The 68,290-nt window shown below is 50.6% G+C and overlaps 4 protein-coding genes and 1 non-coding gene across 9 annotated transcripts in view; 3 read left to right on the top strand and 2 right to left on the bottom strand.

Annotated features, from left to right (window-relative positions):
- The window catches only part of Foxm1 (forkhead box M1), a 15,407-nt gene extending 3,621 nt beyond the window's left edge, over positions 1-11,786 (top strand). For both annotated transcript variants that reach the window (XM_045139676.1, XM_045139675.1), the window contains exons 3-8: positions 1,652-1,843; positions 4,346-4,474; positions 5,043-5,087; positions 5,626-5,695; positions 5,829-6,004; positions 10,248-11,786. In XM_045139676.1, the coding sequence (XP_044995611.1) occupies positions 1,652-1,843; positions 4,346-4,474; positions 5,043-5,087; positions 5,626-5,695; positions 5,829-6,004; positions 10,248-11,240 (1,605 nt within the window). In that variant the 3' untranslated portion in view covers positions 11,241-11,786. The remainder of the gene's footprint in view (positions 1-1,651; positions 1,844-4,345; positions 4,475-5,042; positions 5,088-5,625; positions 5,696-5,828; positions 6,005-10,247) is intronic.
- A 1,934-nt stretch (positions 11,787-13,720) lies between these two features.
- Positions 13,721-26,232, top strand: Tex52 (testis expressed 52). Its single transcript, XM_045139638.1, has 3 exons — positions 13,721-13,838; positions 20,047-20,597; positions 25,938-26,232. The coding sequence occupies exons 1-3, from the start codon at positions 13,761-13,763 to the stop codon at positions 26,230-26,232; spliced, it is 924 nt and encodes a 307-aa protein (XP_044995573.1). The 5' UTR covers positions 13,721-13,760.
- Positions 21,441-21,548, bottom strand: LOC123456485. The gene has a single exon (XR_006634563.1). It is a non-coding gene; the product is annotated as a U6 spliceosomal RNA (small nuclear RNA).
- Positions 26,233-38,831: 12,599 nt separating the features above from the next.
- Nrip2 (nuclear receptor interacting protein 2) lies at positions 38,832-50,047 on the top strand. 2 transcript variants are annotated; one of them, XM_004668697.2, is made up of 8 exons: positions 38,847-38,887; positions 39,039-39,136; positions 39,600-39,797; positions 45,225-45,374; positions 47,376-47,458; positions 48,223-48,344; positions 48,572-48,624; positions 48,845-50,047. In XM_004668697.2, exons 3-8 carry the CDS (start codon positions 39,606-39,608, stop codon positions 48,935-48,937), a joined length of 693 nt encoding a protein of 230 aa, XP_004668754.1. In that variant the 5' UTR covers positions 38,847-38,887; positions 39,039-39,136; positions 39,600-39,605; the 3' UTR covers positions 48,938-50,047. The 2 variants fall into 2 exon arrangements, with proteins under 2 accessions (XP_044995591.1, XP_004668754.1); XM_045139656.1 differs by having other exon boundaries at positions 38,832-38,887; positions 39,039-39,797; positions 45,228-45,374.
- Positions 48,044-63,033, bottom strand: Itfg2 (integrin alpha FG-GAP repeat containing 2). 3 transcript variants are annotated; one of them, XM_004668696.3, is made up of 12 exons: positions 62,890-63,033; positions 58,081-58,176; positions 56,716-56,757; positions 56,424-56,595; positions 55,083-55,222; positions 54,320-54,468; positions 53,767-53,864; positions 53,532-53,585; positions 53,362-53,453; positions 52,875-52,992; positions 51,672-51,845; positions 48,044-51,599 (listed from the first exon to the last, which is right to left on the bottom strand). In XM_004668696.3, the coding sequence occupies exons 1-12, from the start codon at positions 62,983-62,985 to the stop codon at positions 51,496-51,498; spliced, it is 1,335 nt and encodes a 444-aa protein (XP_004668753.2). In that variant the 5' UTR covers positions 62,986-63,033; the 3' UTR covers positions 48,044-51,495. The 3 variants fall into 3 exon arrangements, with proteins under 3 accessions (XP_004668753.2, XP_044995590.1, XP_044995589.1); XM_045139655.1 differs by having other exon boundaries at positions 58,081-58,250; positions 62,890-63,009; XM_045139654.1 differs by lacking the exon at positions 58,081-58,176.
- Between the last annotated feature and the right edge of the window lie 5,257 nt (positions 63,034-68,290).

Genomic DNA, 68,290 nt, shown 5'->3' with positions numbered 1-68,290 from the left:
TCTCTGTCTCTCTCTCTCTCTGCTTATAAATAACAAATAAGGGCTGGAGAGATGGCTTAGCGGTTAAGCGCTTGCCTGTGAAGCCTAAGGACCCCGGTTCGAGGCTCGGTTCCCCAGGTCCCACGTTAGCCAGATGCACAAGGGGGCGCACGCATCTGGAGTTCGTTTGCAGAGGCTGGAAGCCCTGGCGCGCCCATTCTCTCTCCCCCTCCATCTGTCTTTCTCTCTATGTCTGTCGCTCTCAAATAAATAAATAAATAAATGAACAAAAAATTTAAAATAAATAAATAACAAATAAATTAAAGGGCTATAGAAATGGCTTAGTGGTTAAGATGCTTGCCTGCAAAGCCAAAGGACCCAGGTTTGATTCCACAGGACCCACATAAAGCCAGATGCACAAGGTGGGCACATGCATCTAGAGTTCATTTGCAATGGCTAGAGACCCTGGCATGTGCATCCTCTCTACCTGCCTTTCTGTCTCTCAAATAAAATTAATTAAATATTAAAATAAAATAAATGTACTACAAGGTTCAGTTCCCTAAACCTATGTAGGCCAGATGCAAAATGTGGCACAAGTTTGTAGTGGCAAACGCCCCCTGCATACTATGCACACACGTGCAAATAATAAATAAAATTTGAAAAGATACACTAGCTGGGTGTGGTGGTGCACACCTTTCTTCCCAGCACGTAGGAGGTAAGAGGACCAGTGTGTGAGGCCACCCTGAGACTACATATTGAATTCTAGGTCAGTCTGGGCTAGAGTAAGACCCTACATTAAAAAAAGAACATAAAAAAAGAAAAAGAAAGAAAAGAAAAGATATATTCTATGAACTTGAGAGATGATTCAGCCGGCTCTTATGTGCCCTGAGACTGCCAGAGCTCAAATCTCCAGATGCGGGCTGGAGAGATGGCTTAGCCAGTAAGGTATTTGCCTGCGAAGCCTAAGGACCCCAGTTTGATTCTCCAGGTCCCACATAAGCCAGATGCACAAGGGGGGCACATGCGTCTGGAGTTTGTTTGCAGTGGCTGGAGGCCCTGACATGCCCATTCTGTCCCTTTGTGTCTCTCCCTCTCTCTCCCTCTGTCTCTAATAAATGAAAAAAAAAAAGAAAAAAAAAAAAACACTCCAGATGCAACATGAACATCTGGATGTGGCCATGTGTGCCTGTAATCCCAGAGAAGGGGCAGATATCTTCAACCCAATGAATGATGTGGCAGGGAAGCAGTTCCTAGTTGGTGTAGACTAAGATCTTATTTATTTATTTATTACTTTTTTGTTTATTTTTATTCATTTATTTGAGAGTGATAGAGAGAAAGAGGGAGAAAGAGAGAGAGAGAGAATGGGCACGCCAGGGCCTCCAGCCACTGCTAACGAACTCCAGACGCGTGCGCCCCCTTGTGCATCTGGCTAACGTGTGTCCAGGGGAATCGAGCCTCGAACCGGGGTCCTTAGGCTTCACAGGCAAGCGTTTAACCGCTAAGCCATCTCTCCAGCCCAAGATCTGTCTTAATGCTAGCTTTCATTCCACAGTGGAATCGTGGTCTCAGATGAGTTTGATTCTAGCACATTCTAGGGCCTGGCATGGGAGTAGTTGCTGTGAACTCTCCTGTGGCATCCTGTTTTCTTTTTCCCTCCGGCTTCTGCCCACAGGTTGAAGAGCCTACGGGCGCTCCACCGTCTTGGCGGGACTCCGTGGCCGAGCGGCCTCCCTATTCTTACATGGCCATGATCCAGTTTGCCATCAACAGCACTGAGAGGAAGCGCATGACCCTGAAGGACATCTACACTTGGATCGAGGACCACTTCCCCTACTTTAAGCACATCGCCAAGCCAGGATGGAAGGTACTGCCCCCCAACCTGCGGAGTCCAGTTCCTGCTGGCCCGGCAGCGTATCGTTTGTGCTACGCTACGACCGTATCTGGTGTTTGGGGGCCACGGTGAAGGGCGGGGGGTGCTAGATACGACTTGGGGTGTCACTTGGACCGACGGGATCTAGGCAGTGTTGTCAGTTAGGGCACTGCCGACTATCTAAGGTTTGTGGTGACAGTTCAGCGCAGCAAGACCCGAGCTAATGACGGCAGCAGCAGTCTGAGGTACCAGAGACTGGAGAGCCTGGGCTGTTTTATGGAAAGGCTTTTTTTTTTTAATGGGAGGTGAGCCTCATGATCCCAAGATTAAGTTCCTATAATGTCAGATTATTTCTAGTGGGCATGACTTTGTTTGTTTGTTCGGCTTTTGGTTGTTGTTTGTTTTTCAAGGTAGGGTCTCGCTGTAGCCCAGGCTAACCTGGAATTCACTATGTAGTCTCAGGGTGGCCTCGAACTCCCTGCGATCTTCCTACCTCTGTCTCCCAAGTGCTGGGATTAAAGGCGTGCGCCACACGCCCAGTGTCTTTCGTTTAAAAAAAAAAAATTATTTTTATTTATTTGAGAGTGACAGAGAGAGAAAGAGCAAATAAAGAGAAATAGAGAGAATGGGCGCGCCAGGGCCTCCGGCCACTGCAAACGAACTCCAGACGCGTGTGCCCCCTTGTGCATCTGGCTAACGTGGGTCCTGGGGAATTGAGCCTCGAACTGGGGTCTTAGCCTTCACAGGCAAGCGCTTAACCGCTAAGCCATCTCTAGCCCAGAGCGTCTTTTTAAAGGTAAGGTCTCTAGCTCACGCTGACCTGGAATTCACAGCGATCCTCCTACCTTGGCCTCCCAAGTGCTACAATTAAAGGCATGTACCGCCATGCCCTGTTCTTTTTTTTTTTTTTTTTTTACACAAACAGAGAGAGGAAGCGTGAGAGTGAGAATGGATGTGCCAGGGCCTCTCACCAATGCAAACAAACTCCAGACACATGTGCCACTTTGTCCACATGACTTAAGTTCTAGGGAATTGAACCTGGGTCTTTTGGCTTTGCAGGCAAGTGCCTTAACCGCTAAGCCACCTCTCCAGTCCCATGCCTTTTTTTTTTTTTTTTTGCAAGAGAGAATTGGTGTACCAGGGCCTCCAGCCACTACAATAGAGCTCCAAGTGTGTGTTGCATCCTGTGCACATGTGCAGCATTGCACACTTGTGTCATGTGCATCTGGCTTACATGGGATCTGGAGAGTCAAGCATGGGTACTTAGTTTCCACAGGCAAGCACCTTAACAACTAAGCCATCTCTCCAGCCCTTATTTTATTTATTCATTTATTTATTTGAGAGAAAGGGGGAAAAAGAAAGAGTGGGCACAACAGGGCCTCCAGCCACTGCAAATGAACTCCAGACACCTGTGCCACCTTGTGCATCTGGCTTATATGGGTCCTGGGAATCAACCCTGGCTCCTTTGGCTTCACAGGCAAGCACCTTAATTGCTAAACCATCTCTCCAGTCCCCCATACCCAGTTTTTTTTTTTTTTTTAATATTTTTCTGTATTTATTTTGTTTACTTGAGAGAGAGAATGGTCACAGTAGGGCCTCTAGCCACTGTAAACGAAATCCAGACACATGTGCCACCTTGTGCGTCTGGCTTACGTGGGTCCCGGGGAATCGTACCTGGGTCCTTTGGCTTCACAGGCAAGCGTCTTAACCACTAAGCCATCTCTCCAGCCCTTGTATGCTTATACTGCAGGCTCTGTTAACTCTGAGCTATCTCCTCGACCCAGAAGCTCATTTCTCTTTATGATACTCCTGTACTTTGGGCCTTTTTTTTTTTTCCCCATAGACTGTGCAGTGGCCAATAATCTTCTCATTTGTCCCAGTGCCAGAGAACCTGACTTTGGAGAGAGCTGTGGGAAGCCCAGGGCTCTCAGTGCCCGCCTGTCTGTCACACTGACCCCTTCTCCGAGGCAGAAGTCAGAGGTGTAAACTTCCCACACACAGTCCCCGCTGCCAGCTCGTCCTCCTCACGATAGCAGAGACCAGGGACTATTTCCAGCCTGGGGCCCTGGGGGCAAGGACACAGCCAAGTCTCTGTTGTTGCGTTTTCATTTGCCAAGTTGAGGAGTGCCACCACTCTTTTCTTCTTCCTTTTGGTTTTTCGAGGTAGGGTCTCACTGTAGCTCAGGCTGACCTGGAATCCACTATGGAGTCTCAGGGTGGCCTCGAACTCAGGGCGATCCTCCCACCTCTGCCTCCCGTGTGCTGGCATTAAAGGCGTGCGCCACCACGCCCGGCGGCACCAGTCTTTTCTTTCCAGGGCAGACGTTGTCTGCATGTGAGGGAGAGAGTTGGCAGCAGTCAAGGCTACAAGGTCCCTAGAAAGTTTGCTGAGCAGGGAGACAGACCCCCTCACCCCCCAGCCCCTGACTCACTTCAAAGGTGATTCTTCTGAGGTGAAACAAAGCGAACCGAAAACTGGCTGTGTTTGCTTGTCAGAATTCTATTCGCCACAACCTCTCCCTCCATGACATGTTTGTGCGGGAGACGTCCGCCAACGGCAAGGTTTCCTTCTGGACCATCCACCCCAGCGCCAACCGCTGCCTGACGCTGGACCAGGTGTTCAAGGTGAGTGTGTCCTGGTTCCGCCTAGGTAGGGCCGGCGTTGGAGGTCACAGAGCCACCGTAAAAGGAACAAATTCGTAGGACATTCACGTTTGATCGGGGGACGGGAGTCAGTCAGTTTGTGACTTTCAATAACATTCTTGGTGCTAAACTGGGGTGCAGCGAGGACCGCCCCAGCAGTCTCCCCCTGACTCCCCCCATGATAAGATACTCGTTACAATGTCAGTTCCTAGCCCCTGCCCTCCAGGATCCTGGTCCAGTGAGTCCACGATGGGCATGGTAGTTTGTCTTTTCAGCAGCATCTCCAGCGAGTCAAACAGTCTTAGACACTAGCAATGGCGCCATTAGCCCATCTTTTTAGAAAGAAGTCGTTCTGGGGACTTCTCAGTGCCCATAAGGATGCAGGTAGCTGTGACTGCTCTCCTAGGATGGACAGCCGTCCAGGACGTCCCTCCATCCGGGGTGCTCCTCAGCACCCACCAGCGATAGGTGTCTTCCCAGTCTGGCCCGATTGGCCACGTTGGTGGTAACTGTATCTCGTTTCTCTCCCGCCCTGCCTGGCCGCCACCAGCCACTGGACCCAGGGTCTCCACAATCGCCCAGGCACTTGGAATCAGTAAGATTCTCTTCTTCTGGCTTGGGGCTCGGCCTTGTTTCCTTTCACTGCTCAGCATGGCTTTAGTCGGCAGAGACCAGCTGTGATTCGGGGAGGGGACCACCGCGGCCCTGTGGCCGCCAGCCCTAACCACGCAGCACGACAAAAGTGCCCGGCCGAGCAGGCTGGGCACCGCGGGAGGACCTGCCGCTTGCAAGGACGGGCCGCGGCGTGGCATGAGCCCAGCAGGTGGCAGCTCGTTCTCTCCACCAGCCTTTTCTTTGTTTCGTGGATAGCTTTTGCTTCCCGCGGGGGGTGAGAACGTATGAGGGGGTAGGACTGTCCCTCCGTAGGATGTCCCTGTGCCCTGTGCTACCCGCCCACTGGCAATGGCCGGGCAGATCATGCCTACCTGCATCCGCCCCTCAAGCCGGCCTTGCTTTCTGTCCTTTCAGTGATCTCAAGTGCAACAGCTCAAGCTGGTGGGAGGGGTCTCCTGTCCCCCACCCCCCTTACCTTACTAACCCAGGCTGCTTTCTCTGTCACTTGCCACAATTAGCAACAGAAACGTCCCAATCCCGAGCTCCGCAGGAATGTGACCATCAAAACTGAGCTCCCTCTGGGCACACGTGAGTTGGAGAGGCAGCCTCGGGGGGCTGGGGGGGGGGGGCCTGGTTCTGGGGAGTACCTCGCAGCTCTTTCCCCTAGCTCACAGGGATCTGAGCCCTGGCCTGCTGCCTCTGAACCCCTGGTCTCTTCTAGGGCGGAAGATGAAACCCCTCCTCCCGCGGGTCAGCTCTTACCTGGTGCCCATCCAGTTCCCAGTGAGCCAGTCCCTGGTGCTGCAGCCCTCAGTGAAGGTGCCACTGCCCCTGGCCGCTTCCCTCATGAGCTCAGAGCTCGTGCGACACAGCAAACGAGTCCGCATTGCCCCCAAGGTAAGCACCCTGCTTTTCCACGCAGAGAAGCCTGCAGTCAAGAGCAGAGCCACGTTTGGTTTGGTCTTAACTGTTAGAGCTGCTGTGTTCAAATGAGTGAAGCAAAAACTAGATATTGTTGGATCTCTGTCTTGCTCTGAATCCTGTGGTGAATGTTTATTTCCAGTGCATGCTAAGTATAAATTTATTTACTATTTATTTCGGTTATGCGAGGTAGGGTCTCACTATAGCTCAGGCTGACCTGGATTTCACCATGTAGTCTCAGGGTGGCCTCAAACTCATGGCAGTCCTCCTACCTCTGCCTCCCAGGTGCTGGAATTAAAGGTGTGCGCCACCACGCCCACAAGATGACTCAAGACCATAGGGTCACACATGCGAACAAGGTGGTGCGTGTGTCTGGAGTTGCAATGGCTGGAGGCCCTAGCACACCAATTCTTTATCTCTCTCTTTGTCTCATTAAAAAAAGGAGGGCTGGAGAGATGGCGTAGCGGTTAAGCGCTTGCCTGTGAAGCCTAAGGACCCCGGTTCGAGGCTCGGTTCCCCAGGTCCCACGTTAGCCAGATGCACAAGGGGGCGCACGCGTCTGGAGTTCGTTTGCAGAGGCTGGAAGCCCTGGTGCGCCCATTCTCTCTCTCTCCCTCTATCTGTCTTTCTCTCTGTGTCTGTCGCTCTCAAATAAAAAAATAAATTAAAAAAAGGAGAAGAAGGCAGGCGTAGCGGTGCGCTTTTAATCCCAGCACTCAGGAGGCAGAGTTCAGAGGATTTCTGTAGGCCAGTTCCAGGACAGCATAGGCTAGTGTGAGACCCTACCTTGAAAAGCCAAAATAAGGGGATGGAGGTGGATGGGCAGTCTGTTGGGTTTGCTTCAAAGAAAAAAAAAAGTGCCTGGTGTGGTGGTCCATGCCTTTAATTCCAGCACTAGGGAGGCAGAAGTAGGAGGATTGCTTTTGAGTGTGAGGCCAGCCTGGTACTACAGAGTGAGTTCCAGGCCAACATGGGCGAGAGTGAGACCCTGCCTCAAAAAAAAAAAAAAAAAAAAAAAAAAAGTGTTAGAGCTACAGCTTGTGAAGCATGCTGAGTTCAGTTCCTTGAGACACTTCTAAATCTGTTTGGTAGACAAGGCTCCTCCACAGAGCAGTACATGAGCTAAAAGGGATCTGGGTTGCTCTATGTGGCATCAGCAGGGCTGGCAATATGGCTTAGTAGATAAAGCATTTACCAGACATGAGTGAATTTGGATCCCAGACCCCACATAAAAACCAGAAGCCGGGCTGGAGAGATGGCTCAGCAGTTAAGGCGCTGGCCTGCAAAGCCTAACAAGCCAGGTTCAACTCCCCAGGCCCCACGTAAGCCAGACACACAAGGTGCCACATGAGCAAGGTCACACATGAGCACAAGGTGGCGCGTGCATTTGGAGTTTGATTACGGTAGCTGGAGGCCCTGGCATGCCAATTCTGTCTCTTTCATGAAAAGAAGGCCAGTCTAGGCTGGAGAAATGGCTTAGCGATTAAGGCACTTGCCTGCAAAGCCAAAAGACCCAGGTTCAATTCTCCAGGCCCACGTAAGCCATTAAAATAAAAAAAAGTTAGAGGTGGGCTGGAGAGATGGCCCTGTAAAGGTGCTGCCTGTGAAACCTGAGGTTCCAGGTTCTATTCCTTAGTACCCACATAGGCCAGATGCTTAAGGCGGCACATGTGCCTGGAGTTTGTTTGCAGTGGCTAGAAAAGGCCCTTGTATGCCTATTCTCTCTCAAATTTATTTTATTTTATTTTTAATATTTTATTTACTTTTATTTTTTATTGACAACTTCCACAATTATAGACAATAAACCATGGTAATTCCCTCCCCCCCGCTTCCACTTTTCAACTCCACTCTCCATCATATCCCCTCCCCCTCTCAATCGGTCTTTTATTTTGATGTCATCATCTTTTCCTCCTCTTATGAGGGTCTTGTGTAGGTAGTGTCAGGCGCTGCGAGGTCACGGATATCCAGGCCATTGTGTGTCTGGGGGGATCATGTTGTAAGGAGTCCTACCCTTCCTTTGGCTCTTACATTCTTCCCACCAGCTCTTCCACAATGTGAGCCTTGGAAGGTGTGATAGAGATATTTCAGTGCTGAGCACTCTTCCGTCACTTCTCAGCACCATGGTGCCTTCTGAGTCATCCCAAGGTCACTGCCATCTGAAAAGAAAAGCTTCTCTAAGCAAAAGTGAAAGTAGCATTAATATAAGTGTATGAACATTAAGAGAAGTGCTTTCCAGGCCGTTTGGTGACCATAGTATATACATGTAGCCAGACAGCAGCAGACGTTACACCCCTAGGGCTCATGACTACATCTGTTTTAAGTTTTCAGTATCAGGGATGTTTTCCCTCCCATAGAGCAGGCCTCCAGTCCATTAGAGAGTGGTTGGTTTCCTCCATAACACACATGTCACAATGGGTGCATCGTTGGTTCATTTGGCCTGGCTGGCCGAATTTTAAGATTTGCGGTGTGCACTGTTGGGTGTCTCCACTGGTGATTTCCCTCCCTCCCACTGAACTCCATGCAGTAGATCTGTTTCCAGCTTGTCAGCTGGTCTACATGGAGGAGGCTTTCAGCTCAGCTCCAGCAGGATTTCTCAGTGACCTTGCAGCCCAAGTATGTGGAGTCTTCAGCAATAGGGTCTCACCATCTATTCCTGGTGGGAAACCAAGGGCCTCGGCAATGGCCTGGAATATTTTGGGGGCATCAGGGACCTCCCTGGCCAACAACTCACTGGAAAGTATCCCATCCCTGGCAATGAAATTTTTCTAGTAACAATCTTCTTCCATTGTCCAAAAAAGCGGGTTTCCATCTGATTTATTTATATCCTCTTACATTTTTATTAGCCCTCCCTCCACCTTTCCTTTACTCAGTCTCTTCCTCTGACTTCACTTAGACCTTTTCACCCCCATTAATCTGTTCTTCTACTTATGTATATATACAGTGCCATCCTATTAAGTCCCCCCTCCCTCCCTTTCTATTCCCTCCATATCTCCTTTCTAATGTACTTGCCTCTGCTACTGAGTTTTAGACATACATAGTTTTTTTTTTATTTACTTATTTGAGAGAAAGGATGAGAATGGGTGTGCCAGGACCTCCAGGCACTGCAAATGAACTCCAGATGCAGGCAGCACCTTAAAAGAGGAAGCAATCTGAGGGTACAGTTCAGTGATAACGCACTTGCAGGGTTCCATTGCCAACACCAAAGAAAATAAAATACAGGAAAAAAAAGAAAAGTACAGTTGCCAGCACCATGCACCCCAAAAAATGCCATAAGGGGCTGGAGGGATGGCTTAGCAGTTAAGGCGTTTGCCTGCAAAGCCAAAGGACCCAGGTTCGATTCCCCAGGACCCACGCTAGCATAAAGGGGCGCACGCGTCTGCAGTTTGTCTGCAGTGGCTGGAGGCCCTGGTGTTCCCTTTCCCCTCTCTCTCTCCTTCTTTCTCTGTGAAATAAATAAATAAAAATAAAATATTGAGTAAAAAAAAAAAGGTCATGGGAACTGGAGAGATTGCTTAAAAGTTAAGGTGCTTGCCTGTGAAGCCTAAGGACCCATGTTCGAGTTTTCAGATCCCACATTAGCCAGACACACAAAGGTGAGGCCAGGGCAAGGTCACACATAGCCCACTAGGTGGTGCTTCTGGAGTTGGGTTGCAGTGGTTGAGGCTTTATTTATTTGACAGAGAAAGAGGTGGGGAGAGAGAGAGAAAGGGCTCGCCAAGGCCCCTAGCCACTGCAGACAAACTACAGATGCCTGCGTCCCCTTGTGCATCTGGCTAGCGTGGGTCCTGGGGAATCGAACCTGGGTCCTTTGCCTTTGCAGGCAAAGCCCTTAACTACTAAGCCCACCAGCCTTTTTATTGATATTATTATTGTTTTTTATTGTTTTAATTTGTCAACTTTTTTGTTCATTTTTATTTATTTGAGAGTGACAGAGAGAGAAAGAGACAGAGAGAGAGAGAGAGAGAGAGAGAATGGGGCGCGCCAGGGCCTCCAGCCACCGCAAACGAGGCGTGCGCCCCCTTGTGCATCTGGCTAACGTGGGTCCTGGGGAATCGAACCTGGGTCCTTTGTCTTTGCAGGCAAACTCCTTAACTGCTAAGCCATCCCTCCAGCCCCCCACCTCCCCCTTTCCCCCCCCCCCTCCCCCAGGCCATAGGATCAGGCTCTCTAAGCTGCTTGCTTGTGCCAGTGGACGGAGCATGGGCTGCTTCCCTTGCAGGTGCTCTTGGCAGACGAAGGCGTAGCCCCGCTGCCCGCCGCGGGACCCCTGAAGGAGGAGAAAGCGCCGCTCGGGGAAGGACCACCGCTGCCTCTGCTGCCCGCGCCGCTGCCACCGCCGGGCATCAAGGAGGAAGCGCTGCAGCCGTGGGAGGACGCGGCGCCCCTGGCGCGAGCCATCAAGGCCGAGAGCCCTCCGTTGGCAGAGTGGCCCTCGCCGTGCCCGTCCCTGAAGGAGGACTGCCCCCGGTCGTGGGGGGCATCGCCGTGCTCTCCCACGCCGGGGCCCGGCCAGGACCCCGGCCAGGACCCCGGCGGCCTCAAGTCGCCGGCGCGGCGCGTCTCGGAGATGCTGGCGATCCAGCGGCGCGAGCGGCGGGAGATGAGCCGCTCGCGCCGCAAGCAGCACCTGCGGGCACCGCGCGGGGACGAGCCCGAGCTGGTCTTCGCCGAGCCCCCCGAGCCCCAGCCTGCAGACGGGGGGCCCTTCCAGACCCCCGTCAAAGAGACACTGCCCATCTCCTCCACGCCCAGCAAGTCCGCCCCGCTGCCCAGCACCCCCGAGGCCTGGAGGCTCGCGTCCCCGGCCGCCAAAGTCGGGGAGCTGGAGGTCAGCCCCGTGCGAACTCCCCGGGGGACCTGCGGACCCCCGCCCGACTCCCTGGGGCTGGTGGAGCTGAGCTGCACCCCGCCGAAGAGCCTGCCCCTCTTCGGCTCGCCCCGAGAGCTCCTGGACGCCCAGCCCCTGGAGCTGACCCCCGACCCCTTCGGCAGCCCTGCGCCCCCGCATCCGGACGTCCCCAGGCCGGCCTCCCCGGAGCCACAGGTCCCCAACCTCGCGGCCAGCCGCTCGCTCACCGAAGGCCTGGTCCTGGACACCATGAATGACAGCCTCAGCAAGATCCTGCTGGACATCAGCTTCCCCGGCCTGGACGAGGACCCGCTGGGCGCGGACAATATCAACTGGTCTCAGTTCATTCCCGAGCTGCGCTAGGAGCGAGGCCTGGCCCCTGGCCCTGGCTGCCCCGAGGTGCTGGCCATCCCACTGACCCCCACGAGGGACAAGAGCGCGCACAGCATCCTCGCCCGCTTAATGCCAGGGCAGCTGTCAACCCCCGAGCCACTGCTGGGACCCTCTCAAAGCAGCGGGGTCTCCCTTTACTGGCTTCTGGGCTACCTGTGAGCCGCCCACCCCACCACCCACCACCCAACCCCGAGAAATTCTATTCTTACACGCTTCCCAGCTGGGAACCAAAAGCTAGGGTTGGCAAGCAGTGGTAAGAAGGGATTAGAAAGCGCCCAGCAGTCTCACCTCTGCCCCCTGGCAGGGCGGTCCTGGTAAGCGGTGTAAATTCTCCAGATGACTCTCTTCATTACAGACATAAGCTCGTTTCCTTCGATCATTGCCAAGACAATGCCAGGGGTGGGCAGGACGGCCGGGGGTTCCACTTTGCCTCTGTTCACTGCCCTGGGCTCCCAGCTGGGGTAGTGGGTGGGGGGGCGCTGCAGACGGTTTTCTCCACTGCAGGGGTGCCTGGCACAAGGCTTTTTTTTTTTTATTTTTATTTTTTCCTATAGACAGGCTGATGTGGAGGTCTGCTCTACACGATCTTTTCTTTTTACCACCCCCCTAAGACACACACACACACACACACACCTCCCCATGTTTCTAAGCCAGCTACCCTGCAAGAAGATATCCTGGTTTAAAGGTTTCTTTCTTTTCTTTTTTTTTTTTCATATTGGGTTGAGTTGAATTAGAGGGTAGGGTTTGTATGTATCTGAAGCCGAGGGGTGCCCGGTTAGGTTTTTCTCTGATCATGCCAGGGAGCCGAGTACGAGGAGAACTCGGCTGAGGCCCCGAGAAGGCGGACCCCCCCACCCCCGACCTGCCGAGCCTCCTCGGCCTGCACCTGAGCTTTGCCAATAGCCACCCTAAGCCCCAGGACGTGAGCCATCTCAAGAACACTACTGTATCTACCTGCTGAATAAAAACCCAGGGTGGACCTGCACATCGCCGTGGTCTCTTGGTATCCAGAGGGGTTGGCAAGGCGGGGTGGTGGTGACGGAGGCTGGTGAGCCTTGGTAAGGCTTGGTGCTGCCCTGAAGGAGGAGTGCCCAGCACTTTTCACATGTGTCCATTTCTTTATTTTTTATTTATTTTTTTTTTCATCTTTTTAAAAAATTTTTATTAACATTTTCCATGATTATAAAATATATCCCATGGTAATTCCCTCCCTCCCCACCCCCACACTTTCCCCTTTGAAATTCCATTCTCAATCATATTACCTCCCCATTACAATCATTGTAATTACATATATACAATATCAACCTATTAAGTATCCTCCTCCCTTCCTTTCTCCACCCTTTATGTCTCCTTTTCAACTTACTGGCCTCTGCTACTAAGTATTTTCATTCTCACGCAGAAGCCCAATCATCTGCAGCTAGGATCCACATATGAGAGAGAACATGTGGCGCTTGGCTTTCTGGGCCTGGGTTACCTCACTTAGTATCATCCTTTCCAGGTCCATCCATTTTTCTGCAAATTTCATAACTTCATTTTTCTTTACCGCTGAGTAGAACTCCATTGTATAAATGTGCCACATCTTCATTATCCACTCATCAGTTGAGGGACGTCTAGGCTGGTTCCATTTCCCAGCTATTATAAATTGAGCAGCACTAAACATGGTTGAGCATGTACTTCTAAGGAAATGAGATGAGTCCTTTGGATATATGCCTAGGAGTGCTATAGAGTGACAGGGAGGGAGAGAGAAAGAGGGAGGGAGGGAGAGAGAGAAAGAATGGGCGCGCCAGGGTCTCCAGCCACTGCGAACGGACTCCAGACGCGTGCGCCCCCTTGTGCATCTGGCTAACGTGGGTCCTGGGGAACCGAGCCTCAAACCGGGGTCTTCAGGCTTCACAGGCAAACGCTTAACCGCTAAGCCATCTCCCCAGCCCACGTGTCCCTTTCTTACTGCTTTGTCATTCGTGATGGTGTACACTTGTCTGTAGTCCCAGCACTTGGCAGGTAGATTCATGCCCCTGTTTTTATCTCAGCTACATAGCAAGTTCGAGCCTGGCCTGGGCTACATAAAACCCTGTCTCACAAAAAAAAAAAAAAGAATTAATTCATTTCACTACTGGTCCTGCATGGCCTTCCTCTTGCCTGCCATCTCAGGCCTGCTGAGTCCAAAGTCATCAGGAGTTTGTTGGCTCCTAAGTCCTCCCTACCAATGTCCCTCGTGGACGGCAGCCTGGTCCTGCTTTCCCTCCCTGAGCCTTCCCAGGCCAGGCCGTCTCCAAAAGCAGCTATGCCCATCCTGTGTGCCCGCAGCTGACAAGAGCCTCCTGCCCGCTCGCTGTCTCACCTGACGCAGCTGGCACCCAAGAGCCTCCCAGGACAGGTGAGGGCTCCCCGTGTCACCAGACAGAAAGCATCACCATAGCAACCCCAGCGGCAAACAAAGGTGCCAGGAAGGGCCTCCCCGCCCAGCTTCCCCTCCTGGCTCAAACAAGAATGACCTGCAAGGCGCAAAGATCACCGCGGAGGCCAGGTCCTGGCCATGCATCTGCCGCCAGAGAGCCTTTCCTGCAGGTAAGGGGCGGCGCTGCGGCTAGAATGGAGTGTGTGTGAGTGTGGAGGGATTGGGGGTACGGCCATGTTTCCCCTTGGGCCTCAGGGCACCTGGACCCTCGCCTTTTCCTTTCTTATGGTCTTAGGGGAAGCTCACCAGAGGCGTTTCAGATTTGGAATCTTATTTTTTATTTATTTATTTGTTTTGGTTTTTCGAGGTAGGGTCTCACTCTAGCCCAAGCTGACCTGGAATTCACTCTGTAGTCTCAGGGTGGCCTCGAACTCATGGCGATCCTCTTACCTCTGCCTCCCGAGTGCTGGGATTAAAGGCGTGCGCCACCACGTTCTGCTGGATCTTTTTTATTTTTATTGTTTTGGTGTTTTGAGGTAGGGTCTCGTCTTAGCCCAAGATGACACACCTCTGCCTCCCAGGTGTTGGGGTATAAGGCGTGCGCCACCTCGCCTGGCTTCAGATTTGGGGTTTATTTTGAGATTTTGGAATAACTGTATGCACATAATGAGGTATCTTGGGGATAGAACCCCAATTTTAACACAAAATTCCTTTTGTGTGTTAGATATACCTCATACACAGCCTGAAGGTAATGTTAAGCCATATTTTTAGTATGTCTGCGATTTCACAGAAGTCAAATGTGGAATTTTCCACTTAGGATGTGGTGTTCTTACTCAGAAGAATCCATTTTTCCTAGCATTCGGGATTAGACTAGGGTGTTTGTTTTTGTGTTTTTCCTTTTTAATATTTTGTTCATTATTTATTTATTTATTTATTTGAGAGCGACAGACATAGAGAGAAAGACTGATAGAGGGAGAGAGAGAGAATGGGCGTGCCAGGGCTTCCAGCCTCTGCAAACGAACTCCAGACGCGTGCGCCCCCTTGTGCATCTGGCTAATGTGGGACCTGGGGAATCGAGCCTCGAACCGGGGTCCAAAGGCTTCACAGGCAAGCGCTTAACCGCTAAGCCATCTCTCCAGCCCTACTTTTGCTTTTTTACATTATCATTTCTAGAAACATTATCTGAAACCTGGAATAATTTATTATCTTTTTTTGTTTTATTGTTTGGGATTTTTAAAATTTTTATTTATTGATTTAAGAGTGACAGACAGAGAGAGAAAGAGGAAGATAGAGACAGAGAATGAGCGCGCCAGGGCTTCCATCCACTGCAAACGAACTCCAGACAAGTGCGCCCCCTTGTGCATCTGGCAAACATGGGTCCTGGGGAATTGAGTCTTGAACCAGTATCCTTAGGCTTCACAGGCAAGCTTTTAACTGCTAAGCCATCTCTCCAGCCCTGTTTGGGATTTTTTGTTGTTGTTTGTTTTTCATGGTAGGGCCTCACTCTAGCTCAGGCTGACCTGGAATTCACTATGTAGTCTCAGGGTGGCCTTGAACTCACAACAATCCTCCCTCTGCCTCCCGAGTGTTGGGATTAAAGGCATACACCACCATGTCTGGCCATTGTTTCATTAGCAATTAAACAAGAATTTATTTTGGTTTATGGTTTAATGTATACAGCAAGCAATTCTCTAGCAATTTATCAAAAATGCAGATTTGGGGCTGGAGAGATGGCTCAGCAGTTAAGGTACTTGCCTGCAAAGCCCAAAGACCCAGGTTTAATTCCCTAGTACTCTCTCTCCCAAATAAAAAAAAAAATATGTGCATTTCAAAATATTTTTAGTTATTTGCAAGCAGAGAGTGATAGAAGAGAGGCAGACAGAATGCACACGCCAGGGCCTCCAGCCTCTGCAAAGGAACTCCAGACGCGTGCGCCCCCTTGTGCATGTGGCATTAAGTGAGGATTGGGAAATCAAATCTGAGTCCTTTGGCTTTGCAGGCAAGTGCCTCAACCCGTAAGCCATCTCTCCAGCCCCTAAATGGAATATTTTTACAAATACGAATTTGAATATGGAAAAATACCTTTGTTCATTTCTTAAATGTCTTATTTCTTAAATGTTCATAAATAAATCATTTTCATATATCTAAGAAATTATGTTCATTGTTTACTATGGGATTAGTATTACATTTCGAAGTAAACAAAATTTGTATTGCTTCATAAACTGTCTGCTTGTAAATTAAACAAAAAGGTTCTTGGGCTGGATGTGGTGGCACATACCTTTAATCCCAGCACTCAGGAGGCAGAGGTAGGAGGATCGCCATGAGTTAGAGGCCACCCTGAGACTACATAGTAAAAGCCAGGTCAGCCTGGGCCAGAGTGAGACCCCACCTCAGGAAAAAAAAAAAAAAAAAGTTCTTACCTCATTTATCTTATTTATTTATTTATTTTGGTTTTTCAAGGTAGGATCTCATTCTAGCCCAGGCTGACCTGGAATTCACTATGTAGATTCAGGGTGGCCTCGAACTCATAGCAACCCTCCTAACCTCTGCCTCCCAAGTGCTGGGATTAAATGCGTGAGCCACCATGCCCAGCTAGGAATGAATGACCATTTTTCTGGTTCTATCTGTTTTTTTTCTAATTTTCTGATCCACAGTTTCTACTTCTGAGCTATCTTTCAATATTTCTAAGAGGAGATTAAGGTTTGTGGTGAGGGCCTAAACACAGTGAAAGCCAGCAATCGAGAAAATAGGCAAGGGGCTGGAGAGATGTCTTGATGGTTAAGGTGCTTGACTGCAAAGCCTAAGGATCAAGGTTCAATTCCCCAGTGCCCACATAAAGTCAGATGTACAAAGTGGCTCATGCATCTGGAGTCTGTTTGCAGTGGCTGGAGACCCTGGCATGTCCATTCTCTCTCTCTCTGTCAAATAAATAAATAGTAAGAAAAGAGGCATGAAACCTTTTTCATCCATATTCAAGGAAAAGTCCTGTTCCTTTTTTTTTTTTTTTTCCCCCCAAGGTAGGTCTCACTCTAGCTCAGGCTGACCTGGATTTCACTATGTAGCCTGAAGGTGGCCTTGAACTCATGGGGATCCTCCTACCTCCCTACCTCCTGAGTGCTGGGATTAAAGGCGTGCGCCACCATGCCCGGCCTGTTACAAATTTTCTATACTGAAATATGCTGTTCGATGCTAAGTGTCCTCTCCTCTCAGCAAAGCTTCCTCAGCAGGACACACAGCTGTACGCCTGTGCTGTTGTCATAGCAACGCAGCATACTGTTGTTGAGTTCTGTTGGAAATGGCTGATCAGTTTGGGCACTCTGTCCTCAAAAGCCATATAAATAATCAAAGTTCAAGCGAGGACGTCTTCTGTCTTCTGCCTCCTCCTCTTCTCTGTCCATAATCTCTTCCTCAGCCTCTAGAGAAACCTCAGGAATTGTCACACTCGCTGCTCACGTCGGACACGTGTTTTTATTTATTTATTTTTATTTTATTTTATTTTATTTTTTGGTTTTTCGAGGTAGGGTTTCGCTCTAACCCAGGCTGACCTGGAATTCACTATAGAGTCTCATGGTGGCCTCGAACTCACGGCGATCCTCCTACCTCTGCCTCCCGAGTGCTGGGATTAAAGGCGTGCGCCACCGCGCCTCGTTTTCTCTGGGTTTTTGGGGACAGTGTCTTGCTGTTGTAACCCTGCTTGGCACTCTGCTCACCACGTGGCCTCTCGCTTAGCAGCAATGCGCCCCGCTCAGTCTTGAGCGTGCTGGCACGGCTGGATGGCACGGCGCCCGGCCTTGTTTTGCGTGTTTACGTGTTGGTGTTATATCTGTTTCCTTTGTTGGGCCTGAGAACTGTCAGGCAGCCCTGACCCAGGTCTCCCCCCCCCCCCGGGGTAATGTGATTATAGACGTGTGGCCATGCTTGAGGTGGGTTAGGGCTATTTAGTTATTTTTGTTTTTAATATTTTTGTATTAACAACTTCCATAATTGTAAACAATATCCCATGGTAATGCCCGCCCTCCCCCCACTTTCCCTTTGAAACTCCATTCTTCATCATAGCCCCTCCCCTTCTCAGTCTCTCTTTTTTTTTGCTTCTCAAAATTTTTTTTTATTAACAACTTCTATGATTATAAACAATATCCTATGGTAATGCCTTCCTTTCCCCCACTTTCCCCTTTGAAACTCCATTCTCAATCATATCCCCTCCCCCTCTCAATCAGTCTGTTTTATTTTGATGTCATCTTTTCCTCCTCTTATGATGGTCTTGTTTAGGTAGTGTCAGGCACTGTGAGGTCATGGATGTCCAGGCCATTTTGTGTGTGGAGGAGCGCGTTGTAAGGAGTCCTGCCCTTCCTTTGGCTCTTACCTTCTTTCCGCCACCTTTTCCGCAATGGACCCTGAACCTTGGAAGGTGTGATAGAGATATTGCAATGCTGAGCGCTCCTGTCACCTCTTCCCAGCACCATCATGCCTTCTGAGTCATCCCAAGGTCACTGCTATCTGAAAAGAGAAGGTTCTCTAACCAAAAGTGAGAGTAGCATTAATATATGGGTATGAACATTAAGAGAAGTGCTTACTTAGCAGTTCGATGAGCATAGTATATACATTTAGCCAGACAGCAGCAGACGTTACACCCCTAGGGCTCATGACTACCCCATTTTAGGTTTTCAGTATCGGGAATGTATTCCCTCCCATGGGGCAGGCCTCCAGTCCAGTTAGAGGGCAGTTGGGGGTTAGGGCTATTTAATATAGGGATAAGTTAGAGGAGCTGGGCACCATGTCTTTCTCATCTGAGATGGGTGCTGTGTTGACCAGCTTTCCATTGCTGTGGCAAAATGACTGAGATGGAGGAGGAAGCGTCTACTGCAGCTCATGGCTTGAGGTTCCAGTCTGTGGTCACTTGGCCCTGTTGCTTTGACCCTTTGCTGGTGGAAGGGCGATGGCCGAGCAGGCTGCTCCCCTCAGGGCCACTGAGAAGCGAGGTGAGAAACAGGAAAGGGCCTGAGTCCCAGTACCCAGCAGTGACCTAGCTTCCTTCCTCCAGACCTCGCTTCTTAAGGTTCCACCCCGTCCCAACTGTGCCCAGGCTGTGGCCAAGCCTTTAAGTCAGGAGTCTTTGAGGAACACATCCAAACCATAGCAGGGACCACCAGCATTCTCCACGTTGTGCCTCCTCCTCCTCTTCCTCCTACTCCTCCTCCATCTTCTTCCTCTTTTGAGAGTCCTGCTCTAGCCCAGGCTGACCTGGCATTCACTACGTAGTCTCGGGTTGGCCTTGAACTCACAGCAATCCTCCTATTTCAGCCTTCCAAGTGCTGGGATCAAAGGTGTGCACCACCCTGCCTGACAGAGACACGTGCACCACTTTGCGCATCTGGCTCTATGTGGGCACTGGGGAAGGAACTCGGGTTGTTAGGCTTTGCAGGAGAGTGCCTTGACCGCCAAGCCATCTCTCCACCTTCTAAACTTTCAAAAGAAGGAAGAAATGTCGATGGCAGAGAAACAGGTAATAAAAGCCAGGTGGGGGCTAAGGGGATGGCTTAATGGTTAAGGCATTTGCCTGCAAAGCCAAAGGACCCTGGTTTGATTCCCCAGGACCCATGTTAGCCAGATGCACAAGGGGGCACATGTATATGGAATTCGTTTGCAGTGGTTGGAGGCCCTGGCGTACTCATTCCCTCCCTCCCTCTCTCTCTCTGTCAAATAAATATAAATATATATAAGAAAAAGCCAGGTGGCCCTGCATTCTGGAAAGACTTTCCCTGGGGATGTCACCAGGGCGGGAGCCATCCCCTCATGATTCCCCCAGGCCTGACAGGCCCTGTTAGGATACCAGTCGCTGGGCAGAAATGTGGAGACATCACAGTGGAGGTGAGGACAGTGATGGTGAGGGGTGGAAGCTGGGGGGAAGGTAGGAGCCAAAGCCAAAGCAGGATCAGTGGAAAGAGAACAAGAGTTGAGACATCCATGGACATAATCAGGAGGTGACAAGGTGACTTCTTTTTTATTTTATTTCATTATTTTAGAGTGAGCAAGAGGGAGGGAGAGAGGCAGACAGAGAGAGAGAACTGGCATGTCAGGGCCTCAGACACTGCAATCGAACGCCAGACACTCGCGCCGCCTAGTGGGCATGTGCGACCTTGCACCCGCCTCACCTTTGGGCATCGGCCTCAGGTGGGATCTGGAGAGTCGAACGTGGGTCCTTAGGCTTTCCGCAGGTAAGCTTGCCTTAACCGCTAGGCCGTCTCTCCAGCCGGGACACGGTAAGTTCTGATGGCCAGGTGGGAAAGGAGAGACGGCTTCTGGTGGATGTCACCCAGATCCTGCTGAGTCCTCTGGGCTGTCACAGTCACACCAGGGTCCTCTCTGTCTCCCCCTCAGATGGCCCAAGCCAGTGCATCCCTCCTGACTCACCAAACACTGGCACAGCGTGAATACTTCCTCCCCTCTGTGGCCTGGGAGCTGCCTGGCTTCACCCAGCAATCCTACCACCGGCTGGCCCTGAAACAGCCACCTAGCACAGAAATGAAATCCAAGGTGCTGAACCGAGTACGGTACCCCTGGAAAGACCCCGCCCAACACACCTGGGGCTTTCACACCTGGCTCGACGTGGGGCGACTGCCTGCTACCTTCCCCGCGCGGCCCGATCGGCCCTACGACAGCAATGTCTGGCGCTGGCTGACCTACTCCAAGGGCCACAGCCTGCCCGCAGCAGAGCCGCCCGTCCCTCCTCCTTCCTGGATGGGTCCAAAGGGCTTCCTGGCCTTCATTAACAGCACCCCCATGTTCGTGGACGCGAACAGGAAGAACCAAGTGATTGTGAGAACTGAGAAGGAGCTGAAGGAGGTGGAGAAACTCAAGCTGAGGAGCGAACTCAGGGCCCCTTCACTCGACGCCCACGGCAACATCCTGCCCCCCCCAAACTTCAAGATGTAAGATCACCCCCCTCCCGGATCCATCAAAAGTGCGCACGGGTCAGGCATGTCTGCTCTCTGTCTCCATTCTCTCTCTTTTTTTTTTTTTTTTTTTTAGGGGGGTGCTTTCAAGGTAGGGTCTCACTCAAGGCCAGGCTGACCTGGAATTCCCTATGTAGTCTTCCTCTTTTTTTTTTTTTTTTTTTTTTTTTAGTTATGTCTCTTTTTAAAATTTTTTTTTTCTTGATTTTTCGAGGTAGGGTCTCACTCTAGCTCAGGTGGACCTGGAATTCACTATGTAGCCCCAGGGTAGCCTCAAACTCTCTGCTATTTTCCTACCTCTGCCTCCTGAGTGCTGGGATTTAAAGGTGTGCGCCACCACGCCCGGCTATGTCTCTTTTTTTTTTTAAATTTTGTTTATTTTTATTTATTTATTTGATACAGAAAGAGAGGGGTGTGCCAGGGCCTCCAGGCACTACAAATGAACTCCAGACGTGTGCACCCCCTTGTGCATCTGGCTTACATGGGTCCTGGGGAATTGGAACCTCAAACCGGGGTCCTCAGGCTTCACAGGAAAGTGCTTAACCGCTAAGCCATCTCTCCAGGCCTATGTCTCTCTCTTTCTCTCTCTCTCTTTTTTTTTCTCAAGGTAGGGTCTCACTCTAGCCCAGGCTGACCTGCTGAAATTCATTATAGAGTCTCAGGGTGGCCTCGAACTCACAGTGATCCTCTTACCTCTGCCTCCCAAGTGCTGGGATTAAAGGCGTGCGCCACCATGCCCGGCCCTCTATGTCTCTTTTTTAAACAGACTTAATTCGCTTTTATTTCTCTGTATAAAAACCCTGTTTGTGTTTTTGTTTTTTTAATATGGAACGCTTCACAAATAAGCAATGTCATCCTGGCGCAGAGGCCATGCTAATCTTCGCTGTATCATTCCAAGTTTTGTATATGTGCTGCTGAAGCAAGCACCTGTTTTTGGTTTTTCGAGGTAGGGTCTCACTCTAGCCCAGGCTGACCTGGAATTCACTCTGTAGTCTCAGGGTGGCCTTGAACTCACAGCCATCCTCCTATCTCTGCCTCCTGAGTGCTGGAATTAAAGTCATGTGCCACCACGCGTGGCTGCTATTTTTTTTTTTTTCTTGTTTTAAATTTTTTGAGGTAGGGTCTCACTCTAGCCTAGGCTGACCTGGAATTCACTATGTAGTCTCAGGGTGGCCTCGAACTCACAGCGATCCTCTTGCCTCTGCCTCTGCCTCCCCGGGGCTGAGATTAAAGGCGTGCGCCACCACGGCAGGCTTCCGGCTTCTATTCTTACTTTTGATGTCCAATTTAGTACTGCAACCTTCCTGCCTATGGTCAGCTACACTTGCTTTTGGCCATGCTGGGGGTGGAACCCAGGACCTTATGAGCACCAAGAACACAGTGCTCTACAGTGGAGCTACATTCCCAGCCCCATCCATACTCTGCTTTCTGAGTGTGTGTGCAGTATGAGAAAGCAGGGGAGGAAACCAAGTGGAGGCACATAACTAAAAATGAGGGGGCAGTGCACAATTGACACCTGCTTGACCATGGCACACTTGCAGTTGTAAGTCCCTGTCCTCAAAAAGAGTTCACAAAGAGAGCCGGACATGATGGCGCCCGCCTTTAACCCCAGCACTCGGGGAGGCAGAGGTAGGAGGATCGCCGTGAGTGTGAGGCCACCCTGAGACTGTAGAGTGAATTCCTGGTCAGCCTGAGCTAGATTGAGACCCTACCTTGAAAATTTAAAAAAACATTTTTTTTCTTTTAATCCCAGCACTTGGGAGGCTGAGGTGAGAGAATCACCGTGAGTTCAAGGGCAGCCTGAGCTACAGTGAGTTCCAGGTTAGCCTGGGCTAGAGTGAGACCCTGCCTGTAAAGTGTAAAGTTCCTAAAGAGAGTAGCTGGTTAAAAGGAATCCCATTATTATTCTTTTTATTTTTTTCTTGGTTTTTCAAGGTAGGGTCTCACTCTAGCCCAGGCTGACCTAGAAGTCACTGTGGAGTTTCAGGGTGGCCTCAAACTCACGGCGATCCTCCTACCTCTGCCTCCCGAGTGCTGGGATTAAAGGCGTGCGCCACCACACCCAGCTCTATTTTTGTTTTCTGAGGCACAGATTGGGTATATAGTTCAGGCTGGCCTCAAATTGGTGATTCTACTCTCTCTGTTTCAAAAAGGAGCTTCAGAAACTCCTTTATTGTAGCTGGAGGGGCGGCTTAGTGGTTAAGGTGCTAGCCTGTGAAGCCTAAGGACCCAGGTTTGATCTCCCAGTACCAATGAGTAAGCCAGATGCACAAGGTGGCATATGCAATTGGAATTCATGTGCAGTGGCTAGAGGCCCTGGTGTGCCCATTCTCTCCCTCCCTCTCTCTCTAATAAATAAAATTTAGAAGAAGAAAGCTCTGGGCTGGAGAGATGGCTTAGCAGTTAAACGCTTGCCTGTGAAGCCTAAGGACCCCGGTTCGAGGCTTGATTCCCCAGGACCCACATTAGTCAGATGCACAAGGGGGCGCACACGTCTGAGTTCGTTTGCAGTGGCTGGAGGCCCTGGCACACCCATTCTCTCTCTTTCTCTCTGCCTTTCTCTGTCTCTCTCAAATAAATAAGTAAAAATAAAAAAGAAAGTCCTTTATTGAAGCAGGGTCTTATGTATAACAGGCTGGCCTTGAACTCACTGTGTAGCTGAGGATGACCTTGAACTTCTAATCCTCTTATGTCTACCTCCTAAATCCTTGGGTTACAGGGGCATACCTCCATGCCTGGTTTATTTATTTATTTATTTATTTATTTTTGGTTTTTCGAGGTAGGGTCTCACTCTGGTCCAGGCTGACCTGGAATTAACCATGTAGTCTCAGGGTGGCCTCGAACTCATGGCGATCCTCCTACCTCTGCCTCCCAAGTGCTGGGATTAAAGGCGTGCGCCAACATGTCCGGCTACTCTGGTTTATTTTTTAAAAGATATGATCTTTATTTTTTTTCTTAAGACCGTGTGGTCTTTATTATTTTTTTTCTTAAGACCAGTCTCACATAGCCCAGGCTGGCCTTGAATGCCTGCTCCTCTTGCCTCCACCTCCTGAGTGCCGTGATTACAGTCACGCACCTCCAGGCCAAGCTAGAGTAGTCCCAGTAGAAATGGACATGAAAAGGAACTTTTGAGAGCCTCACAGCTTCCTCCCCTCCCATCATGCCCCTGATGGGAATTCAGACATTTCCACCATATCTGTAGATTCTGTCTAGTCTAGGAGTTGGGCATGGGTAACAGGACAGATGAGAGGAGGAAGAGATAAATAATAGAACGTGTGGGCTGGAGAGGTGGCTTAGCGGTTAAGCGCTTGCCTGTGAAGCCTAAGGACCCTGGTTCGAGGCTCGGTTCCCCAGGTCCCATGTTAGCCAGATGCACAAGGGGGCGCACGCATCTGGAGTTCGTTTGCAGAGGCTGGAAGCCCTGGCTCACCCATTCTCTCTCTCTCCCTCTATCTGTCTTTCTCTCTGTGTCTGTCGCTCTTAAATAAATAAATAAATAAATAAATAAATAATTTTTAAAAAGAATAGAACGTGGGCCGGGCGTGGTGGCGCACGCCTTTAATCCCAGCACTTGGGAGGCGGAGGTAGGAGGATCACTGTGAGTTCCAGGCCACCCTGAGAATACAGAGTTAATTCCAGGTCAACCTGGGCTAGAGTGAAACCCTACCACGAAAAAAAAAGAGTCACAGTTGAACTGGACATGGTGGCACAGGCCTGTAATCGCAGCGCCTGGGGGAGGCTGAGGCCAGAGGACCAGAGTTCAAGGCCATCGTCAGAACATAGTTCCATGAAATCTCTGTCTTAAGAGGAACAAGGTGGTTCCATTGGCAGCTGAACCAGCTTCCCTGGGGCCTCAGGACAGACACGCAGGGCCTGTCATGCCAGGTGGGCTGTCACTGAGCTACGGTGAAACGACCCCAGGGGCCGGCATGTGGCTCAGCAGTGGAGCCTTTGCCTAGCATGCCTACGGCCCTGGGTCCCATCCTCAGCACTGACCACAAATAAACCAGTCATTTTAGCACAGGGGTCCAAGAGTGACGGTCACGTGCAAGTCACAGTTGACAGCTCCAAATAAACCAAGAGCAGCACCCGGGGAACACGTGCACAGTTGGGGGGAAGCGTGCTGAGCCGCAGAACCCTGCTGCTCTCTGCGCTTATTGGAAAAACACCAACTTCCCACCGCTCACTTCAATACCATAGGCCCGCCCAGAAGAGGAGTCACCCACTGCGCCGGGGTCAGACGTCCTTCCGCCATCGCGCCCTTATTGTGAAAGGCGAGCTGTGAGTCTAGACGAGTGTGCAGAGGAGCCGGGCGGCGCACGCCTTTAATCCCAGCACTCGGGAGGCAGACGCACCAGGATCGCCGTGAGTTCGAGGCCAGCCTGAGACTACACAGTGAATTCCAGGTCAGCCTGGGTAGAGTGAAACCCTACCTTGAGAAACCAAGACAAAACAAAAAAAGATTCTGATAAAAGAGCCAGACATAGTGACTTATTGTCTGTTGCAGTCAGGTTCGCATTGTTGGTAGAAATCACCCAGCCAAGAGCAGCTTGTGGGGAAAAAAAAAAAGAGGTTGATTTTGGCTTACAGGCTCAAGGGGAAGCTTCGCCATGGCAGGGAAAACGATGGCATGAGCAGAGGGTGGACATCACCCCCTGGCCAACATCAGGTGGACCACAGCAACAGGAGAGGCAAGGGGAAACTGGCTATAACACCCATAAGCCCACCCCACAAAATGCACTGCCTCCAGGAGGTCTTAATTCCCAAATCTCCATCAGGTGGGAACCTAGCATTCAGAGCACCTAAGTTTATGGGGGACGCCTGAATCAAACCACCACAGTGACGCACACTGTAATCCCAGCGCTCAGGAGGTGGAGGCCAGAGGATTCTTAGATGGAAGCCAGTCTGGACTACAAAATGATAGAAAGGGAGGTAGAAAAGAAGGAAATCAGAAAGGGAAGAGGGGAGAGGGAGGGGGGGGAGATAATCAGGTTGGGGTACAGTCAGTGGAGGAGGACTTGCCTGGCATGTCTGGCCCTGGGTTCCCTTCTCAGCATCTCACACACACACACACACGAATCCAGATAATGACATTATATGTATGATGGTCAAAAGTCTTGAAGGGACTCGAGCTAGACACTCTGACTCAATACAGGCCTTTGGCACAGATTCCTAGTCACTGAGGAAGAGATGGGAGCCTGACAGCTTGCTCCCCAGCAAGCTGAGGGGGGCAGAAGTGACCTACCTTCCCACTCCTCCCCACGGTGCCTCGCGCCCTCCTTTGACCTCCGCTCTCCCCGAATCCCTTCCCTACAGGTATCGGCACGTATCTGAAGGTGGAAGGCTTAACACCCCGGCTCCCCAGATCCTTCCCAACCCGCTTCCCACCGCTTTCGCCAGGAGTTGGCCGTGCCCGAACCCTCAGCCTCACTACCAGGAGACCGTGCTGAAACTGGCCCTCCTGCCCAGCGCGCCTCTGAACCCGCAGCTCCTGAGGGATTACCAAGCGCTGACCGAGGACCGCATTGCCTTGCCCCTCCACTACCTGTCCAAGGCACAACCTGGCCAACCTTCAGGAGGGAAGAAGAAGAGAAGACCCGGACACATTTAGAAGAACTTCTTCTGGGGCTGGGGAGATGGCTCAGCGGCCAAGGCACTTGCCTGCAAAGCCAGAGGACCCAGGTTCGATTCCCCAGGACCCATTTAAGCCAAATGCACAAGGTGGGGAGCACACATACTCCCTCTTGCAAGTAACTAAATAAAATATTCATAAAGGAGAAAAGTGTGGCGACAGTAGCTGCTCTGGGGGCAGGCTGAGGCCTCTGAACCTCCCTCTGCCCTCCAAGCTCAAGCCATCTCTGTAACCTCAGGCTCCGGGAGACGTGACTGAAACTCTAGACTGTTCTGTGTCTTTCTTGGAGGACGCATGGCAGGTGCGAGGACTGGGGTGAGGCGGAGGTACAGCAGCTGAAGTGACTTGAGCTCCCAGGGATAGAACAGAGTAGGGAAAAGCCTTATTTATTTTATTTTTGGTTTTTCAAGGTAAGGTCTTACGATAGCCCAGGCTGACCTGGGATGCACACTCACAGCGATCCACTTACCTCTGCCTCCTGAGTGCTGGGATTAAAGGCGTGGGCCACCATGCCCAGCTATTTATTTTGTTATTTTTGGGAGGGAGAGAGAATGGGTACATCCGGACCCTCAGCCTGCAGTGAGCAAACGCCAGGCGCATGCGCCCCCTCGTGGCGCACACGCGCAACAGCCTGCTGTGAACGAACGCCAGACGCATGCGCCCCCTCGTGGCACACACGCGCAACAGCCTGCTGTGAACGAACGCCAGACGCATGCGCCCCCTCGTGGCGCACACGCGCAACAGCCTGCTGTGAACGAACGCCAGACGCATGCGCCCCCTCGTGGCACACACGCGCAACAGCCTGCTGTGAACGAACGCCAGACGCATGCGCCCCCTCGTGGCGCACACGCGCAACAGCCTGCTGTGAACGAACGCCAGACGCATGCGCCCCCTCGTGGCGCACACGCGCAACAGCCTGCTGTGAACGAACGCCAGGCGCATGCGCCCCCTCGTGGCGCACACGTGCAACAGCCTGCTGTGAACGAACGCCAGACGCATGCGCCCCCTCGTGGCACACACGCGCAACAGCCTGCTGTGAACGAACGCCAGACGCATGCGCCCCCTCGTGGCGCACACGCGCAACAGCCTGCTGTGAACGAACGCCAGACGCATGCGCCCCCTCGTGGCGCACACGTGCAACAGCCTGCTGTGAACGAACGCCAGGCGCATGCGCCCCCTCGTGGCGCACACGTGCAACAGCCTGCTGTGAACGAACGCCAGGCGCATGCGCCCCCTCGTGGCGCACACGTGCAACCTGTGTGTTGTGTCACCGTGCGTCTGGCTACGTGGGTCATGGAGACTCCAACGTGAGTTCCTAGGCTTCAGAGGCAAGTGCTGTAACTGCTAAACCATCTCTCCAGCCCCTTATTTTGTTTACTTATTTATTTATTTTTATTTTTTGGGTGTCTGGAGGTAGGGTCTCACTGTAGCTCAGGTTGACCTGGAATTCACTATGGAGTCTCAGGTGGCCTCGAACTCACGGCGATCCTCCTACCTCTGCCTCCCGAGTGCTGGGATTAAAGGCGTGCACCACCATGCCTGACCCTATTTATTTATTGTGTGTGTGTGTATGTGTGTGTGTGTGTGTAGGCATGAACTACTGGCGTGAGAAAGAGGAGCCGTGGAGAAGAACATGCCCCTTCCCTCACATTTGGAACACAATCCGAATGGCTAGGATGGGTCAAGGTACAAAGAGCCTCACTGCCTCTCTAGACCACCTGACGTCTGCATGAGGACCTAGTTGTGCTTGGGTAAAAGTCCCTTTGCAGAATTTGCTTTTTATTTCATATTATTTTGGGAGGGGTGGTGGGAGCTTTTTGAGGTAGGGTCTTGCTTTAGCCCAGGCTGGCTGACCTGGAATTCACTATGTAATCTCAGGCTAGCCTCGAACTCACAGTGTTCCACCTACCGAGGCCTCTGGAGTACTGGGATGAAGGGTGCCACTATGCCCAGCTGAGAGAGAGAGAGAATGGGTGTGTCCGGGTCTCTAGCCACTGCAAACGAGCTCCAGATGCATGCATCACTTTGTATATCTGGCTTTACATGGGTACTGGCTGTCAGGCTTTGCAAGCAAGTGCCTTTAATTCCTGAGTCATCTCCAGCCCTCTTCCTGCCCTACAGAATTCGAACTCTGCTGCTACAGGAAGACAGGAGGGTCAGGCCACAGGAAGGCAGCCGGCTCAGGAGGAAGCAGTACCAGAAAAAAGGAAATATCAAGCGGGGCTGTGGGCGCACGCCTTTAGTCCCAGCACTCGGGAGTCAGAGGTAGGAGGATCGCCATGAGTTCGAGGCCAGCCTGAGACTCCATAGTGAATTCCAGGTCAGCCTGGGCTAGAGCGAGACTCTACCTCGAAATAAAACAGAAAGAAAAAAGAAGAGTGAATAGAATACCAATTCAACACAGATAAACCTTAAAAACATGCTAAGGGAAGAGAGTCAGACACAAAAGGCCACATATTCCTGTGTATATTCAGGTGTCCCCCATAAACTTAGGTGTTGTGAATGCTAGGTTCCTAGCTGATGTTAGATTTGGGAATTAAAGCCTTCTGGAGGGAGTGTATGGTTGGGGACAGGCTTATGGGTGTTATAGCCAATTTCCTCTTGCTAGTGTTTGGCACACTCTCCTGTTGCTATGGTCTACCTTATGTTGGCTAGGGGGTGACGTCCACCCTCTGCTCATGCCATCATTTTCCCTGCCATCATGGAGCTTCCCCCTTGAGCCTGTAAGCCAAAATAAACCTCTTTTCCCCACAAGCTGCTCTTGGTTGGGTGATTTCTACCAGCAATGTGGACCTGATTGCGACATTGCTCGCTATGGTTTGCATAAGATTGGAAACTTTTTCCCTAACTGGCCTTGTGAATGGCCAGGACATCCTTAAAGAGGGCCCAGTGGGAGCTCGTTAGGTCACTGAGGAGGTGGCCCCTGGGGATTGATGACTGCTGGTCTTGCAGCGTTTGGCGGTGCTCGCCGAACATGCGTGAGCCCCTGGGTTCAGCCCTAGCGCAGCATCGGGAACGGCGCGGAAGAGCAGCCTGTAAGCCCGGGCTCGAGGCAGCGTGTGCGAGATCACGTGCTTTCTCTCTAGTAACACGTGTCCCCGCCATGATGCCACCTGCCACAGGACGTGACCAAGGGGGTCCTCGCCAGAGCAAAACAGATGTTAGCACTGTGTTTTTGGTGGTTTTTTTTTTTTTTAAGATTGTTTTTATTTATTTATTTATTTTAATTTTTTTTATGTTTTGGTTTTTCGAAGCAGGGTCTCACTCTAGCTCAGGCTGACCTGGAATTCACTATGTAGTCTCAGGGTGGCCTCGAACTCACAGCGATCCTCCTACCTCTGCCTCCCGAGTGCTGGGATTAAAGGCATGCGCCACCATGCCCGGCTTTATTTATTTTTTATTTGAGAGAGAGAGAGAAAAGAGAGAGGGAGAGGGAATGGGCACACCAGGGCCTCCAGCTACTGCAAACGAACTCCAGATGCGTGTGCCCCCTTGTTCATCTGGTTTACATGGGTCCCTGGAGAATTGAACCGCGATCCTTTGGCTTTGCAGGCAGGCACCTTAACTGCTAAGCCATCTCTCCATTCCTCCTTCTCTTTTTTTTGAGGTAGGGTCTCACTCTAGTCCAGGCTGACCTGGAATTCACTAATCTCACGCTGGCCTCGAACTCACGGCGATCCTCCTACCTCTGCCTCCTGAATGTTGGGATTAAAGGTGGGCGCCCGGCTGACTCTCTGGTTCTTATTGGTGGTCTTTCATCCTTAGCCTCCCAAGTGGTAGGATCGTAGGCATGCCACTGAGATATTTGAGAGCAAGGTGCACCCTCTCTGTCCTTAGCATAGGAAAGAACAAAAAGGAAGTGATTTAATCCCTGATACTGAAAACCTAAAACAGGGGTAGTACTGAGCCCTATGCCCTGAATGCCGCCAGCTTCATGGATATTAATACATCCCAGCAGGAACCCTTCAGAGCCATTTCTAGCCAACACCTCCTCTTCCAAACTTCTAGTCTTGGCCCTGGTATGAACCAAGTTGCATACAAGTTCAGGGTTCTCAGCTGCTGGGGGCTGAGGAAGGGTCAGATAAAGTGAGTGCACTGGAACGGAGACCCCGTGTATGTGGGGATGGAGACCCCTCCTGCACGTGCCTTCAAGCCAACCAACTAGGGCTGTCCCATCTGATTGTCTTGCTTCAAAAGTCCCACACAGAGCCGGGCGTGGTGGCGCATGCCTTTAATCCCAGCACTCGGGAGGCAGAGGTAGGAGGATCGCCGAGAGTTCGAGAACACCCTGAGACTACAGAGTTAATTCCAGGTCAGCCTGGACCAGAGTGAGACCCTACCTCGAAAAACCAAAAAACAACAACAACAACAAAAAAAAAGTCCCACACAGCCAGGTATGGTGGCACATGCCTTTAATCCCAGCACTTGGGAGGCAGAGCTAGGAGGATCTCTGTTGAGTTCAAGGCCACCCGGAGACTACATAGTGAATTCCAAGTCAGCCTGGGCTAGAGTGAGACCCTACCTCAAAAACCAAAAAAAAAAAAAAAAAAAAAAAAAAAAAGCCCCACAGACCCACAGAGTTGGGCATGGCGGCATAGGCATGTAATCCCGGCATTTAGAAGGCAGGAACAGAAGAATTGTGAGTTTGAGGCCAGCCTCAACTACATAGTAAGTTCCAGGCCACCTATTGATTGAAACATAGCAAGATTCTTGTGCTGGAGAGATGGCTCCGTCGTTAAAAGTGCTTGCTTACAAAGCCTGACGACCTGGGTTTGATTCCCCACTACCCATGTAAAGCCAGATGCACAGTGATGCACACATCTGGAGTTTGCTTACAGTGGCAGGAGGCCCTGGCATGCCCATTGTCTCTCTTTGTCTTTCTGACTCTCTCTGCTTGCAAATAAATAAATAAAATATTTAAAAAGAAAAAGAGATTTAGGGCTGGAGAATTGGTTTACCTGTTAAGGCGTTTGCCTGCAAAGCCAAAGGACCCCGGTTCAACTCTCCAGGACCCATGTAAGCCAGATGTACAAGGGGGCACACGCATCTGGAGTTCATTTGCAGTGGCTGGAGGCTCTGAGTGCCCATTTTCTATCTGTCTCTTTCTCTTTTTCTCAAATAAATAAATAAAAAGATTAAAAAAAAGAGAGATTTAGCCCACAGCTTTTGAGGCTAGAAGCCCAAACCTCACGGACCAGGTTTTTCCACACCTCCCAAACTGGCTGCCAAACATCATGGTGGGTGCACAGGTAAACTTTCAATCGCTGGGGCGTGATCATAATGACCTTATCTCCTCTACCGCAGTCATGTCCCGAGTTCTCGATAGCAGAGTTGGATGAAGTCCTAGGGAAGCAAGGAAAAGAAGGATAGGAACAGGTTCTGAGGGACAACCCCTGACATCAGTTGAACTTAGACTGAAAATATGAGGCGGGTGCCCACAAGGTGGCTTCATCACCAGAGGGGCAGGGGTGCTGATACACCATGCCTGGCAAACGTTGGGCTTTTTGACCAAGTCTGACCTGGATGTTCCACGCTCAGGCTGCTTTCATTCAGAGACAAGGTCATCCATGTACAAAACAGAAGAATCTGCTGGGTGTGGTAGCGTGCCTTTAACCCCAGCACTTGGGAAGCTAAAGTAGGAGGATTGCTGTGAGTTCGAGGCCAGCCTGAGACTACGAAGTGAATTCCAGGTCATCTTGGGCTAGAGCAAGACCCTATCTCAAAAAACAAAAACAAACAAACAAACAAAAAAAACCAGCAAACAACAACAGAAGAATCCTGTGAATGTCAAATGCCAAAACTTATCCTAACCTGGTAGTTTCTGGAAGGTCTTCCTTTTTGTGGTGGGATAGGGAAGTTTTCTCTCCTGTTAACAGCCTTTAAACCTGAAGCTGAGCAAAAAAGCCGGGCGTGGTGGCACACGCTTTTAATCCCAGTACTCGGGAGGCAGACATAGGAGGATTGCTGTGAGTTCGAGGCCACCCTGAGAATACATAGTTAATTACAGGTCAGCCAGGACCACAGTGAGACCCTACTTAAAAAGAAAAAACAAAAAACAAAAAACTGGAACTGGGTTCTGGGACCCTTTCTGGATAGGAACATTCTGGAAAACAACATAATTCCTGTCTTCAGCAGATCTGACAGGTCCCAAGGAGAATGCCTGAAATAGATCTGGCCTCCCTTGACCTTCGTGAGCTCCAGGGAGCTGTTTGTCCAGCTCTGAATAACTCGTTCTACTAGCAGCATTGTGGGAACTTCCTTATGTGGCAGGAATTCTGCCTGGGTGACTTCACTGGCCCACGTGCTCACCCCACCTCTACCAACAGGGCCAAGACTTACACTATTCAACACTGAGAAGTGGGCATTGAAAAGAAACAGTGCAAAGATATGGAAAGGCAAGAAAGGCCTCTGACCAGACATGGTGACTCCTACCTGTGACCCCAGCATTCAGAAGACCGAGGGAGGAGACTCGCCACGAGTTTGAGGCCAGCCTGATCTATAGTGAGATTCTGCCTCCAGAAACAAAATAACAGGGCTGTGGAGATGGTTCAATGGTAAAAGGGGCTTATTTACAAAGCCTACTGGCCCAGGTTCCATTCCCCAGTACGAGCATAAAGCCAAATGCACAAAGTGCCCCATGTATCTGAAATTTGTTTGCAGTAGAAAGAGGCAATGGTGTACCCATGCTCTCTCTCTCTCCCTCCTTATGAATAAATAAAAAATAGCTGGGCATGGTGGTGCACGCCTTTCATCCCAGCACTTGGGAGGCAGAGGTAGGAGGATCACTGTGAGTTCGAGTCCAGCCTGGAACTACAGAGTGAGTTCCAGGACAGCCTGGACTAGAGTGAGACCCTCCTTCAAAACAAAGTAAAGCAAAACAAAAATAATAGCTGCTGGGCGTGGTGGCACACACCTTTAATCCCAGCCCTCCGGAGGCAGAGGTAGAAGGATCCCAGTGAATTCCAGGTCAGCCTGAGCTAGAGCCAAGACTGTACCTCAAAAAAAACATAATAATAATAATAATAACAACAATAAAATGGGCTGGAGACATGACTTGGCAGTGAAGGCACTTGCCTGTAAAGCCTAAGGACCCCAGTTTGATTTCCCAGTATGCACACTACACCAGATATGCAAGGTGACACTGTGTCTGGATTTTGTTTGCAGTGGCTAGAAGCCCCAACATATCCATTCTCTTTCTCTAGTTGTCTTTCTTTTTTTTTTTTTAATTTTTATTTACATTTTCCATGATTATAAAAAAAAAAATCCCATGGTAATTCCCTCCCTCCCCACCCCCCACACTTTCCCCTTTGTAGTTGTCTTTCTTTCAAATAAATAAATAGAATTTATAGCCTTTGAATCATAAGAAACGATAGTACTATAGAGTACTAACATCTATTTCTTCTGTGGTTCTTACAAGACGCCAGGGATTTAGATTAGCTATAAAGAACTTTCTGATAGCATTAGAGATACTAGAAAAATTATAACACTTTAGAGAAATAAGTTGTATCTGTTTCAACCAGTCCTGTTTAGTAGAAATACAATATAGGGCTGGAGAGATGTCTTAGCGGCTAGGCACTTGCCTGTGAAGCCTAAACCTAAGGACCCGGGTTCAAGGCTCGATTCCCCAGGACCCATGTTAGCCAGATGCACAAGGGGGCGCACGCGTCTGGAGTTCGTTTGCAGTGGCTGGAGGCCCTGGCGCATCCATTCTCTCTCTCTCTCTCTGCCTCTTTCTCTCTGTCTGTCGCTCTCAAATAAATAAATGAAAAAGAAGTACAACATAGCCACATATAAATTTAAATTTTTAAGTACTCAGGACAGAGGAAATAGCTCAGTGGTGTAACACATACCTAATGTGGTAGAGACCCTGGGTTCTATCCTCAGGGCTACAAAGACAAGAACAGATAAATTGGTTTGGATAATGGTAACCCAGAAGCCATAGACTGTTACTAGAAATACTTCAGCACCAGGTATAGGATACCTTCCAGTGAGTTGTTGGCCAGGGAGGTCCCTGATACCCCCAAAACATTACAGGCCGTTGCCAAGACTCTTGGTTTCCCACCAGGAATAGATGGTAAGACCCACTTGCTGAAGACTTCATATGCCTGAGTGGCAAAGACACTGAGAAATCAAGCTGGGACTAAGCTGAAAACCTCCTTCCTGTAGACCAGCAGATGGAAAGCTGGAAAAAGCTGTACTTCATGCGGCCCTATGGGAGACAGAAGCCATCAGCAGTGAAAACAGTGGACGCTGGAAGCCTCAAGTTTGGCCAGCCAGGCCAAATGACCGAACAGGCTCAATAGTGACATGCCTGTTATGAGGGAAACCAATTGCTCTCTAACTGGACTGGAGACCTCTCTGTGGGAGGAGAATACATGCCTGCTACTGAACACATAATCAAAAGCCTAAGGTTGGAAGCCGGGCATGGTGGCACACACCTTTAATCCCAGCACTCGGGAGGCAGAGGTAGGAGGATCACCGTGAGTTCGAGGCTACCCTGAGACTCCATAGTGAATTCCAGGTCAGTCTGGGCTAGAGTGAGACCCTACCTCAAAAAACCAAAAAAAAAAAAAAAAGCCTATGGTGGGGGAGGTCATGAGCATTAGGAATGTAACGCCTGCTCTTGTCTGGCTAAATGCATATTATTATGTTCCCCAAACTGTGCCTTAAGCACTTTACTTAATGTTCATGCCCGTATATTAACATTACTTTCACTTTGGGTTAGAGAAGCTTCTCTTTTCAGGTGGCAGTGACCACTTTGACGACCCAACAGGCACTAGTGGTGAGAAGATGTGACGGAGGAGTGCTCAGCACTGAAACATCTCTATCACACCCTCCAACGCTCAGGGTCCATTGAGGAAGAGGTGGTGGAAAGGATGTAAGAGCCAAAGGAAGGGTAGGACTCCTTACAGTGCGATCGTCCAGACAGAAATTGGCCTTGGTATACGTGACCTTGCAGTGCCTTGGAGAAAAAGATGATGACATCAAAATAAAAGACAGACTAATGGAGAGAGGGAGGGGATATGATGGAGTGCGGATCTACGAAAGTGGGAGGGGGAGGGAATTATCATGGTTTACTCTTTTTTTTTTTTTTTTTTTTTGAGGTAGGGTCTCACTCTAGTCAAAGCTGACCTGGAATTCTATGTAGTCTCAGTGTGGCCTTGAACTCACGGGATCCACCTACCTCTGCTTCCTGAGTGCTGGGATTAAAGGCGTGCGCCACCACACCCGGCGTTTACTGTCTTTTTTTTTTTTTTTTTTTGGAGGTAGGGTCTTGCTCTAGCCCAGGCTGACCTGGAATTGGAATTCACCTGGCATCAGTTTATTGTCTTTAAGTATGGAAGCTGTCAAAACAAAAGTTAAAAAAATGGAATAGAGCCAGACATGTCGGCACACACCTTTAATCCCAGCACTCGGGAGGCAGAGGTAGGAGGATCGCCATGAGTTCAAGGCTACCCTGAGACTACAGAGTGAATTCCAGGTCAGCCTGGGCTAGAGCAAGACCCTACCTCGAAAAAAAAACAAAACAAAAAACAATAAACAGATAAACTGGGGGTATGGTCTATGCCTGCATTCTTGGGGGCCAGAGGCAGGAGGATCAACACAGATTCAAGGACAGCCTGGTTCACATTGTGAATTCCAGGCCAGCCAAAGCTATGTAGTCTCAAAAACCAAAATAAGTAAACATATGAAAAAATAAATAAACAAACAAACTTTTTAGGCACTACATGAAAAAATTAAAACGAAATAATTTTTTTTTCAAGTAGGGTCTCACACTGACCCAGACTGACCTGGAATTCACTATGTAGTCTCAGAGTGGCCTCAAACTCACAGAGATCCTCCTACTTCCCCCTCCCAAGTGCTGGGATTAAAGGTGTGCACTATCACGCCAACTTTATTTATTTATTTTAATATTTTTTTTTATTTGAGAGACAGAAAGTGAGAGAAAGAACCAGATAGCATGCCAGGGCCTCCAGCCACTACAAACAAACTTCAGACACATGAGCCACCATGTACATATGACCTGCGTGGGTCTTGAGGACTTGAACCTGAGTCCTTAGGCTTTGCAAGCAAGTGCCCTAACCACTAAGGAATCTCTCCAGCCCAAAGAAACAATTTTATAATGTATTTTATTGAACCCAACACATCTTAAATAAAAAGGAAGGGAGACAGGGACTTAATAGGATGGTATTGCATATATGTAAATAGAACAGATTAATGGGGGTGAAAAGGCCTAAGTGAGGTCAGGGGAAGAGACTGAGTAAAGGAAAGGTGGAGGGAGGGCTAATCAAAATCCAAGAGGATATAAATAAATCGTATGGAAACCTACTTTTTTGAACAATGCAACACTCAGGAGCCATAGATTGTTAGTAGAAAATTTTCAGTGTCAGGGATGGGATACCTTCCAGTGAGTTGTTGGTCCCTGATGTCCCCAAAACATTACAGGCCATTGCCAAGGCCCTTGGTTTCCCACCAGGAATAGATAGTAAGACCCTATTGTTGAAGACTCCACATACTTGGGCTGCAAGGTCACTGAGAAATCCTGCTGGAACTGAGCTGATAACCTCCTCCATGTAGACCAGCTGACAGAAAGGTAGAAAAAGATACACTGCATGCAGTTCAATGGGAGAAAGAGATACCACCAGTGAAAATACTCAACAGTGGATACTGCAAGCCTTATAATTGGCCAGCCAGGCCAAATGAGCCAATGGGTGCAATAGTGGCACGTCTGTCATGGTGGAAACCAACTGCCCTTCAATTGGACTGGAGGCCTGCTCCATGGGGGGAAATACATCCCTGATACTGAAAACTTAAAACAGGGGTAGGTATGAGCCCTAGGGGTGTAACATCTGCTGATGTCTGGATAAATGTATATGCTTGTCAAACTGCCCAGTAAGCACTTCTCTTAATATTCATACACTTATATTAATGTTACTCTCACTTTGGGTAGAGAATCTTTTCAGATGGCAGTGACCTTGGGACGACTCGGAGGGTATCATATTGCTGGAAAGAAGTGACTGGAGTACTGAGTAATATCTTGATCACACCTTCCAAGGCTCAGGGTCTAATGCAGAGGTGGTGGAAAGAATATAAGAGCCAAAGGAAGGGTAGGACTCCTTACAGCGTGCTCCTCCAGACACAAAATGGCCTGGATATCCATGACCTCATAGTGCCTGACACTACCTACACAAGACCATCATAAGAGGAGGAAAAGATGACATCAAAATAAAAGAGAGACTGAGATGGGGAGGGGATATGATGGAGAATGGAGTTTCAAAGGGGGAAGTGAGGGGAGGGAGAGTATTACCATGGGATATTTTTTATAATCATGGAAAATGTTAATAAAAATTGAGAAAAAAAAATAAATTAAAAAAAAAAAGGTGTGTTCCACCATGCCTGGCTTTGTGTTGTTGTTTTGTGATACTGGGGGTTGAACAGATCCTTGTGTGTTAAAAAACTCTCTCCTGGCCGGGCGTGGTGGCGCATGCCTTTAATCCCAACACTCAGGAGGCAGAGGTAGGAGGATCACTGTGAGTTCAAGGCCACCCTGAGACTACATAGTGAATTCCAGGAGAGCCTGAGCTAGCGTGAAACCCTACCTTGGAAAAAATAAAAATTAAAAAAAACTACCACTCCCTGCCCTCTTTTCACTTTTTTTTTTTTTTTTTTTGAGGTAGTGTCTTGCTGTAGCCCAGGCTGACCTGGAATTCACTATGTAATCTCACGCTGGCCTGGAACTCACAGGGATTCTCCTACCTCAGCCTCCTGAGCACTGGGATTAAAGACGTGCACCACTACACCCAGCTTTATTTTCACTTTAAAAAGTTTTCATTTTTTTTCTAAGCAGAGTGAGAGAGAAAGCCAAGCAAGATGGCACACACCTTAATCCCAGCACTCGGGAGGCAGAGGTAGAAGCACTTACGTGAGTTTGGGGCTAGCCTGGGACTACAGAGTAAGCTCCATGTCAGCCTGGGCTACTGTGAAACCCTGTCTTGAAAGAAAAAGAGAGAGGGGGGAGAGAGAGAAAGAGAGAGAATGAGATTGGGCATGCCAGAGCCTAATGCCACTGCAAATGACCTTCAGACACACGTGCCACTTTGTACAATTGTGAGCATTAGTGAACCGAACCCAGGACATCAGGCTTTGCAAGCAGGTCCCTGACTATTTTTTTTTTGAGACAGAATCTCACTAAGTTGGAAGGCTGGGTTTGAACTCATTTTGTAATCCAGACAGGCCTTGAACTTGTGACCCTCCTGTCTTACCCCAGCCCTACGAACTGGGATTATGGGATTGCTCCACCAGGCTCAGCTTGGACTCTGTAACTGTAAAGTCAAAACAATAGTAAGGGCTGGAAGGATGGCTTAGCGGTTAAGCCAAAAGACCCAGATTCAATTCCTCGGGACCCACAAAGCCCGATGCACAAGATGGTACAAGCATCTGGAGTTCATCTGCAGTGGCTGGAGGCCTTGATGTGCCTATTTACTCTGTCTCTCTCTCTCAAATAAATAAAATCTTAAAAAAAAAAAAAAAAACCGGGGAGGGGAGGAGATCAGGTGAGTCATTGGCCAAGACAATTCTGAGGAGACACTGCCCTCGGAACATTCTTCCGCATCACATCACAGGGATCTCAGAGGTTTGTGTTGCTAGAGGCTTCCTGTTCTCCTTGCAATTTGAGAGAGGGACTAATACCATCTGAAAAGGGGTGCAGCAAGGCAGGTCTTTGGGTGGTAAGGGAAAGAGAGCGAGCAGGGAAGGGCATTTTCATACTGTCCTTTTCTCTTCAGAGCCCAGCTACCGGCCAGCACCTCAAGGCCTGGCTGCAGAGGACACCAGGCAGAGAAACAACGGCCAGGCAGAGACGGCGAGGGGTCAGCAGAGCCAGGTCCTCACACACACAGGGACAGCTCGTCTGTCTCTGTCGCGCACACCCAGCATGCAGACTGACGCCCCCACACAATGACAGCGTTTCCAACAACCTGGCGCAGCCCCCTGACGGTTCAGCATGCTGGCGCACACGCACACACACCATCCACTGCCCCTCTGACCAGGACCCCCACCGGGATGCCAGGCAGCTTGCCAGTCACGGGCCCCGCCAGCCCCCCCTCTTCTCCCGGGCTGGGTTTTTCCAGCCGAGCCTCGCTCCCTTTACTGCAAGCTCTGGAAATTGGTGTCTGACGCGGCTGCTCCTGCACATTATTTATTTATTTCCTCTCTTCTGCCTGCTGAGACCCTCCCGTCAGGAGGCGATCTGCAGTCCAGAGAAAAGCAGGCATCCGCAGGGAGAGCCCCGGGGCAGAGAGGACGTTGGGGCGCAACACTCACACATCCCTGCCTGCTCACCCCAGGGGGCTATGAGCACTGGGCAGGAGGCCAGGAGACATGAGGGAGACACCAGGAGGAGGGGACAGGAGGCTTCGCTTCAGGACCGAGCCCACCTGAGCCAGCAGCGCCGGCTCAAACAGGCCACCCAGTTCCTGCACAAGGATTCGGCTGACCTGCTCCCCCTGGACAGCCTCAAGAGGCTTGGCACCTCCAAGGACCTGGTGAGGTGACCCCCTTCCCTCTTGCCTAAGGAGACCCCTGCTCCTTTCTCTTCTTCACTTCGTCCTGGTGAGGGGGGCAGGAGGACCAAAGAGCAGCCAGATTCCCCTCTCTTGCTGGGAAGGGGGAGATGGTCCTGCCAACTTGTGAGGCTTACCTCTGACGATCTCGGGAGCCTCCACTGGGGATGTTCCCTGGCTTGGTAGCCCTGAGGGTCCACATTGCTCTGCCCCCCACTCTTAGTGGCGTCTGAGGCGTCTGTTGGACACGGTGAAGCACTGTGCTGTCCGGAGCAGAGGCTAAGAGGATCTGGGAACTCTGTCACAATCATTTGACATCAGGAGGCCCTAGAGAACAGACCAGTTTAGGGTTATGATTCTCTGCTCTCCCCAAATCTCGGGATCAGGGCTGCCCACTCATTTGCCTTGTTTCTTGGGCCTGCCCGTTCTTTTCCCTTTCCCCTCAGCATGGAAGGATTAAGGACCTCCGCACTTGCCGGGGAGTCAGGGCTTCTTTGGGCTCTGGCCTGGACCACCAGGGCTCTGTAATTGCCCCACTCGCTGATTCTCCTGAGAGGAAGGGCCTTCCCAAGCCCTTTTCCCTCCAGCCCCCTGCAGCAGCTTTGGCTCCCAGAGGAAGCAGGGTGACGATGGGTGTTGTGGGGAGCAGCTGCATGCACAGTCTTTGTCCTCAGAGAGGTAGTGGTTAATAGAATGGGTTGTGGAGTCACCTTGATGGGGACCAAGTCCTGGCTCCATTGTGTACTAACTTGGGAAGTTAGGTCTTGTGCTTTCGTTTCTTCACCTGTGAAGTGACGAGAAAGTTGACATCTGCCCGGTAGGGTTGTTATAAGACTTACACAAACTGCCGGGCGTCGTGGCGCACGCCTTTAATCCCAGCACTCGGGAGGCAGAGGTAGGAGGCTCGCCGTGAGTTCGAGGCCACCCTGAGACTCCATAGTGAATTTCAGGTCAGACTGGGCTAGAGTGAGACCTTACCTCGAAAAAAAAAAAAAAGTTGCATGAGCTGCTACATACTGGACACGTATGACAGCCTCCGTCTAATTGAAATGCCAGGTAAGTGAGATCAGCATTCGTCCAGCTAAGACCCCATTTAGCTTGAAAGATGGAATGAGCTCTGAGAATCAGGACGTGTAGTCCGTGGAAGTGAGCCAGAGGGCACATGTGCCCCTCTGCCGTTCCTGACAGCCCCAAGTTCTGTTAGCCTCCCAGCCTGAGCTTCCCTGCCCCACCCCATGATCCCCCAAAGAGGACCATACAGCAGCAGAGGTAAAGGGCAGGGGTGGCCGGGGGAGCTCTGTGGACACTTCGTCCCTAGCCTTCTCACCTCTTCCCCCAGCCTGAGCACGTGCGTGGGTCCCTAGTTAGTTACGGGCTATGGGACTAACAGGCAGGAGGCTGGGTGGCTCCCCGCCCCCTCCCTCCCTAGATTACCTCTGGAACAAACTTCCCAACAGAGTGGCGTACAGCCATCGTGGGAAAGGTGGAAGGCGGTGGGAACCGCACAGCCCCTCCTGCCAGCTCGGCCAGGCTCACCACACTTTCCCACAGCTGGCAGCTCGCAGCTGGACGGGCCAGGAGGTCAAGAGGCTGGGGGTGGGCGGGGGGAAGGAAGCAACCCCAACCTCCTGGGGCAGGGGGCAAATGAAGCCTGGGAGGATACAATCATTCTTCAGGAATTTTTTCTTCTTCTTCAATTTTTGAGACAAGGACTTACCATGTAGCCCAGCTAGCCTAGAATTTTCTGTGTAGCTCTCAGGCTCAAACTCCCTGTTTATTTTAGCTTATAAATAGAATTTGGTTCTATTTTCAGAAAAGGCCTATGTAGTGCCGGCTGGCCTGGAATTTTGTGACCTCCATCCTGTGATCCTCCTGCCTTGCCCCTTCCTGATGAGCGCTAGGGTCACAGGTATGCGTCTCTATAGTTGGCTAAAATTATTTTTCTTAAAGAAACATTTTGCCTGGCGTGGTGGCACATGCCTTTATTCCTAGCACTCAGGAGGCAGAGGTAGGAGGATCATTGTGAGTTTGAGGCCACCCTGAGACTACATAGTGAATTCCAGGTCAGACTGGGCTAGAGTGAGACCCTTCCTCAAAAAAAAAGTAAAAATAAAAGCAACATTTTTATGTATTTGCAAGGAGACAATGAATGTGTATAGCAGGGCCTCTAGCCACTACAGAGAAATTCCAGATGCATGTGCCACTTTGTGCATCTGGCTTTATGCAGGTGCTGAGGAATAGAACCCAGACCAGAGGGCCATCTTTCCAGCCCTCTTCTTTTTAAAAATTTGTTTGAGAGTGACAGAGGCAGAGAAAGAGAGGGGCAGATAGAGAAAATTGGCACACCAGGGCCTCCAGCCACTGAAAACGAACTCCGGATGCATGTGCCATCTTGTGCATCTGGCTAACGTGGGTCCTGGGGAATTGAGCCTCGAACTGGGGTCCTTAGGCTTCACAGGCAAGGGCTTAACAGCAAAGCCATCTCTCCAGCCCCCAGCCCTTTTTTTTTTTTTACTGATTTTTCAAGGTAGGGTCTTACCCTAGCCCTAGGCTGGCCTCTAACTGTTCAGTCCTCCCATCTCTGCTGGGATTAAAGAGCCACAATGCTCAGCCATTTCATTGTCTTTTTCCTTATTTTCAGTGCTGGTGATGGAAGCCAGCTCCTTACACATGCTAAGCAAGTGCTTAACCACAAAGCTTCACGCCCAGCCCAGAAGGCAGTTATTGAGAGCCTGAGGTACGCTGAGCTAGATCCTGGGATATCACGATCAGAGACCAGTCCAAGTTCAAGGGCTCCCGAGGCTCAGGTGGGGGTGAAATCCAAAAGTAAGATCTGTGAGAAACACGAGCAAGGAGCTGAGAGGCGAGGAGGGCGGGACTGGAGGAAGCGGGTCCTGCTGCGGGTGCCCGTGCGCACGCGTGGGTTCGCAGACACAGAGAGGTCCGTCTCCTGCGTGGCCCAGGAGAGCAGCGAGGTCGGGTCAGGGAGAGGCGAGCAGGCCCAAGGAGCCTGGCTGGGGGCTGGAGAGATGGCTTAGCGGTTAAGCGCTTGCCTGTGAAGCCTAAGGACCCCGGTTCGAGGCTCGGTTCCCCAGGTCCCACGTTAGCCAGATGCACAAGGGGGCGCACGCGTCTGGAGTTCGTTTGCAGAGGCTGGAGGCCCTGGCGCGCCCATTCTCTCTCTCTCCCTCTGCGTGTCTTTCTCTCTGTGTCTGTCACTCTCAGATAAATGAACAAAAAAATATTTAAAAAAAAAAAAAAAAAGGAGCCTGGCTGGGCAGGAGGGGCAATGCCGCTGCCAGGAGACTTGAGCGCTGTGCCAGGGCGGGCGGAAGATTCAGCCAGCCGGCAACCAGGTCATCTAGCCATCACCTTACTGCGTGGCTGTCACTCTAGCAATGGCAGTGTGTGTGTGTGTGTGTGTGTGTGTGTGGAGTCTTTGACACTTTATACATGAGACTAACATGTAAGTCAGGCGTGGTTGCACACGCCTTTAAACCCAGCACTCAGGAGACAGAGGTAGGCGTTTCGAGGCAACCCTGAGAATACAGAGTAAATTCCAGGTCAGCCTGTGCTAGAGTGACACCCCACCTCGAAACACCAAAAATAAAAAATAAATAAAAATAATAAATACATTTAAAAATTAAAAAAAAAGTAACGTGAATTATTGTCCAAGTAGGGTCTGGCTACATAGCCCAGGATGTTTTTCTTTTTTTAATTTTGGCTTTTTAAAATTTTTTTTAAGGGTTTTATTGTTTTGTTTTGGTTTTTTGTTCATTTTTATTTATTTGAGAGCAACAGACAGAGAAGAGGCAGACAGAGAGAGAGAATGGGCGCACCAGGGCCTCCAGCCACTGCAAATGAACTCCAGACGCATGCGCCCCCTTGTGCATCTGGCTAACGTGGGTCCTGGGGAATCGAGCTTCGAACCGGGGTCCTTAGGCATCACAGGCAATTGCTTAACCGCTAAGCCATCTCTCCAGCCCCCAGGATGGTTTTGAATGACAGTCTACCTCAGTCTCCTGAGTTTTTTGTTGTTGTTGTTTTTCTCCAAGGTAGGGTCTCACTGTAGCCCAGTCTGACTGGGAATATTTTTAAAAACAAGATTCAGGGGCCAGGTGTGGTGGCCCATCCCTTTAATCCCAGCCTTTAGGAGGCAGAGGTGGGAGGATCACTGTGGGCCACCCTGAGACTTCCAGGTCAGCCTGGGCTAGAGCAAGATGACACCCTGAAAAAACAAAAACAAAAAATAAATTCAGGCCTAGGGGTATATATTAGGCTCTGGGTTTAATTCCCAACACAAGACACACACACACCCTCTTAATTTCTAGTCCTCCCCCACATGCTGGACGGGTTTTTTTTTTTCTTGGTTTTTTGAGGTAGGGTCTCACTCTAGCCCAGGCTGACCTGGAATTCACTGTGTCGTCTCAGGGTGGTCTTGAACGCACGTTGATCCTCCTACCTCTGCCTCCGAGTGCTGTGGGATTCAAGGCGTGCGCCACCACTCCTGGCCCAACTTGCTGTACGTTTGTGACAATTTTCCCCAACCTAATACTAGTTTCCAACATGTCCCTTCAGGGGCTAGAGAGATGGCGCAGTGGTTAAAAGCACTTGCTTGCAAGCCTGGGTTCCATGAAGCCAGATGCACAAAGATGGAGTTCATTTGCAGCGGGGTCAAGAGACCGTGGTGCACACATTCATTCCTTCCTCCTCCCAAATATATTTTTAAATATTTTTATCTATTTATTTGAAAGTTAAAGAGGGAGAGGGAGGGAGGGAGGGAGGGGGGAGAGAGAGAGAGAATGGGCATGTCAGGGCCTCCAGTCACTGCAAATGAACTCCAAATGTGTGTGCCCCCTTGTGCATCTGGCTAACATGGGTCCTGGGGAATGGAATCTGGGTTCCTTGGCTTTGTAGGCCCTAAACACTAAGCCATCCCTCCAGCCCCCCCCATATATATACATATCCATATGATTTTTTGGTTTTTCAAGGTAGGGTTTCACTCTAGCCCAGGCTTACCTGGAATTCACTATGGAGTCCCAGGGTGGCCTCGAACTCACAGCAATCCTCCTACCTCTGCCTCCCAAGTGCTGGGATTAAAGGCATGCGCCACCACGCCCAGCTCTCTCCCACATATTTCTAACATGTCCCTTCAGCTGCTGGGCCAGTGGACCTAGCAGGCACTGTTCTCCCCTTCCTATTTCTTCACTGCTGAGCAACCTGTGGGGTCTAAGCATGGTTTGATTCTGAGGTTCACTCTATTCCAATATCTGGTTGCTGGAATCCTTGGATGGCTCTGACATTTCCTTACTGGCGCTTGTGTCTGCGGTGGAGCTGGGGCCACTGACCTGTGGGGAAGAAGTGGTCTGATCCCCAGTTTAGACGGGCCTTGTTTCCTCGTGGAACCAGCAGCCGCATAGCGTGATCCAAAGACGCCTGGTGGAGGGGAACCAGAGCCGGCTTTTGGGGGAAAACCCCGGGGTCCAGTCCTTGACCCGTGGCCAGGACAGCAGGAGCACCGGTGGGGCCCAGGTTCCAGCTCTTCTGGTCAGCTGCAAGGTGAGAGGCCCCCTGGGCACTGGTTTTCACCCACGGCCTGCTGACTTAGCTTGCCTCCCTTTCTGCTTGCTCTGGCTGGTGAGGAGGGAGGGAAGAGCCACTGCTCTCCTTGTCTGGGCCCCAAAAATGTCCCCGCTCTCTGGCTTTCTGTCGGCCTCGCCTGTCTTCTCTGGGCAGGTCTGTCAGCACCATTACATTGCTCTGCCCCTTACCTTCATCCTATCTAAATGTTAATACCCTTTACCATAGTCAGTATGGAAAATGCAACTCTCAACACCTTTAATCCCAGCGCTCGGGAGACTGAGGCAGAGGTAGGAGGCTTGCAGAGTTCGAGGCCACCCTGAGACTACAAATTGATTCCAGGTCAGCCTGAGCTACAGTGGGACCCTACATCAAAAAACAAAAAAACCCAGGGCTGGAGGATGGCTGAGCAGTTAAGGTGCTCGCCTGGGAAGTCTAAGGACCCAGGTTAAATTCCCTAGGACCCACGTAACCCACATGCACAACGTGGTGCATGTATCTGGAATTCATTTGCAGTGGCTAGAGGCCCTGGCTCGCCCATTCTCTCTCTCTCTGTCTCAAATAAATATATGAAGAAAAAATAAAAACAGGCTGGTCATGGTGGTGCACGCTTTTAATCCCTGCACTTTGGGAGGCAGCGGTAGAGGGATCACTGTGAGTTGGAGGCTTGTCTGAGACTAGAGTGAGTTCCAGGCCAGCCCAAACTAAAGTGAAGAGGCTTATGTTCCTGGGTCAAGGGTCAGATGAGGCACTGGAGTTTCCATTTGCTGCTGGACTAGCTCCAGCACACACTGCTCCCCTCAGCACAAGGAGCTCACTTCCCGTTTCCAATGCCACCGCCTCCTCGAAGGCCATTTGTCCAGCAGGGAGCGCTCCCCCCCCCTCACCAGCTCCCAGACACTTAACTCAAGATCCTTCCATAGACCTTAACGCGTTCTACAAAGCTTGAGGGAGAGCCCGGTGAAATGCCTGCCTCAGAAGGATGAGGACCCGAGTGGGTTTGATCCCCAGGACCCATGTGAAATGATGGGCATGGTGTCCTGGGCCCCTAATCACAGTGCTGAGGAAGCACAGACAGGCGGATTTCTGGGGCTCCTGGCCAATGAGAGTCTCTACAAGGAGATGGGTGATGCTCCTGAGGAATGACACTCAACTTTGTCCCCTGGTCTTCACACATGTGCATGTGCACACGCAACTACATGCCTAAAAATGTCCCACTGTAGAGAGGAATGACATTTTATCTGCTTTATACTAAAATACCTACTAGCAATACATCTTTTTTATTTTATTTGAGAGAAAGGGGAAGAGAGAATGGACCACAAACTGCAGACACATGTGCATCTGGCTTTGTGGTCACTGAGAAATTGAACCTTGGTCCTTCGGCTTTGCAGCCCTCTCTCCAGCTCCCAGTAACACATCCTGTGCACAGCAGATACTCAGTGTCTGGAATGGGAAAACCTCATGCATATGTGTCTAGGAATATACTCAAATGTCTGTGCAGACCCTAAAAAGGGAACATGTCTGCCCACTTCCAGTGGTGAGCCTCTTGGTCACCCACATCTGGGTTTCTACACAAGGGGTCTGCCCCTCAGCTCTCCTCTCCTAGCCTGGAGTTCCCTGACCAGGAAGTCTACTTCCCAAGGATTCCTCTACAAGCAGATCACCTTGTTGGCGCGTTCATAGCTATGCACTCACTAGGTGGATGGAGGGCTTCTTCCTTGTCTGGTCCCCACGTCCGTTTAGGTTTGGTTCGTTCCCTTCACGCCGCCCCCATGCAGGCAGAGTCTCACTGTAGACTAGGAACTCAACTCCGCAACCCCAGGCCTTGAACTCCAGAGGAACCCTCCAACTCAGCCGCCAAGTACTGTAACTAAAGGTGTGCGCCACCACACCCTGGCTCCCTTCACTCACAAAAAGCACTCAAGGCCAGGGCCAGCTGTTCTGGAGACTCACTGACCAACTACAGTCCTTCCCTCTTAGTGCCGGGACCAGCTGCTCAGAGTGGCCGTGGACACAGGAACCCAGCACAACCAGATCTCTGCTGGATGCCTCAGGCGGCTGGGGTAAGAGTGCACCTCAAGTGCGCAGGGAGCAGAGGGTTTCCTTTTTGTTGGCGTGGAGTCTCACCACGTAGACGGTCCTCGAACTCACCATCCTCCTGCCTCAGCCTCTCAAGTGTTAGGACTGTGGTGCCAACTTGAGCTTGAGAAAGTGTTTCTTTTGGGGCGATGAAAATATTCTCAACTAGTGATCAGATGGTTGCATTCTGTGAATACTCTAAAGCCTATGGGATTGCATTCTTCATAACATAGTTTGTTAATTTATTTGCAAACAGAGGATGAGAGAGAATGGGCAGATCAGGGCCTCCAGGCACTGCAAACGAACTCCAGATGCATGTGCCACTTTGTGCATCTGGTTTTATGTGGGTACTGAGAATTGAACCTGGGTCATTAGGCTTTGCAGGCAAGTGCCTTTACCACCAAGCCATATTTCTAGTCCCAGAATTGCATACTTTTAATGAGTAAATTTTGTCAGGCATAGTGGAGATGGAGAAAGGGTTGGGTGTTCAAGGCTGGCTGTGGCTACCCAGAGACCCTGTCTCAACCCTACCCCTCAACATAACAACAGAATGAATTTTATGGCATATGAAACGTATCCAGTATAGCAGTTTATTTTTGAAGGGGGAAGGTGGGCTGGGTGGCCCTGGCAGGGAAGTACAGGGTTTAGGCTCGCTTCGTGTGGATGGGAAGAGGACAGTGCCAGCTGACGCAGTGTGGTGGACTGGGAGTGGACTGTGGGGGCTACAGCCCTTGCTTTCCTCCCACAGGCTAGGAAAGAGGGCCCCACAAACCCCAAGTGGGGACCTGGCACCTGGGCCCCCAAGCCAGGTGGAGCAGTTGGAGCTGCAGCTGGGACAGGAGACCGTGGCGTGCTCAGCCCACGTGGTGGGTGAGTCTCCCAACATCAGCAGCCCGGCCTCCTGCCTTTCTCTTCCGGGTGGGGCAAAGGCAGAGGCTCTCAGACCCTGCCAGCCCAAGGTGTCGCCAAAGATGTGGATTATCTCAACTCTATGCTGATATTCTTAACCCGGGGACGTGGGCTGGGCGGGGCAGCGAGTGCCAGGAGGGAGGAGGCAGGGACCCTGGATACAACCCGTTTCCCAATGGCTCCTACAGATGCGGACGGCCCTGAATTCTGCCTGGGACTGCAGACCCTGCTGTCCCTCAAGGTAAGGTGCCCTGCTCGGGCCTGACCCAAACTGCTGGGAGAAAGAGGCAGAGGTTAAAGAGCAAGACTTGGAGTTGTCAGATTTGGTTCTAGGTTCCCCAGAAAGGACCATCAAGGCAGCGGGTCCCGCCCTGCCAGCAGTGCTGGGGACAGCAGCAGGAGGAAGTGAGGGAGCAGGGCGGGCTGCCAGGGGGGAAGGTTCACCCTGGACTTCACTGCAGTGCTGCATCGACCTGGACCGTGGAGTGCTGCGGCTGAAAGCCCCCTTCTCGGAGCTGCCCTTCCTGCCTCTGTACCAAGAGCCTGGCCAGTGACCACTTGCCTTAGGGAAGGATGATGTGGAGGGCGGCACTCCCTGGGCAGGGAAGCCGGGGACTTCGGTGTCAGCACCTCTCTCACCACCCTCAAGACTTCCCACTGCATGGGTTCGTGGCTCTGAGGTCCTGGGTTCCCTCCCGCATCCCTCCCAAGAGGAGCACAGGCAGTCGTCACGGTTGCAGACAGGGACCCTCGCTGAACGGGCTCCAGGCTAACCCTGGCCCTGGGAGCCAAAGGTTGCAGTTACCTGCTGTCTTCACCTGCCCCAAGTCACACTGAGCACTCCTCTCAGGCCTCACCCAGCTCTCCCACCTCTCGCCTGGACTCATTATCCTCACACAGCCTGTATCCTGTCCTGACTCTGCACATGCTGCCCTAGCTGAGCAGCTGGGGTAGCAAATGGGGTAACGCACGCAGGGCAGCCAAGGGGGGTTCATACAGGAAGGTCCAGCCACTGCGCTCAGGGCTCTTAGCTGTCACCTTTCCTGTGCAGCAAACATTTGAGTCAGCTGGGCCCCTGAACTCTGGGGGAGTGTGGAACAGCCCATGGAGAACTGCCCCTAGAAGAGGGACTAGAGGGAGAAGCTGTTCTTTATTATTTCTGGAACTCTCCACCTCTGCTCTTCTGAGCTTGAGTTTGTCTTGTCCCAGAAGCAGTGGTTTCTGAGCTCCCTATCAGCCTGGGACCCCAGACTCCCTGACTTCCTTCCTTGTGAAGAGAAGAATCCAAACCTTCCCAGGCCAAGGTCCTGTGGGCTGGTCTGACTCTCAAAACCATGTAGGAGTGGACAGAGACAGTGGTGGGACAAACCAGAACCGAATGAACAGATTCCTTAGGTGGAAACTAACTTCTGAACCTGTGGGTAAGTTAAGAGCAAAACCAGGCTACAAAGCCCGTGGGCTCAATTTCCTCAAAAGGAGGGGTGGGGGGCTCACTTTCACATGTGCCATGTACCTGGTCTCAACCCAAGACTCCCTTTTCCTTACGGCCCTGCTTGGAACCTGTTCCTCCCCAACCAGCCTTCTGCTGCTTCTGTAACCATGGAATTGGGGGCAGGCAGGCACCCAGTCCGCTTTTTCATTGGAATAAAGACTTGTTTCTCTAAGGCAAGTGCTTCTCTGATCCTCCCTCCTGCTCCTCCTTCTCCGAGTTCTTAGTACCTCAACCATTCAGTCCGTTAAGAGGAAGGAAGTGTGAATGGAGGTCGTTCCCCAAGCAGAGCCTCTGACTGAAGTATCACGGACAGCAAAGAGTTGTGGGATTCATTTCATATCGTACTTGCTACACATGTACACATGCAATGATGACAAAATATTACTTACCTACACTATGCAATGGCCTCTGACATTTTCTACCTTATTCTACTTAACTTATTTAAAATTTCCTGGCTATATTCCATCAAAAGATTCCCACCTATAGCTTGAAAAATACTTCTTTAGGGGCACAAGAAAGTATAATGGGCAGGACATATGATCAAAACACATTATAAAATTTGTTTTCCAAATATCAGGGCTGTCCTATCACTTGGAACACAGAGATAGAAGGATCACTGAGTTTGAGGCCAGACTGGGGCTACAGGGTCAGTTCCAAGTTATCCTGGACTAGAGTGAGACCTTACCCTGCAAAAGCCAAAAAAATAAAAAAATAATAGCCACTCTGAAACTACATAGTGAATCCCAGGTCAGCCTGGGCCACAGTGAGGCCCTACCTTGAACCCCCCCCAAATAAAAATAAAAATAAAAATAAAGAAAATAATAATAAAGAAAATAAAAGTCAGGGCAGGCAGCTCAGTAGGAACAGGGCTTACCTAGCACACACAAAGCCCAGAGTTTGATTCCCAGCACTGTATTAAGCTGGGTGTGGCAGTCCTTGCCTGTAATCTTAGCACTCAGTAGGGGCGCGTGCCTCTGGAGCCCGTTTGCAGTGGCTGGAGGTCCTGGTGTGTCCATTCTCCCTGTCTTAAGTACATGAACTAAAATGTTAAGAAAATCTTTTGGGGGCTTTACCTTCTTCCACCTTCTGACAGGCAGCTCTCTCCACTTTCTCATCTTTCCTTCTCTTAATCTAAGAAAGTTTCTCTAAGCCTTAAGTACAGCTGGCATTCTGTTCCTGAAATAATTACCGTGTCAATGGCCAGGCATGGTAGGGGGAAGAGGGCATTCAGCATGCGGGGAGCCCTTACCTCTGAGGCTCCCTCATGCCTGAAGCCTGGTCTGCTTACAGGAGCTGGGCCATATGCAAAACATCTGTCACTTGTTCCACAACCAAGTGATAGGCAAGGCATAGGGCCTGGGTGATCAGCAGTACGGCTTGAACCTTGTGAGCCCAGTAAGGTCCATGAGGCAATGGGCAGAGGGTCAACTAATCTCTTCATTCACCCAAGACTCGAGGTCTGTAAGATCATGGTCACCCAAGGGTCACCACCACACCTGTACACTCAGAATTAAGCCCTGCCTCTCTAATGGACATTCCCTGTCTTGCCAAGAGCCTGAGTCCCGCAGGGTAGGGAGAGGGCTGAGAAGGATCCTTCACCAGCTAAGGAGCCGAGCCCAGCTAGGTGGGGTCCTGGAGGCTCAAGGGAGCACAGTGTGGCGGCTGATCCGGATGGTAGAGCGTCTGATGCAGCAGGGCACGGGCTGCAGGGAGATCATCAGGATCTGAGGGCCAAAGAGGGGCTGGTGAGAAGCTGCGGGACCCGGGCCCTAGGTGGCTGGCTCTGCGGGACTCACCCACGCCCAGCTCCTGCAGCAGGCTGCGGTACTCCGGCTCGTCCTGCAGCAGTTTCAGCAGGTTCGTGGACTCCATCCGCTCCAGCTGCACCTCCCAGTACACGTAGATTTTCTGGTTGAAAGTGACGTACACGAGGCAGGGGCTGTTGCGGCCCTCTTTGCAGGCATACAGGCCTGGGAGATGGGGACAAAGAGACAAGGGGAAGTTTCAGTCCCAGTTGAGAGAAGGCATGACACAGATCAGAGCTGGCAGCTGTGGCCTCCCACAGATACAAGCAACCAAGGCCCTTTTCCTGGTTCCTCTCTGTTGGGACTCGATAAAATAAGCAGAACGGGAAGTTTTCTCGTCAACACCAGACACAAAACGATAATAAAGCCGAATCCCAGTAGGTAGGATTTGCTGATTTTCCCCTTAGTATATCTCCAGAGTCATTGGGGACATTCCTGCTAATCCAAAACGTAAGCAGAAATAAGGGCTCTTTCTTATTGAGTGGATTCGCCAAGGTACATGAGCCAACCTTTGAGGTCATTGGGGTGGACACTCAGGCTCCTTGCGTTTTATTTGGCAGTGCAGGGGGTTGAGCCCACAGCCCTGTCTGTCAGGCGAGTGCCTGACCACTGTACTACCTACCCAGCCCTGGGTCACTTGAATATATCCCCTCGTGATCCAAATAGGCATTGCTACTTTCCAAGGCCCCCAACCTGGCCTCCGGGAGAATGCTCTGGGGCAACGGTCCTCACAGTGTGGGGCCCTCACATGAACTGTCTTCCTTAGCTCACACAGATGACGACAATTCCCTGTTCATCACGTGTTTAGAGACGGAGCCCTCACTGAGCTGTACTCCATTTAAACCATCAAGGTGGCAATGTAGGGTCCGCCCACCTCCCACCAGTGACAGCTAAAGAACCCGCTTATTTACTGAGTTTTGAAACAGGGTCTCCTGTAGCTCAGCTACCCTAAAACTCACGATGTCACTGTGGCAATTTTTGTGTGGCCCTGGGGCTTGAACTCAGGGCTTTATGCACACTAAAGCAAGCACTCTACCAAATAAGCTACATCACACCTGAACCAATTCATTTATGAAGAGTTTCATCAGGGGGTATGTGGAGACTGTAAACGAGTCCAACATTCTTCTAGCACGTTTAACAAGGTTATCGAATAGATACGAGCTTAGAGAGGAGCCACCATGGGCAGAGTCCCACCTGCACAGAAGGCGCGGATATTTTCATCCACTTGGAAGCGGACAACAGTGCGGTTGTGATCGATAATGTAGGTTTGTCCGTCCCAGGCACATGCAACCACCTCTTCGTGTCCATTGCCCTGAAAAACGCCAGAGACGAGGATGCAAGGAAAACGAGGGGCATCTTAGAGAGCATGCAGGCATGGTGGCACACACCCGTGAACTCAGCACTTGGTCGGCAGAGACAGGATCACAAGCTCAAGGCCATCCTGACCTACATAGCAAGACCATGTGTCAAGAGAAGGGGGGCTGGAGAGATGGCTTAGTGGTTCAGGACTCACCTTCAAAGCCTAAGGCCCCAGGTTCGATTTCCCAGTACCTATGTCAGCCAGGTGCAGAAGGTGGCACATACATGTGGAGTTTGGGGGGCCTGGCATGCTCTTTCTTTCTCTCTCAAATAAATAAATTAAAAAACAAAATAGATAAAATAAGAATAAACTCTTACTCACCGTGACATCTAACTTCTCCAGAGCAAACAGTTGGTGATCCACCTGCACCGACCATAGCAGCTTGTCCGCTTCCTCCATAAGCTTCAGGGTCCCTGCAGGGGAGAGTCAGGCTGGGCCCGGAGCAGATTCCCACAGCCAGACCCCGCCCTAGCCGGCCCAGGGCTGCTCACCATCCAGCGTGCACAGGGCAAAGAGGCCCGAGCCACCACTCTCAGGGCTGTGGCCTGTGGGTAGACGAGACGACCAGAAGAAAACATGGGGAGCAGGGCATGACTAGAGCGTCCAGGGGGACAGCAGCCCTCAGCAGAGGCGTGGACGGAGCAAGGCACTGCTCTCCTCTGCCCAGAACTGGCATGCGTCCACGCCCCTCCCTCCCGTACACTGACCCTCTCCCTATCATCCAACCTTGCTTGATGTTGCCAATGAGGTGAGTGGACACGTTCTTGTTGTGGATCCTCCCGGACGTCTGGTGGAGCACCACGTCTCGGGCAGCTGGGCTTTCCCTGCGTAGAGGGTAGGGGCAGTGATTGGGCCACGCGGAATGCCAAGGGATCTGAAACAGCTTTTGTTTGTTTCCTGAGGTAGGGTCTCGCTCTAGCTGATGCTGACCCGGAATATACTCTGTAGTCTCAGGGTGGCCTCGAACTCACAGCCATCCTTACCTCTGCCTCCCGAGTGCTGGCATAGCTTTTTATGGCTGCCATCCCTGTCCAGCCTGGAAGTCATTGCTAACCCCATCTGACCCACATGGCAATAAAGGGGAGTGCGGAGGCTGCCCTTGGGGAGTGCGATCACTTCTTCACATACCCAAGGCCACAGCTGGGATTTCTGGAGCCATGTGCTTGGTCCAGATGAGGGAGTCCTGTCACCTGCAGACGCGTCTCACCACCGCGGGCCCTTGGCAAGCCCACCTGAGCTCTACCCAGCACCCACCACCACAGGGCGGCAGCGCCCTTACCTGCTGCCCGCCGTGGCCTCCTCAGAGGCAGGAGGGGGGCCAGCGTCCTTGTTCCAGGCGCACAAGAGAACAGCATAAGCACATCCTGGCTGAGACACCACCAACTCAGGCCTGCCCAGCGGCCCCGGGGTCACTGAGAGACTGTCCACCTGCACCGGGAAACAGCCTTAACAGGGACAGAGCAAGCAGGAAGGGAAGGAAGGGGCAGGGCCTCTGGGAATAGCCTTCCAGCTTTGAGATGGCAGCGGGACGTTTTCTAGGGCTTGCGGGTGCCTGCCAGACATCATCCCCTCCACACAGACCATCTTCTTTCTGCTGTGTGCACCCCTGGGCGAGGATCCTGACGGGGTCCACACCGCACCCCTCCACATGCCGAACTCTTACCCCACTGCTCCCCACTCTACACCTGTTCCGGGAACTACCACTGAAGCCCTGCCTAGAAACGACCTTCTCCGGGTCTCTCTCAGCAAGACCATTTCCCTCCTTCCACAAGCCTCCTCCAGCCCTTGCTCCCTGTTTCATGAGCTCCTGGGTCCCAAATAACTTCTCATCTGAGGGCTGGAGGGATGGCTTAGTAGTTAAGGTGCTTGCTTGCGAAGCCTAAGGACCCAGGTTCGGGACCCCAGTACCCATGGAAGACAGATGCCCAAAGTAGCGCATGCTTCTGGAGTTTGTTTGCAGTGGCTAGAGAACCTAGCGTGCCGATTCTCTGTCTCTCTCTGCTTGCAAGCAAATAAATAACTATAGAAAAATAAGTTCTCACCTGACCCTCCAGCATCCACTTCTTGAGGGAGACCAGCTGCCCTGTCAGGTGATCTGTGCCCTCCGCCGTCTCCTCCCAGCGGAAGGCCCTCACCACACGGTCTGTGTATCCCACCACCAGTTCACAACAGCCATCTCCATCTGTGGCACACAAACAAGACGGGTCTGGAGCCAGACCTGAACAGGCCCGCTTGCGCCCACAAGGCTCTCTGCAGCCAGCGCGGCTGCACCCCAACTGAGTGCGGCTCCGCGTGGACCTGAGCTCTCCCGCACCGCATGGCTGCTGCGCCCACAGCAGCCCCCCTCCATGCTTCCAGGTCTCCCCCGCTAACTGACCATCACACACAACTACCACCTTCACACAGCTTGCGGCCACATCGGCAGCTCTATGTCTCTGTGACCATTCCTGCCACCTTCAGCTATTTTATTGGTTTTTCAAGGTAGGGAAAGGCTGAATTGGATTCACTACGTAGTCTCAGGGTGGCCTTGAACTCATGGCGACCCTCCTACCTCTGCCTCCCGAGCACTGGGATTAAAGGCGTGCACCACCATTCTGGGTAGTGCCCTCAGCTTTTTACCAAAGGTCACCTTTCCAGCAAGGAGGACCCTGACAACTCTATTTAAAGTTACTACCTCAGGGCTGGAGGGATGGCTTAGAGGTTAAGGCATTTGCCTACAAAGCCAAAGGACCCAGGTTTGATTCCCCAGGACCCACGTTAGCCAGATGCACAAGGGTGTGCACGTGTCTGGAGTTTGTTAGCAGTGGCTGGAAGCCCTGGAACACCCATTTTTCTGTCAAAAAAATATTTAAAAAAGTAAAAAATAAAGTTACTACCTCGCCAGGCATGGTGGCACACACCTTTAATCCCAGCACTTGGGAGGCAGAAATAGGAGGACTACAGTGAGTTCGAGGCCACCCTGAGACGACATAGTGAATTCCATGTCAGCCTGAGCTAAAGAAACAAAAAATAAAAATAAAAAAACAATTAAAAGTACACAACAGGGTTGGAGAGATGGCTTAGTGGTTGAGGCACTTGCCAGCAAAGTCAAAGGACCCAGGTTCAATCCCCAGGACCCACATAAGCCAGATGCACAAGGTGGCGCATACATCTGGAGCTTGTTTGCAGCGGCTGGAGGCCCTGTGTGTCCATTCTCTCCCCCCTGCTTCTTCCTCCCCCCTGCTTTCCCCCTCTTCTTTGCTCTCAAATACATAAATAAATAATTTAAAAAGCACACAATAAATGTACAAATGAACGACTTTCCCCATCCCAATCCTTTGAGGTCGCCCCTAGTGCCCACTGCACCCTATACCGCAGCTGTTGGCAAAGGCAGACATGCCCACCGATGTCACTGATCAGCATGACCTTGGTGTTGGCGGGGATGTGCTGCTTGAAGACCGGACGCTGCTCCTCTCCCACGAATGTGTCATGGTGCCCAGAAGCACCCAGGACCTTGGTGGGCGTCAGGTCAAACAAGTGAAACCAGCCTTCAGCGCTGACTGCCACCACCAAGTTCTGGGAGAGACAGAAGTACAGGAAGATCCTGGGCTGGTGAGGGAGGCTGGTAATCGGACCTCAGGTGCCCCTGGGAATGACCGGGAGCCCCACCAAAGCCCAAGGTCCCCAAGTCCTTACCTTTCCTTTGCTGCATACATCTCCAACCCCAACACAAGTCAACTGCAAGGGAGAAAGGGAGGCTGAGGGAGGAGCCCAGGGACGCGCCCCCCCATCACTGCGAAGTGAGAAGTGGGGGTTTCTAACCACCACCAAGTGCTGAAACCCTGTGCCATGACCAGCCACCAATGACAGAGACGGACCGTGCTACAGTTAGTTTACCCAGACGGTGAGATGGAGACTGGAGCAAAGTCTTGGCTTAAGAGAAAATAGAGCAAACACCCAGGCAGACGTGGTGCTGCGTGCCTGATACCCCAGCACTCAGGAGGCTGAGGCTGGACTGCTGAGTTCCCTGCCAACCTGGGCTACAGAATGCCAGGCCAGCCAAGGCTCCATAGCAAGACCATGCCTCAGAAAACCACAAGCGAAAACCAGCATCTGGTCTAGCTTTCCTATCACAGTGCTAGATTCCTGATTACCCCGCGTTTGACTGTGTGGCCACGTGCGGCATCAGGGGCTTTGGTTGTGACAGGTGAGGTGCACGGTGGTGCTCCCATGAGGGCCCATCAGGAGGAGGCACCCACCTGTAATTTTGTCACTCTGAAGGACTGAGAGTTCAAGGCCAGCTTGGATTATAAAGAGAGGCCTTTGGGCTGGAGAGATGGCTTGGCGGTTAAGCGCTTGCCTGTGAAGCCTAAAGACCCCGGTTCGAGGCTCGATTCCCCAGGACCCACGTTAGCCAGATGCACAAGCGGGTGCACGCGTCTGGAGTTCATTTCCAGTGGCTGGAGGCCCTGGCATGCCCATTCTCTCTCTCTCTCTCTCCCTCTCTCTCTGTTGCTCTCAAATAAGTAAACTAAAAAAAAAAAGAAAAAAAAAAGAGAGGCCTTGTCTCAAAAAAAAGGAAAAGAGGCTGGGCATGGTGTGGCACATGCCTTTAATCCCACCACTTGGGAGGCAGAGGTAGGAGGATCACTGTGAGTTCAAGGCCAGCCTAAGACTACAGAGTGAACTCTAGGTATGCCTGGGCATCCTACCTTGAAAAAAAAGAAAAACAATTCTGTCATCTGGTGACATGGTAGTGGAGTGGTCTTAGTTTGTACGAATGTTCTCTGAGGTCTCACTTAATGAAATAACCTGACAATGCATCGCTCAGAACATGCCTATCATTCAACGCGTACTGTACTTTACAGCAGCAGACAACCGTAAGCACTCCAAAAGGTTCCTGGCGCACGCCCTGAGTCAAACACTGAAGCAGCGGCTGGCTGGGCCGGGCCGGGCTGCTGCGCAGTCACGATGCACTGGGGAGCTGCGTGCGGGACTCCTGCGTGGCAGCCCTGAGTCAGGCCTGCACTTTCCCAAGACGCCGGGGAGGCAAACACTGACCATTCCTTGGCAGGTGCAGGTGAGCCATGGCCGGCTGTCATCGCTCTTGTACACAGATAGCTTCCCGCTGGTCTCTCCCACCACCAGCTCGTTTAACTTCAAGAGGAGAGAAAGGACTGTGAGAATGGGATCCTACTGCACGCTAGCGAGCCCTTCAATGCTGTCTATGTCTGGAAAAGTCACAACACTTCAATTACTAGCTGCATCTCATTCAAAAAGTCTTTGAGACGCTGGTGTGGTGGCCTACCCCTGTACACCTGTAATTCCTACATTTAAGAGGTGAAGGCAGATAGATAAACGAGTTCAAGGCCGTCCTGGGTTACAAAGCAAGTTCAAGGCCAGCCTGAGTTCCAGGAGAGCCTGTCTCAAAAAACAAGTTTGGGTTTTTTTTTTTTGGCTTTTCAAGGTAGGGTCTCACTCTAGCCCAGGCTGACCCGGAATTCACTCTGTAGTCTCAGGGTGGCCTCGAACTCACAGCGATCCTCCTACCTCTGCCTTCTGAGTGCTGGGATTAAAGGCGTGTACCACCATGCCTGGCTATGTTCATTTTTTTATGTGGGTACTGGGGATTAAACTCAGGTCCTCATGCTTGCAAGGCAAGCAGTTTACCAGCTGAACAATTTCTCCAGCCTAAAAAACAAGTTTTAAATCGCTGTGAGTTCAAAGCTAGCCTGGGACTACAAAGTGAGTTCCAGGTCAGCCTGAGCTAAAGTAAGACCCTGCCTTGAAAAACAAAAGCATAACAAAACAAAACCAAAATAAAAAACAAGCCTTTGAGACAGTAGAATATGATGCCTGTCTATTATCCCAGCACTAGGGAGACTGAGGCCAGAGGATAGCAACTTCAAAGCTAGTCTGGGGGGCTGAAGAGATGGCTCAGTGGTTAAGGCACTTGCCTGCAAAACCTAATGATGTGGGTTTGATTCCCCAGTGCTCATGTAAAGCCAGGTGCACCACATGACGCATGCATTGGGAGTTCATTTACAGCCGGCGCACCCATTTTCTCTCTCTCTGGTTGCAAATAAAAAGGAAAAAAAAAAGCTAGTCTGGGATATTAAGGAGTTCAAGGCCAGCCTAGGTTATATAAGGAGGGTATGTTTCAGGGAAAAAAAACAACTCTTTGAGACTGGCTGGGGGTATGGCTTAGTGACTAAGTGCTATGGTCCAAGCAGTGAGGGAAGTAGAGACAGGAGGATCAGGAATTCAAAGCCAGATTTGGTTTCATAAGGAGTTGGAACCAACCTGGGTTATATGAGACCTACTTTTCTCTTCTCCTCCCCCACCAATCTCTGTTGGAGGCAGGAGAGGTTCTATACAGAATTTAAGATCCATCCACAAAAGTCTGATATCGGCCTAACTCTTCTCCCACATGCCTGCTATTCTCATACAGACAGCCCAATATTGCATTACTGAAGAATCTTATTTCAGGCCTTATTACAGTGCGTCAGGAGTCAGAATGACAAGGCCAGCTCCCTGGCCCTCTGCTTTTTCACAAGGCCTCTGGGAACCACAGGGGTGGCGCAGCCTGAGGGACAGGGCGGCTCTGGTTCTGGGCCTTTGGTGCCCTCAAGTGGTGACTAGGCTCCTAGGAGCTCACTGCCAGCTTCCTGATTTCCTCTGGGAGGTATTTCCAATGCCCCTTTACTGTACCCTAAATAGAAGGAACTAAATTAGGTTTTCAAGACCTTTAACTTGTTTGTTTTTTAGGCTGGGTCTCTCTCTAGCCCAGACTGACCTGAAACTTACTCTGTAATCCGTGTTGCCTTGAACTCAAGCAGCTTGTTTTACCTGAGTGCTGGGATGAAAGGTGAGTGATCCACCACACTTGAGTTAAGAATTTTGAAGACTTTTTGGGCTGGAGAGATGGCTTAGCGGTTAAGGCGCATGCCTATGAAGCCTATGGACCCAGGGTCTCACTCTAGCCTAAGCTGACCTGGAATTCACTATATAGTCTCAAACTGTTCTTGAATTTACGGTGATCCTCCTACCTCTGTCTCCCAAAGGCTGGGATTAAAGGTGTGCCTTTAAAACGTCTAGCCTCTGCTTAAAAAAATTTTTTTTTGTTTATTTTTATTTATTTGAGAACGACAGAGAAAGAGGCAGAGAGAGAGAAGGGGCACCCCAGGGCCACCAGCCACTGCAAACGCGTGCACCCCCTGATGTATGTGACTAACGTGGGTCCTGAGGAATCTAACCTGGGTCATTTGGCTTTGCAGGCAAATGCCTTAACCGCTAAGCCATCCCTCCAGCCCAAGACCTGGATTTTAAAAAGAAAATCCTGTCTATGGAATCTACAAAAACGAAGCTTACGGGTGAAAGAACATGGACGTGATAGTTTGGAGTAGTACTTCCATATTTACAGGACCTCTGTGAGTAACAAAGTCAGTCCCTTACATCAGGTTAGAAGTAGTACTTGCTTATAACATAGGCACATCCTATCCTTCCACATGTTTCATTTTTTATTTTTATTTTCATTTATCTCTATTGTAGAACTGGGAATCCAACCCAGGGCTGTATTTGTGCTACGTAGGTGCTCTATCACCAACCTGTGTGCCCACGCTGCGCCCGCACACCTGAACTCACTTCGGATGCTGTGTAAATGCCGTCCTACGCTATGCTACACAGTCTGTCTGTGGGGGGGGCCTCGAGTGTCAGGGTGCGCACCAGACAACCTAGACAGCCTTTCCGTTTGTTTAAGCGCACCCTGTGGAGTGAGGACAATGGAGCAACCCGGCCATGCAGTTCTCAGACGTGTCCCCTTCAGAAGCGGTGCACAGCTGTAGTTGGTAAGCTGTGTTGTTTGGGTGATAACAAGACAAAAAATCTGTACGCGTTCAGTACAGGCCCATTTTAAAAAATATTTATTTATTTATTTATTTACTTATTTCAGAAAGAAAGGGGTGTTGCAGTCAGGTTCGCATTGCTGGTAGAAATCAACCAACCAAGAGCAGCTTGTGGGAAAAAGAGGTTTATTTTGGCTTACAGGCGCACGGGGAAGCTCCACGATGGCAGGGGGAAACGATGGCATGAGGAAAGGGTGGACATTACCGCATGGCCAACATAAGGTGGACCACTGCAGGAGAGGGTGCCCAACACTGGCAAGGAGAAACTGGCTATAACACCCGTAAGCCCACCCTCAACAATACACCACCTCCAGGAGGTGTTAGTTCCCAAATCTCCATCAGCTGGGAACCTAGCATTCAGAAGACCTAAGTTTATGGGGGACACCTGAGTCAAACCACCACAGGGGCAAATAGAAGGAATGGATATGCCAGGACCTTCAGCTGCTGTAAACTACCTGCAGATGCATGCGCCACCTTGTGAAACTGACTTACATGAGTCCTGGAAATTTGAACTTCGGTCCTTTGGCTTCGCCGGAAAACGCTTTAGCCATCTCTCTTGCCCCAGACCCATTTGTTTTTCTGTCCTTAGTTGTGAACTGGATGAAGGGCACTCGGATAAGAAAATACTGCTGACACTTAACACCAGCACTAAAATTACTGTTAACTGTGAGTCAGGAATCTTTCCACCAGCTTTCTCTGCACTTATTTAATCTTTTTTTCCCCCTCAAAATGTATCTTATTTGCAAACAGAGAGAGATAAGAAAGATACAGAGAATGGACAGAGGCACCAGGGCCTCCAAACCCTGCAAACAAGTTCCAGACACATCTACCTCCTTGTGCATCTGGCCTATGTGGGTACTGAGGAATTGAACCTAGGTCCTTTGGCTCCGCAGGGAAGTTTTTTATCCGCTAAGCCCTCTCCCCAGCCCTTATTTTAAACTTTTTTTTTTTAATTTGTTTGAGAGCGACAGACACAGAGAGACAGACAGATACAGGGAGAGAGAGAGAATGGGCGCGCCAGGGCTTCCAGCCTCTGCAAACGAACTCCAGGCGCGTGCGCCCCCTTGTGCATCTGGCTAACGTGGGACCTGGGGAACCGAGCCTCGAACCGGGGTCCTTAGGCTTCACAGGCAAGCGCTCAACCGCTAAGCCATCTCTCCAGCCCCAGCCCTTATTTTAATCTCCGAGCAGACCCAAGTGTTGGGAGCTTCATAATGCTAACACCCTTTTGTTGAATTTCAAAAGCATCTCTCTACTCTTTCTTTCTTAGGCAGTCCTTTCTCACATGTAACTAAGTACAGAGGGCTGGAGAGATGGTTTAGAGATTAAGGCGCTTGCCTGCGAAGCCTAAGAACCCAGGTTCGATTGCCCAGGTCCCCTGTAAGCCAGATGCACAAGGGGGCGCATGCATCTGGAGTTCGTTTGCACTGCCTGGAGGCCCTGGCGAACCCATTCTCTCTCATAAATAAATAAAATATTAAAACATTTTTTTCTTTTTATTTGAGAGAGAATAAGCGAGCCAAGGCCTCCAGCCACTGCAAACGAACTCCAGATGCATGCGCCCCCTTGTGCATCTGGCTTACAGGGGACCTGGGCAATCGAACCTGGGTTCTTAGGCTTCGCAGACAAACACCTGCTAAGCCATCTCTGCAGCTCAAGGGAAAAAAAAAATTTTTTAAAGCCAGACGTGGTGGCGCACACCTTCAAATCCCAGCACTCGGGAGGCAGAAGTAGGAGGATGGCCGTGAGTTCGAGGCCAGGCTGGGTCTAATTCCAGGTCACCCTGGGCTAGAGTAAAATCCTATATGAAATTAAAAAAAAAAATTACAAAGAACGTCGACGCAGTGCGGTTACCAATAAAGTTTCCCTTCTGAGCGCGCGCGGAAGGCTTCAGTACGCATGCTCCGCGCCACGGCTTCCGGTCGGCCGCCCCGCCCCGCCCCTCGCGTGTGGCGCATGTACTCACGGCGTCGTTGTCGACGTCCCCGAGGCAGATGGCGTGTGGGAACAGGCTCCCGGTAAAGTCCAGCGCCACGCGCTGCACGTAGCTCACCGACCGCATGGCCCTGCCCGGGGCTGGGGGACGCCTCAGCCACCCCGACCCCCGTCCCGGCAGCCGCGGTGAGCGGAAGTTACGTCACCGCCAGGCTGTCCAATCCCTGGGAGGGATGGGCGGGACTTCCGCTCCAGGCTTCGCTGAGTGACAGGCCCGCGGGCCACTCCTTTTCTCCAGAAGGTTCCGGAGGGCCGTGGGTCGTGTCATACCGACGCCATTGATCTGTACCCTTGGCAACGGGACCCTGGGGCTTGACTTGATAACCTTGGCCGTGAGGGTTACCCTGGCAAGGAAGATCCCTAGTCATCGAGCCAACTGAGAATCCCATTAATAGTTGTCATAATGGAGGATGGAGGGGTGGCTCAGCGGTTATAGGCGCTTGCTCACTTACTTGTAAAGCTTGACAGTTTAGGTTCGATTTCCCAATCAATACCCACGGAAATACGGATGCATAAAGGGGCCTGTTCTGTCTGGAGTTGGTTTGCAGTAACAAGAGGTCCTGGCACGCCCATATGTTTCATTCTACCTCTGTCTTGTCTGTCTGTCTCTCTCTCTCTCTCTCTCTCTCTCTCTCTCTCTCTCTCTCATACACACACACATATTTGGGAGTTAGGGTCCTGCTCTCGCCCAGGCTGACCTGAAATTCAGTATGTAGTCTCACACTGGCCTGGAACTCATGTCAATCCTACGCCCTCTGCCTCCTGAGTGCTAGGATTAAAGGAATATGCCACCATACCCAGCTAAAATATTTTATTTCACACAGAAAGAGGCAGATAGGGAGAGATCATTGGGCGCCAGGACCACTGCAGATGAACTCCAGACACATGCACCACTATGTGCATCTCTCTTTACATGGTTTCTGGGGAGTCAAACGTGGGTCCTTAGGCTTCAAAGGCAAGTGTCTTAGCCACTAAGCCATCTCTCCAGCCCTAGCTCAAACATTTAGAAAAAAATGGTGGTTGTGATTGACAACGGGCTAGTTTCCTACAGAAACTATTCATTACGAGTTATGAAAACAATGTAGTGACTGCAGCCGAATGGCTGGAGAGATGGCTTAGCGGTTAAGCGCTTGCCTGTGAAGCCTAAGGACCCTGGTTCAAGGCTCGGTTTCCCAGGTCCCACGTTAGCCAGATGCACAAGGGGGCGCACGCGTCTGGAGTTCGTTTGCAGTGGCTGGAAGCCCTGGCGCGCCCGTTCTCTCTCTCTCCCTCTATTTGTCTTTCTCTCTGTGTCTGTCGCTCTCAAATAAATAAATAAAAATAAATAAAAAATAAAAAAATTTTAAAAATGGTGGTTGTGATTGACAACGGGCTAGTTTCCTACAGAAACTATTCATTACGAGTTATGAAAACAATGTAGTGACTGCAGCCGAATGACTTAACAGTTAAAGACTGTTGCTTGCAAAGCCTGTGGGTCTCGGTTTGACTCCTCAGTACCCATGTAAACTTGGATGCACAAAGTGGAGCGTGTATCTAGAGTTCTTTTGTAGCCGCAAGAAGTACTGAAGGCCCATTCCCTCTGTCCACAAGTATGTTGTGTGTGTTTTCCATGTGCATGCATAAGGCTTGGGATGAGGAAAAACATGACATAGGCCACAACCAGGTAAAACAACTTTAGGAGCACGTAGGTCTTGCCCTGGCATTCAAGTACCCAAAATTCAGGGAACCATTCATTCATTGCTCCCCAGCAATGGAGGCTGAGCTTTCTCACCAGAACCTTTGCCCTTATGTCCTTGCTCCCACCTTCCCTCTCACACAGACCTGTTAACACAGCACTTGGTCCCTGCTACGTCTTGGCACACATCATATTACAATAATCACCTTTTTTTTGGTAGTTCGAGATAGGGCCTCACTCTAGCCCAGGCTGACCTGGAATTTATTATGTAATTTCAGGGTGGCCTTGAACTCATGGCAATCCTCCCACCTCTGCCTCCCACAGTGCTGGGATTAAAGGTGTGCGCCACCACGCCTGACTGGCTGTCATGACCATTTTTATCGGGCCACCGCTGGATGCCCAGCCCTATACTAGTTACATGTATATGTTCCTTCTGTTTTAACCATCAAGCTGGGCTGGAGAGATGGCTCAGTGGTTAATGCACTTGTTGGCAAAGTCTAATGACCTGGATTCGATTCCCCAGTACCCCTGTAGAGCCACATGCAAAAAGTGGAGCGTGCATCTGGAGTTCATTTGCAGTGGCTGGAGGCCCTGGTGTGCCCTCTCTGTCTCTCTCTCTCTGCTTGCAAATAAATAAAAACATTACTTAACCATCAAGTTACCTTCATTTACAGGAGTTACCAGCTCTGCTTTATGGACAAGAAATGGAGGCTTGCAGATTAACAAGCTGCTTCTGTTTAAATGACTGCATTTGAGGGACTCAAAACATGTCACTGTTGTCCACTGTTCAGGTTCATGCAATATGCAGGCACATGTTAACAGTAGGTGCTGGGGCTGGAGAGATGGCATAGCGGTTAAGGCATTTGCCTACAAAGCCAAAGGATCCTGGTTCGATTCTCCAGGTCCATGTAAGCCAGATGCACAAGATGCATCTGGAGTTTGTTTACAGTGGCTGAAGGCCTTAGAGTGCCCATTCTCTCCCTCTCTCTTTCTCTCTGCCTCTTTCTTTGTATCAAATAAATAAGTAAAATATATTTTTTAAAAAAGTAGGTTTCTGCACAAAATGAAAGGCACTAATACTATGCTGTTACTATCATGACACAGGAAAGCATTACTTTACAAGTTAACTCTTAGCTTGGTGGCGCACGCCTTTAATCCCAGTTGGGAGGAAGAGGAAGGAAGATCACCATGAGTTTAAGGCCGCCCTGAGACTAGAGTAAGTTCCAGGTCAGCCTGGGCTGGAGTGAGACCCTACCTAAGAAAAAAAAAAAAAAAATTAACTCTTAGCCAGGCGTGGTGGTGCACACTTTTAATTCCAGCACTCAGGAGGCAGAGGCAGGAAGATTGCCATGAGTTTGAGGCCACCCTCAGACTACAGAGTAAGTTCCAGGGTCAGACTGGGATAGAGTGACACACTACCTTGGAAAAAAAATGTTAACTCTTACCCGGCCTGGTGGCACATGCCTTTGACCGCAGCACTCGAGAAGCAGAGGTAGGAGGATCGCCATGAGTTCAAGGCCACTTTAAGACTCCATCATGAATTCCAGGTCAGCTCTGAACTAGAGTGAGACCTTACCTTGAAAAAAAAAAAAAAACACGTTAACTCTTGGGACTGGAAAGATGGCTCAGCAGTTAAAGGCACTTACTTGCAGAGCCTGATGAAGTTCAATACCCTAGTACGCAGGTAAAGCCAGATGCACAAAGTGGTGCATGCACGTGGAGTTTGTTTGCAGCAGCAGGAAGCCTGGGAATACCCATTCTCACTATGTCTGCCACTTTTTCTGCCCCTCGAGTAAATAGTTTTAAACGTTAATGCTTCTAAGCCAGGCATGGAAGCTCAGACTTGTGATCCCAGCAGGAGCAGGAGACTGAGGCAGACAGACCACCCTGAATTTAAGGCCAGCCTGGTCTACATACTGAGCTTAGGACAGCCTGGGCTACAGAGTGAGACTGTCTAAAAAAAAAATTTATTTTTTCAAATTTTAGTGCCAGGGATGAGATACCTTCCAGTGAGTTGTTGGCCAGGGAGGTCCCTGATGCCCGCAATACATTACAGGCCAATGTCAAGGCTCTTGGTTTCCTGCCAGGAATAGATGGTAAGACCCTATTGCTGAAGACTCCACATGCCTGGGCTGCAAGATCACTGAGAAATCAAGCTGCTAAAAAAAACTCCTTCCTGGGCTAGAGAGATGGCTTAGCGGTTAAGTGCTTGCCTGTGAAGCCTAGGGACCCCGGTTCAAGGCTCAATTCCCCAGGACCCACATTAGCCAGGTGCACAAGGGGGCGCACGCATCTGGGGTTAGTTTGCCGTGGCTGGAAGCCCTGGCATGCCCATTCTCTCTCTCTCTCTCTCTGCCTCTTTCTCTCTCTGTGTCTGTTGCTCTCAAACAAATAAATAAATAAATAAACAAAAAATTAAAAAAAAAAAAACTCCTTCCTATGGACCAGCAGACTGAAAGCTGTAAAAAGTTTTTTTTTTTTTTCCATGTGAGAGACAGAAATCATCAGTGCTGAAAACAGTAGACACTGCAAGCCTCAAGTTTGGCCAGCCAGGCCAAATGAGCCGATGGGTGCAGTAATGACATGTCTGTTATGGGGGAAACCAGCTGCTCTCATATTGGACTGGAGACCTGCTCTATGGGAGGGAATACAGAAAAACTAACCAAAAGCCTATGGTGGGGGAGGTCATGAGCATTAGGAATGTAACGCCTGCTCTTGTCTGGCTAAATGCATATTATTATGTTCCCCAAACTGTCCCTTAAGCACTTTACTTAATGTTCATGCCCGTATATTAACATTACTTTCACTTTGGGTTAGAGAGGCTTCTCTTTTCAGGTGGCAGTGACCACTTTGACGACCCAACAGTCACTATAGTGGTGAGAAGATGTGACGGAGGAGTGCTCAGCACTGAAACATCTCTATCACACCCTCCAAGGCTCAGGGTCCATTGAGGAAGAGGTGGCTGGGAGAATGTAAGAGCCAAAGGAAGGGTAGGACTGCTTCCAATGCGATCACCACAGACAGAAATTGGCATCAAGTCACAGCGCCTAGCACTACCTTCACTTTCCTCATAATAGGAGGAAAAGATGACATGAAAATAAAAGAGAGAAATAAAAGGGAGACTAACGGACAGAGGGAGGGGATATGGAGGAGAGTGGATTTGTGAAAGGGAAAGTTGGGGAGGGAAGGGAATTATGGTTTGTCTGGAAGCTGTCAATAAAAAATTTTAAAATTTTTTGTTGTTGTTGTTGTTTTTCAAGGTAGGGTCTCACTCTAGCCCAGGCTGACCTAGAATTCACTATGTAGTCTCAGGGTGGCCTCGAACTTGTCATGGTGATTCTCCTACCTCTGTGCCCGGCAAAAAAAATAAATAAATAAATAAAAAATAAAAAAAATTAACTCTTGTGTCCCAACTTGTTGTAACAGGCCCTAACCGAGTCCCTCTCAGAGAAGCAGTAGTTACATCAGCCAAAAGCAGCAGAGATAAGAGCCTTGTGCAAGGCACTGCCCACTTATCTCCTGAAGAAGTTTCGGTGGGTCCTTCTGCACTGCAGAAGAGACTCCCCCCCCCAATATCCTCTTAGGTTATCTCCAGTCACCAGAGAGGGGTCTGGGCACTGCTGGAGAGCACGGTTTTACCCCCTTTGCGCCGCTCTGCGGGAGGGGCTCCAACGAAGGAAGACGCTGAAATTTTATT

Source organism: Jaculus jaculus, chromosome 23 (assembly GCF_020740685.1).
Source record: "Jaculus jaculus isolate mJacJac1 chromosome 23, mJacJac1.mat.Y.cur, whole genome shotgun sequence".
Classification (NCBI taxonomy): Eukaryota; Metazoa; Chordata; class Mammalia; order Rodentia; family Dipodidae; genus Jaculus; species Jaculus jaculus.
This window is presented reverse-complemented; position numbering and strand designations above follow the sequence as displayed.

Excerpts from the sequence above, each read along its gene's own strand:
- Tex52 (XM_045139638.1), top strand. The coding sequence starts at position 13,761 with ATGACCTGCAAGGCGCAAAGATCACCGCGGAGGCCAGGTCCTGGCCAT. Across the intron at positions 13,839-20,046 it reads CCAGAGAGCCTTTCCTGCAG|ATGGCCCAAGCCAGTGCATC; the intron begins GTAAGGGGCGGC and ends TCTCCCCCTCAG. Across the intron at positions 20,598-25,937 it reads CCCCCCCCAAACTTCAAGAT|GTATCGGCACGTATCTGAAG; the intron begins GTAAGATCACCC and ends CCTTCCCTACAG.
- Nrip2 (XM_004668697.2), top strand. The coding sequence starts at position 39,606 with ATGAGCACTGGGCAGGAGGCCAGGAGACATGAGGGAGACACCAGGAGG. Across the intron at positions 39,798-45,224 it reads TTGGCACCTCCAAGGACCTG|CAGCCGCATAGCGTGATCCA; the intron begins GTGAGGTGACCC and ends TCGTGGAACCAG. Across the intron at positions 45,375-47,375 it reads CTCTTCTGGTCAGCTGCAAG|TGCCGGGACCAGCTGCTCAG; the intron begins GTGAGAGGCCCC and ends CTTCCCTCTTAG.
- Itfg2 (XM_004668696.3), bottom strand. The coding sequence starts at position 62,985 with ATGCGGTCGGTGAGCTACGTGCAGCGCGTGGCGCTGGACTTTACCGGG. Across the intron at positions 56,596-56,715 it reads ATGTATGCAGCAAAGGAAAG|AACTTGGTGGTGGCAGTCAG; the intron begins GTAAGGACTTGG and ends TGTCTCTCCCAG. Across the intron at positions 51,846-52,874 it reads TATCCGCGCCTTCTGTGCAG|GCCTGTATGCCTGCAAAGAG; the intron begins GTGGGACTCTGC and ends CCCATCTCCCAG.